Source organism: Rattus norvegicus, chromosome 7 (assembly GCF_021556685.1).
Source record: "Rattus norvegicus strain SHRSP/BbbUtx chromosome 7, alternate assembly SHRSP_T2T, whole genome shotgun sequence".
Lineage (NCBI taxonomy): Eukaryota > Metazoa > Chordata > Mammalia > Rodentia > Muridae > Rattus > Rattus norvegicus.
Window position 1 is genome coordinate 142,242,053 of NC_141540.1, and position 60,948 is coordinate 142,303,000.

General features: G+C 50.7%; 3 protein-coding genes and 1 long non-coding RNA gene across 6 annotated transcripts in view; 1 reads left to right on the plus strand and 3 right to left on the minus strand.

Annotated features, from left to right (window-relative positions):
- LOC148004992 (uncharacterized) overlaps positions 1-7,282 on the plus strand; it is an 8,752-nt gene extending 1,470 nt beyond the window's left edge. The window contains exons 2-5 of one of the 2 annotated variants that reach the window (XR_015624993.1): positions 1-226; positions 1,072-1,202; positions 1,624-1,683; positions 6,967-7,282. The exon at positions 1-226 is cut by the window's left edge and continues 38 nt beyond it. This is a non-coding gene — a long non-coding RNA (uncharacterized LOC148004992). Of the gene's footprint in view, positions 227-1,071; positions 1,203-1,623; positions 1,684-5,531; positions 5,772-6,966 lie in introns of those variants that run through there. The other variant, XR_015624994.1, reaches the window with a different exon arrangement.
- Positions 7,283-14,621: 7,339 nt separating this feature from the next.
- Krt85 (keratin 85) lies at positions 14,622-22,151 on the minus strand. Of its 2 annotated transcripts, NM_001401219.3 has the most exon segments (9): positions 14,622-15,574; positions 15,965-15,996; positions 16,706-16,926; positions 17,317-17,442; positions 17,645-17,809; positions 18,530-18,625; positions 18,759-18,819; positions 19,278-19,486; positions 21,659-22,151. In NM_001401219.3, coding segments are annotated over 9 exon segments (1,524 nt in total). In that variant the 5' UTR covers positions 22,079-22,151; the 3' UTR covers positions 14,622-15,380.
- A 12,010-nt stretch (positions 22,152-34,161) lies between these two features.
- Krt84 (keratin 84) lies at positions 34,162-41,979 on the minus strand. Its single transcript, NM_001008812.2, is given in 9 exon segments — positions 34,162-35,207; positions 36,342-36,373; positions 36,797-37,017; positions 37,469-37,594; positions 37,704-37,868; positions 38,677-38,772; positions 39,335-39,395; positions 40,103-40,311; positions 41,333-41,979. Coding segments are annotated over 9 exon segments (1,827 nt in total). The 5' UTR covers positions 41,915-41,979; the 3' UTR covers positions 34,162-34,872.
- An 8,667-nt stretch (positions 41,980-50,646) lies between these two features.
- Positions 50,647-60,449, minus strand: Krt82 (keratin 82). The gene is given in 9 exon segments (NM_001008803.1): positions 50,647-50,882; positions 51,336-51,367; positions 51,557-51,777; positions 52,184-52,309; positions 54,349-54,513; positions 54,842-54,937; positions 55,451-55,511; positions 57,709-57,917; positions 60,114-60,449. Coding segments are annotated over 9 exon segments (1,482 nt in total).
- Positions 60,450-60,948: the final 499 nt, after the last annotated feature.

A 60,948-nucleotide genomic window follows, 5' to 3' on the forward strand; every position in this document is an offset into this window, starting at 1 on the left:
CCAGTTAAATGGTTACTGACAAAGCAGACCCTCCAGGCCCACCGGTGTGGTAGGTGCACCTGTCTCAGCAGCTCAGAGAAGGCGCAGCAGCCTGAGGCTTGGAAAGATGAAGAGCGTTTCAGAAAAGCACAAGAATGCTGTAGGTGTGCGGCTATGTGGGCGGAGCTCAGATGACATCACATCAAGAGGATGAACTGGGGTCCATGCCTATGAAGAACGCTCATGGGTAAGCCGATCCTTTTCTTGTCAGTGCGATAATACATCACAGAAAAAGCCCAGCGGGGAGAGGTCTGTTTTGGTCACTGTCCAGAGGACTTGGTCCACCATGGGGGAAGGTGTGGTACTGGAGCTGCTCGTATCCATGGCAACGAGCTCGGGGCTCTGCTTGCTCCATCTCAGCAGTCCAGGTAGAACAGAGATCAGGATGGAAACAGACCAGGTTATATCAGTAAGCTCCGCCCCTATGATCCTACACTGGCCAGCTAGATCTCATGCTCGCAGTGGTGTCAGCAGCTAGGGGCTGAACCTTCTAAATACCAGCCTGTGGGGGTAATTTCACACCAAACCACAGCACCCATTTTCAAGGTTGTGCTGGAACCTACTGGAATCTGTAGTCAGGAAAAGAAATCAGGGCCTGGGGCGATAGCTCAGTGGGTTAAGACTGTTAGCAAACTTGAGGACTTGAGTTTGGAATTCCCAGATCCGTATAAAAGGGTGAGCATTGGGAAGCGATAGCCACTCTGGGAGTTCACTGGCCAGCCAACCTGGATGAATCAGTGACTTCCATTGCAAGTTCCTCCCGTGATGCTACACCACCACAGTGAGGCAACCTTAGGGGCCCAGTGGGAGTTTACCATGCTGTTTGGATTTTCTGTCTCCAAAATAGTGAGAGCTGAAGACCTTGTTTTCTTTTATCCCTAACTAGCCTCAGATACTTTGTTGCAGTAACATAGTAATGTAACTGTGGATGGACACATCCACGAATCCCACTCTTGAGAAGCCCTCAACCTCAGGTCTGAGAGTAGCAGGCTTACAAGGGGAATGTCATTCACCGTAGCATTATTTTTAAAGAAGGAAGTTGGAAGTGGCTCAGCTACCATGGATTGGCCGGAGATGAGTACATGGTGATACATTCATGACATGGCAGAAGCTGTGAAGGTAGAAGGTGACCAGAACGTAATGTGACATGTGACGAAGTTGATGTAGGTGTGAAAGGCAGGGTGTAAGCTGGGGTCCAGGGTGTGAGATGGGGGCCAGGGCAGAGCTGGGGGTCATGGCGGGAGCTGGAGACGAAGGCATGAGTTGGGGACCACAACACGAGTTGGGGACCACAACATGAGCTGGGGACCAGATGGGAGCTGGGGACCAGGGCTCTAGGTGGGAACCAAGGCACGAGCTGGAAGTCAGGGCAGGAGCTGGAGACCAGAGCAGGAACTAGGGACCAGGGCGGGATCTGAGAACCAGGGTGGGACTTTGGGACCAGGGAGGGAGCTGGGAGCCAAGGTGGAATCTGGGGATCAGGACAGGGAGCTGGGAGCCAGACCATTTCCACGGATGCCATAAACATAGTGCAGAGCCACCACCACTTAAGTCACAGTGGTGAGGGAATCCTATGTGTTGCAGAGGGTTCCTTGGAGCTGAGGAGACAGAGGAAGGAAGATGGAAGGCAGAGCTTCTTTGGAGGTCAGTATATGCAGTGATGCCACTGTGGGAGAGATATGACATAGGAAATTGTTGGGAGAAGCCACTTCCCATGTTCCTCAACCTGGGAGGGCTTCTTGTAGGAAAGGGCTTTCCCTGATGTGTCCTTGGGAACTGGCTCAGGGGATCTGGCTCTGGGCGAGGGAGCCCTCTAGTGGGAACATTGAGGGAATTCTGTTCAGCCTTTTCAAAGGTCATTGGTGACTCAGAGAGCTTCCCTGCCCTCCCCTGTCCAAGGATACAAGCATGAGGTGTGGATGAGGGTGGTTAAGGAAGGGGTTGCAGTGTGGGCGTAAGTGTGGGTGTGGGGGTGTGTTGTGTCTGTTGAGTGGAAGGACCGTGTAGCTCCTATGGGATCTGAGACAGGAAGGTTCTGGTCTTGGGGGCAGCCTGGAAGCAGGCCTCAGGAAGTGCCCAAAACTCAACCCCTATTTCCACTCCACCGGTTGTTTTCCACATCTTGGGGACACACCTTGGCCTTCTCCCTGACCCTTAAGGGCCTCCACTCAGCACCTCCTATGACCCCCCCATCCTTTAGCCTGCTTTCCTCCTCTGACCTTCTCATGGTGGGTCTTAGGATCTCAGGTGTACCTGAAACCCCTGTGGGTGCTGTCGGAGCAGACAGTGTTTTCAGAGAGCTGTGGGCAATGGAGATTGTTCACACTTCCTCTCCTGAAGTCTGAGCAGGGGAGGTCTAGTTGGTTACTGCTCTGGACACGGCCTCTGTGAATGCCTCTAGGCTGAAGGTGAAATGTCCCCTACTACTGGCTTATGTTTTTGAATACTTGGTTCAAAGCTAGTGGTACTGGGACCTTTGGGAGGTGGAAATAGCTGAGATAAAACAGGGGAGGGCCTTGATGGTTACAGCCCCACCCTGGATCCAGTCCATTCCTTCCACTTCCCATCACCTATGACCTACTGCTGGCTTCATCAGACACAGGCTAAATCACTCAGCAACCAAGCCTTTCCCCACCATGATGCATGGTACTGAGCCTGAGTGAAACCTTTCTTCCCTTAATTCTATGAGGTGTTCTGTTCAAGCCAACAGGAGGTTGGCTAACACCAGGCCTAAGAGTTCAGAAGTTAGTTCAGAATCACAAACTGACTTTGGGCTCACCACAGAATCATCTGGAAGACCGACCCTGGGTGTTAAATTTGCTTTGTGGCATTTGTACTCTCGTAGCTGCTCTTACTTAGAAGCATAACCCTATTCTGGAAATCAGAGGCAACATTTCAGCTGGAAGTGTCACTCCAACCCCTTCCTTCTCCCCACACTAGCTACTTACATGCTGCCATCCTGCCTGCTCATAGCTTCCAGGGCTTTGTGGGGTGGGGCCCTGAAGTGGAACCTTCTGGTTTCCTTGGAAAGTCAGTTACATCAAATGATGTCTTGCTGGGGCACACAGGTAAGAAGAGGTTTTGCTAAGGCAGACATGTGAAAGAATGTTTCACTGAAGCAGACACAGGTGAAAGAATGTTTCACTGAAGCAGACACAGGTGAAAGAATGTTTCACTGAAGCAGACACAGGTGAAAGAATGTTTCACTGAAGCAGACACAGGTGAAAGAATGTTTCACTGAAGCAGACACAGATGAAAGAATGTTTCACTGAAGCAGACACAGGTGAAAGAATGTTTCACTGAAGCAGACACAGGTGAAAGAATGTTTCACTGAAGCAGACACAGATGAAAGAATGTTTCACTGAAGCAGACACAGGTGGAAGAATGTTTCACTGAAGCAGACACAGGTGAAAGAATGTTTCACTGAAGCAGACACAGGTGGAAGAATGTTTCACTGAAGCAGACACAGGTGAAAGGATGTTTTGCTATAGCAGATACAGGTGAAAGAATGTTTTGCTGTAGCAGACACATGAAAGGACCCATGATGTTTAGAAGGAACATAAATATGACCCTGTAGACAGTGGGGTCTTGAACGTTGGTTTGTCTTGCTCCACCTCACTATTCTTCACCACAGCACACAGGTATTGGTTCACCTTAAATTGCATTGCTGAGCTTGGCTTGCGGTGAGGAAGAGGAGGAGGAGGAGGAGGAGGAGGTGGAGGAGGTGGAGGAGAGGCTGGCCATGAGCACTTGGAGAGAGAGGGGAGAGCAGCAACAAGAAGACAGAGCAGAAGCAAGAAAGCAAGAGAGAGGACGGGGAGGGGACGGGGTGTGTGTGTGGAGCAGCCCCTTTTATAGTGAGTCAGGCACACCTGGCTGTAGTCAGGCGACTGTGGGGCGGAGCCTAGACTAAATGCCAACACCTGTCAATCATGACCACTGATGCCTAAATCGTCCTTTGAAGGTGGAGGAAATAGGGCTAAAGAGACGACTGAGAACCTGAGAGCATCGCCCTTTAGAGACTGAGGAAGTAGGACTGGAGGGACGGCTCAGAGGTTAAGAGTACAAGCCCTTAAAAGACAGAGGAAGTAGACTGGAGAGATAGTCCTGAGTTTAAGATCACTTGCCAGGGCTGGAGACATGGCTCACAGGTTAAGAACACCAGCCCTTTAAAGACTGATGAAGTGGGGCTGGTGATAAGTGGCTCAGAGCTCAACAGCACTTGCCCTTCAAAATGGAGGAAACAGGGCTGCCTGCAGAGATAGCGCAGGTTAAGGGCACTTGTCCTTTACAGTGTAAGAAACAGGGTTGCACACATGGATGGCTCAGCGGTTAGGAACACTTGCTGTTCTTCCAGAGGCCCTGGATTTGGCTGAGAATTGCTGTGACTATCCCCAGTGTATCTGATGCCCTGTTTTGGCCTCAACAGGTACCTGCACACATGTAAGACACACACACACACACACACACACACACACACGTGGGAAAAAGAGGGAGAGATTTAAAAAAATATCTTTTTTTTAAAGTGAGAAAATATAAAGACTCTCAGACAATAGCTTAGGGAACCTGTCGCCACCATCTGCCTTCCAAGAAATACTAGCCAGTTACAGCAGTGCATACCTGCAGTCCTAGCGCTGGGGCTGCAACCTGTGGTTGGTTGGCTCCGACGCATTTAGTTCTGTGGCAGAGCAGAAACAGCATGTGGAAGGGCTGGACAGAGGAAGGCCACTGGCCTCATGGCATCAGGAAGCAGAGAGGAAGGTCCAAGAACAAGGTTGGTTCCCCAAACACCGCAGCCTGGAGATTTGTTTCCATTCCTGTGCTTCAGAGCGGCTCACTCAGGCACCCATGCTCCAGCCAGCTGGCACTGCACTCTGGAAGAAGACAGGCACTTTCCTTTATCCATACCCCTCCATGCTTCTTTCAGTCCCACATAGGGGATGATCTTTAAGGTTGAGTGTGAGTAAATGTGGAGGGAGCACGCCCTGTGGAGGGAGCACCCCATGTGGAGGGAGCACGCCCTGTGGAGGGAGTACGCCCTGTGGAGGGAGCATGCCCTCTGGAGGGAGCACGCCCTGTGGAGGGAGCACCCCCTCTGGAGGGAGCACCCCCTCTGGAGGGAGCACACCCTCTGGAGGGAGCACCCCCTGTGGAGGGAGCACGCCCTGTGGAGGGAGCACCCCATGTGGAGGGAGCACGCCCTGTGGAGGGAGCACACCCTCTGGAGGGAGCACCCCCTCTGGAGGGAGCACCCCCTCTGGAGGGAGCACCCCCTCTGGAGGGAGCACACTCTGTGGAGGGAGCACGCCCTGTGGAGGGAGAACCCCCTCTGGAGGGAGCACGCCCTGTGGAGGGAGCACACCCTGTGGAGGGAGCACGCCCTGTGGAGGGAGCATGCCCTCTGGAGGGAGCACCCCCTCTGGAGGGAGGACCCCCTGGCTAAGGTTCCTGTCCTTCTGATGCATCTCACACTCTGGAATAACCTTCTCCAGGAACCTCCGCCTGGTGCAATAGAACCCCTGCCAAAGTTGACCATGTACTGAGATTCAGCTGGCCTTGCCCCATTTGTGACCAGAGCCAGCTACAAGGGATCTTCTGAAGGGAGCTAAGATGCAGCGTTGTGCCCTTACTGGGTTTATTATCCCCTCATCTGCCTCCTGTTCCCACGGGAGCTGGGTTGTTCAGAGGCAGCACGTCCATCTTATTAAACTTCCTTGCGCTTGTTCCTCCTGAGGCACCTGTAAGTTTAGCACATTGTGGGTCCAGACTGTCCAGTCGTTCAATACAGCAAGGGCCTCCTGAGGACATGGTCTAAGCTAGTAGGCAAGGGACAAGATGGTGGACAAACATACTTCAAGAACAACCCACATTGTAATGGTCACACTCCAGGGTTGGGTGTGAAGTATGGTGGTTGTCTTGGTCAGGGCTTCTCTTCCTGCACAAACATCAGGACCAAGAAGCATGCTGGGGAGGAAAGGGTTTATTCAGCTCACACTTCCACATGGCTGTTCATCACCAAAGGAAGTCAGGACTGGAACTCAAGCAGGTCAGGAAGCAGGAGCTGATGCAGAGGCCATGGAGGGATGGTACTTACTGACTTGCTTCCTCTGGCTTGCTCAGCTTGCTCTCTAATAGAACCCAAGACCACAAGGGGCTGGGTCCTCCCCCCTTGATCACTAATTGAGAAAATGCCTTACAGCTGGGTCTCATGGAGGCATTTCCTCAAGGGAGGCTCCTTTCTCCGTGATAACTACAGCTTGTGTCAAGTTGGCACACAAAACCAGCCAGTACAGTGGTCATAGGGAAAGATTCCAAGGGTTCTCCCTTGTATGTTTGCCCCGAATGGTGCCTGTGTAGAGCCATAGGGAGACATAGGAAATGTCAGTTTCAGGAATATTGCAGTCAAGCCTGGGCATGCCCACGAGGACTAATGATCACCAATAGAAGGGAAACCGGAGGCTTGCTAGAGTCTTGGCCTGAGAGGTGGGAATGTCAGGGTTGGGTGTGCTACAGGGTCTCCCTGCTTGCCTCAGAAGAGGTGAGTTTCAGCTCCAACCACTGCTTCAGACTGCCTAGGGGCATTTTCATACTCGTAAATGTCACTAGGGACTTCCTCCTGTCTTTTATGTGGTCAGAAGGTCCCTCCACAGCCTGATAAAAGAAAGGCAAGGAGATCAGGTCTCAGTGTGAGATCTTGTGTCCTCAAGTCCTTTGTCCCCAGGACAGTCAGACACAGAATAGAGACATGGCGGTCCATTCTTATCTCCTCAGTTCTGGCTGTGCAGCCAGGAACATCAGCTCCTGCTCTGATTTGGTGTCCAAAATGGGAGCCCACAGCAGAGGCAGTGCAGATTTTCTTTTTTTATCTTTAATTGTTTTTTTTTTATAGCCCAGTCATTATCTCTCTCCTGTTCTGCCCACTGACAGTTCCTCATCTCATTCCTCCTCCACCCCCATCTCCACAAAGATGTGCCCCCCACCACCACCACAAGGGCCCAACAAACAGCTGACTGAGACAGACGGAGAGACTTACACCCGACCAATGGGCTGAAGTCTCAGACTCCTGTGGTTGAATTGGGGAAAGGCTGGAAGAAGTTGAGGAGGGCGGCCCCATAGGAAGACCAGACCAGCAATCTCAACAAATCTGGACACCCCCGCCCCCAACCTCCAGATCTCTCAGACACTGAGCTGCCAATAAAAGAGGCAGCATACACTAGCTGGTACAAGCCCTCCAACCCCCGACACATACACAGTGCAGTTTATTATTATTATTATATTTATTATTATTATTATTATTATTATTATTAGTAGTAGTAGTAGTAGTAGTAGTAGTAGTAGTATTAGTAGTATTAGTATTATTGGTAAAGTTCTGGGAGCCCAGGCTGCAGGCACTGTTGTGTTTTGTAAAAAAAAGAAAAGAAAACCAAGGATATGTTTAGTGGAGGTGCGGGGAAGAGGGTGTCTCTGCCGGCCCGTGCCGAGGCATCCCTTCCCCCTGAGGTACGGGCCACACACAAGTATAATATGAATAGAGCACGGGGAAGCGAGTAGAGACTGAGAAAGGCAGGGGTGGGGGGAGGCCGGCCAAATGAGCACAGGGAAGGGGGTGTGTGAGGGAATGGGGAGAGAGGGGGAGCAGGAGCAAGAAAGCAAGAGAGAGGAGGGAGGTGAGCAGCCCTTTTTTACAGTGAGTCAGGCACGCCTGGCTGTTGCCAGGTAACCGTGGGGCGGAGCCTAGAGGAAATGCTAACCCGCACTGAAGGGGCTTCTGCAGCAGGAGCCAGTGTACTGTAGAGTCCCCTAGGATGCAGGAAGTTACAGGTGGCTTTTGCACAGTGGGAAAAACTTTGGTTACTAAGTAGGGACATTTGCGGGCCCAGCCCCCTGCATCAATGAGAGCCTGCTCACGCCCCTCAACCCTCAATGCGTGAAGCGTGAAGCATGAGAAGAAGTACCTGATCAAGTGCCTTAACAGCAGGTTCAAAGCCTTCATCGACTTTGAATGCTGCGTATCCACCCGATGAGTTCATATGTATCTGCGACCCTGACTACCAGATCCCAGCTACCACGCATGGGAGGGATAAGGGCTGCACAGTTGTCACAGAGAATATGCTGTCACCCTGGCATGTTACATGGAGCCAGGACCAAGAGGGGGTGGATACTCCTTCCCTCCTACCCAACCCTGGATCGATGTCCAGGTTGAGGGGCGTGAGCAGGCTCTCATTGATGCAGTTGGGGCTGGGACCCCAAAAGTCCCCACTTGGTAACCAGAGCATCCTAAGAGAGTCAGTGAATCTTCAGGAATTCTTCCCAAGGCATTCTCTGCCCCTACACTTTCTCAGGACCTGAGAGATAGAGTCCCTTAGAATCCTTTCCTTGTCCACAGGCTTAATACTTTTTTTCCCTCCCTCCTCTCTCCCTCTTTCCCTCTCTCTCTCCCTCCCTCCCTTCCTTCCTTAAGACAGGTCTTTGTTGTGTACTCCATGCTGGCTTGGAGCTCATTTGATTATGGAGCCCAGGCTGGCCTCTCAGGTGCTAGGATTATAGGCAAGCACCATCACACCTGGCTGTGTATCTATCACGCCGTGACCATAGATCCCTGCAGGTATCCATTGCATGGAATACGGAGGGAAGGAACTGGAGTCCAGCCTGCAGTTTGTGTGGGGTCTGTGTGCCCTGGTGGGAGGCTTCGCTTGCCTTGCGGTTGCCATCTTTTTCTAATTGGCTTCTAGGGATGCAGACCTAAAGAGCACACGGCTTCTGGGTCTCGCCCATGGGCGTTGAGAATTTTCATTTCTTGTCCTGGGGGAGGCTCCTCCTAGGCTGACAATGACTCGTTCCCTTCTAATGTCCTTCATTAGAAGACCAGAACAAACGTGAGAAGAAGCAGGAGGCACCAGACAGACACCAGGGCTGAAGAGCAGGTAGGGGGCAAATGTCACCAGTGAGAGAAGGCAGGGAAAGGCCCTGGGGCCAAATCTTGAACCCCCGATGCCCTTCAAAGCACCAGAGGAACATGGCTTATTGATAAGTCACTCTGCAATAAACGGTCAAGCTCTGCAGCTTTGTGGTGTGTGTGTGTGTGTGTGTGTGTGTGAGCTCTGGAGCTCAGTGCAAGTGTAAATCCTTTGCTTCAGCCAGACATATTTGCCAAGCAAACTCATGGGATGACTGTGAATTTACCCCTTCCCCTTGAAGATATGGACAAAGTCAAAGATGATTTTACCACCACTACCACCACCACCACCACATGGTTCTAGCAATGAAACCCAAGCCTCCTGTATGCATGGCGAATGCTGTACCACTGACCATTGTTAGCCCTAAGGAGATTTGCCATCAGTTTGCCCTGGTTATTCTAACCTCGACTCTCCTGGAATCAGATCATTTTTATCACCTCAAGACATACAGCAAGGGGCTTTTCCTTCTTCTGGGGTAGAGCAGTCAGTCACACACCTTTCAGTGGGCAGGTGTCCAGGTCTAGCTCCCAGCTGGGCATACGAGGGCTGGTAATTATAGACTGAGAGTTAGTTGCAGCCCAGGATTAGTCTATAATGGACAAGCCGTGCGAACCACACTCTGGAGGCTGAGCTCTCCGGTGTTAGCTGGGGCCATGCTGGTCCAGGAAGGAGGGATCATCATAGCATTTGCTTGATGCAAACCACAGTGCAAAGAGAGGAGGTCCCAGTGACCCAGCGAAGGTCACTGTGACCCAGCAAGGTCCTCACAAAACTCAGTGGGTTGAGTCGAATCTCCAGAGGCTGATCCGTGAGCTAGGGGAGGCCAAGCGGCAAGCAGGTCAGGTGGCTGAGACTGCCTGGGCTCCCTCTGCTTCACATCTGGCATTTGCTTTCTTCCTGTCTTCATGGATGGCTGCCACCTTTGGAATGGGCTTAGGTGGGAACTGTGCTGACACCCCTGTGTTGTTCCAGCATGTTCCGTGGTCACTCTGCAGTTCGTGGGTCTGACGGATGACTGTTGGTGTGATTTTTCCCATTTCTCTGGTTGACTGGCGATGTGTGACTTGTATTTTCACAGGACTCATCTGCATCTCCTCCTCTGGTTTTCTTTAGCGGCCTCGTTTTCCACTGAGATCCCTTTGTTTTTTGCCCCCCCCCCCCACCTTGGGGATCTGCAGCTTTGCTTTGTCCTTCTATTCACCCATAATAATCCTCTGTGGTCTCACTTTGCATGCACTTGTGTCTTCCCCAAGTCTACTTTTGTCCGCTTTCTTTGCTTGATGTCTGTTATCAAACAGAAACTTGGCCAGCATGAATGTGGTCAAGTCTGTTTGTTCTTCCTTTAAGGGCCTTTTTGTAGTAGCTCCACTGTAGTAGAGATGCCCTCTTGTAGGAGCTCCAAGGTATTAGATATGCCCTCTGTGTAGGAACTCCGTGGCATTGGAGATGACCTCTGTGTAGGAGCTCTGCAGTATTGGAGATGTCCTCTGTGTTATAGGAACTCTGTGGCATTGGAAATGACCTCTGTGTAGGAGCTCGAGATGTTCATGATGTTCTCTGCTTTTTCCCATGGCTACATTTACACCTCTTCCTCTCGCACTTGGATCATCAAGGTCACTGGTCAATTTGAACTTTATTTTTGTACACACGGTGAAGACGATTCTAATTTATTCTCCTTGCCCAAACCCCATGACCTAAAAGGAAAAGGCGGTATGGCTCTGGACTTGCAATGCTATGCTACTAGAGCATGCTGGACTCTGTGGGTCACAAGTTGAGACCCAGAACAGAAGGTTCTTCTTCGATTTGTAATTGGCCCTTCCCAGCCGATAACTAGACAAGTTACAGCTGCTCTTCATCTCTCTCCCTTCTCTGCAGAGTGGAAACAACCGTGCACGTTCTGACAAGCCTGCAGAGTCAGTCTGATCATGGTGAATAACATCACATCTCTAAAGGTACCTCGTAAATGAACGTTGGCATACAGACACACAGCAACGTCACTAATTATTGTCCGGGCTACTCCAGCGCTAACATTTCTTCCCTCTGCTGGCTTGCATGTGAAATCACATGAGTTTTATAATAAAGTGGTACAAAAATGAAGGAAAAGAGGCCTAGATGTGGCGACACTCAGCTGTAATCCCAGCATTCTGCCTCCCAAGTGCTGGGATTAAAGGTGTGTACCACCACACAGCTACATGGTAGGGAATAATGTAACCAAGGCCATTGATGGCCTACAGGGATTCCTCATTGGCTGTTCCTTTCCAAACTCCTTCCTTCCTCTCTCCCCAGCACCATAAACTGGAAGCCACCCTAACTGAGGCATAACAGTGGGGTGATGATTCTGAGTTACACAACTTCTGCTGTGAAGAGATTTCTGATCTCTCCTTTTGTCCACAGGTGTGAGCTGTTCCAAGGGTAGTGGAATGGTCTATGGGGACCTGGGTACTCCCATCTCTTGTGACCCAGAGGATGTGGTCATTAGTAGTGGTGTCAAGTGCTCTTCTCCTGTACAGTCTACTGGTATGATGTTTATCATGAAGGGAAATCAGGGCAGGAACTCAAAGCCTGGAAGCAGGAATTAAAGCATAGGACACAGAAGAGTGCTGGCTTCTGGCTTGCTCTCCATGGGCTCTCAAGCTTGCTTTTAATACAACCCAGGACCACCTGCCAAGGGGCAGCACCACCTCATGACCTGGGCCCTCCAATGGCAATCATCAATCAAGAAAATTCGCCACAGACACGCCTACAGGCCAATCTGATGGAGGCATTCTCTCGCTTGAGGTTTCCTCTTCCTAGATGATCCTAGCTTTGTCAAGCTGACAAAAAACAAAAGCAAAACAAAACAACCCCCCAAAATCCAACACAAACAACCCCTAAACAACAAACAAACAAACAAACAAACTGACCAGAACATAGTCCCAGAAAGTGCCACCTGTGGAGGTCTGCTCAGCATCTCCGCTGGCTGCCTGGGGTGAAATAAAGACAACTTTTAATGGACAGCTTTCCCTTCTTGTTCAGGAGATATCTACTTCCTGTATGTTCTTTGATATTAACATAAAAAAGACCTAGAAAAGATACCACCAACGAAAACATATTTTGGCATAAGAGTACACATTTGTTCTCCAGTCATAGCAAAGCCTTTGGACAGTTTTCCCTGGTAAAGAAGTTCTTCTGATGCCTTGAGATGTGTCTCCCACAGTCTCAGAGGTGAGGCCATCATAGTAGGGCAGACAGTCATGGGGTTGGAGCTGGAGCTGGAGCTGGAGCTGAGAGCTTATACCTGATCCACAAGGAGGAGGGAGATGGAGAGGAGGGGGAAATGGGGAGAGGGAAGGAGAGGGAGAGAGGGAGGAAGAGGGAGAGAGGGAGGGAAGGGGAGAGGGAGAGAAGGAGACAATCATTCACTCTAAGGAAACCATGGGGCACACTGGCTGTCTTGTCTTGTGGGGGACTGAGCAGGGATTTCCAGGTGTGCCCAGGTGTGTAGGCATAAACTTTTCCAACTACTTTTAATAAGCGTTCAACCTCTCTTCTAGCCCAGCACGCAGCAGAGGGTAGTGGAAGAGAAAAAGTTATTAGGATATGGGGGAAGTGGATAGTTCTTTGGGGTCGAGCTTGATCTTGTCAGCAGTTCAGTCCCGTAGCAAACACCAAGTAAGATTCAGCAGCTGAAGACACCCTTTCACCCGTGTGGCCCAGCAAAACATCTTTTGACATAGCTGACCTTCCAGCAAACCAGAAGTTTCCTTTTCACTGGTGACAGATGTCAGAGGCAGGATGAATGGACTTTTCTTACCTCAAGTCCTTCCAGTCAGGCCCCCACATGGACAAAAGCAGGTCTTGGTGCTGGTGATTTAGTTGCAATACTGTTTAATGAGCAAACACTTTCCAGGGTCACCTTGCAGTGCCCACATGCAGAGAGCAGCGGGGGGTGGGGGTGGGGGACGTGAGTGGCCCCAATAGGATGCGGTCCCCATGTGGTCCCCAGTAGGTTGTCTCCCTGTGGGCTCACCTTACAGTCCCTGGGCATTGTGGGGAAATTCTGTTATTCACTATGTCTGCCTCAGGAGCAGTAAGATGAAGTTGTGTTTCCTAAGACCACAGAGACTGAAACAGGAGACAGAAAAGGACAATGGGGCTAGAGAAGGAACCATCCTGGGTGTTTATTAGAATGAGGAAGCAGAGGGGTTGGGGGCTGGATGGAGAAGGCTGGCTGCTTCGGGTGGGGAAGGAATAGACAGCTCAGACCAAGCTTATGGTTATTTCAGAAGAGCTGCAACCCATGCTCCCAAACCTTCCGGGAACTTTATGTTTGGGGAGAACATAGAACATTTAAACAAGAATTAACTGCAGAGGGCTGACTTCTCTGATGAAGATGTTAGCTTGGTTTGTGATGTTTTGAAGAGGAAGCAAGCAGACCATCCTCGTTGTTTGGGTTGCTCACTTTTCTGTCTTTACCTTAATCTCAATTCTAGAGACCTTGACTCCTTTAAAGTTCTTTCCCCAGAGGGCAGTTGAGCCAGTAAACTGCTTGCTGTGCGAGCACCGGGACCCCATAAAGCACTTAGGTTTGGTTATCAATGATTATAACCCTAATGCAAGCTGAGGAGACACCCATCCCAAGAGCTCATGTGCACCATTCTAGCCAATCAGCCAGCGCCAAGTTCAGAGAGACCCTGTCTCAAAAGAAGAGAAAGCAGGAACACTTTCCTTGTCCGGTGCGCATATACACATATATGTAGGCTTAAAGCTTTCAGGATGGACAAGAAAGGAAAGTCTGTGGGTTTAACAGTGATATCTTGGTGTGTTGAGTTGACAAGGGGTCAGTTGTTCTGGCTAGTTTTATGTCAACTTGACACAAGCGAGAGTCATCAGAGAGGAGGGAGCCTGAAGTGAGACAATGCCTCCATAAGCAAGCCTTAGGGTATTTTTTAAAACTAATGATTGGTGGGGCGGTGCCATCCCTGGGCTGATGGTCCTGGGTTCTATAAGAAAGCAGACTGAGCAAGCCATGGAGAGCAAGCCAGTAAGCAGCACCCCTCCATGACCTCTGCATCAGTTCCTGCTTCTAGGTTCCTTCCCTGTTTGAGTTCCTGTCCCGACTTCCTTTGACAATGAGCAGAGCTAAGGAAATGCAAGCCAGGGGCTGGGGATTTAGCTCAGTGGTAGAGCACTTACCTAAGAAGCGCAAGGCCCTGGGTTCGGTCCCCAGCTCCGAAAAAAAGAACCAAAAAAAAAAAAAAAAAAAGAAAAAAAAGAAATGCAAGCCAAACAACCCCTTCTACCCACAGGTTGGTTTGGTAAGGTTTCATCACAGCCATAGTAAGGTTAATCAGGACAACAGGATGGTTTATTTTGCGGGGAGGATATATTGTAGGGAAAGCTGGATCTATGTCCAAGTCAGCAGGGACAGAGGAGGAGAAGAGGACGAGTGTATCAGGCTTTGGGAATGGACGGGAAAAGGAGGAGTCACAGGGATGAGTGGAGAAGGTCACCTTGTGACCTACGGTACTGGCTTTTCAAAAATGCTGGTTACCGATGTGTGACTGACTTAAGACTGGTTGGTTGGTGCAGGCAAAGAGTGTGTGTGTGGGTGGGTGGGGGGTTGCTGACACAAAACACACACACTTGCATCACAACAGTATTTATTGAAACACAGATGGGGTCAACCCAGGAGGCAAGGCACCCACAGACAGAAAGTGGTCATAGTCCCCATCCCGCTAGCTCTCCCTTGGACAGTTTCCTGTGCACAGGCAGGGGAGGCCTGAGCGAGTATGGGGCCTTTGAAATGTGCAAAGGCTTCTTGAACAGCAAGACCTGTTCAAAGCTCCCTAGATAGGGGCTGTAGGTAGTAGGCCTCCTCAGAGCATAGACTGTTTCCTGGGAGGTAACCCAAGAAGTGTAGTTACAGCAGGTTGCCCCAAGGAAGGCAGTCAGCCAGGGAGGTTAGCAAACCCAACCAACGATAGCCGGGTGCTTGCTGCCCCTGTACCTGGGGCCAGAAGGGGAAGCTGCTTGGGAAGGTTTCTCTCTGGTTCTTGGTTGTTGGGGGCATGGCTGGGTGGTTAGGTCATGCTTGACCCAAGAAGGCCGTGTTATTGTCACCCTGGGTGACTGGTCGTATCCCAGAGAGCTTGGTGAACGATACAAATCATTTACAAGTATTTGAAGACATGTTAGGGTTAAGGGACGGGTTGGGAATGAATGACCTTCTAAAGTAAAGCCAGAGGAGAACTGGGAGACAACTCCCTAAAAGGAGAAGGCAGAGGAGAGTGGCCCTGAACTCTTTCCTCTAACAGGAGCATCTAGAAGATTCTCAAGCAAGCACACATTTTCCATTCACACACCACTCCACTCTGGGGCAGACAGGTGGCTCATTTTCTGGCACTAAGCAAAGCGCACAGAGCGGCTGCTCCCACAGGTGAAGCTGGAGGCACGGGGCTGGCAAGGAGAGCAGGAGTCAGGGGCCATCACTGAGATGCTGCCCCCGGTGACAGAGGGTCCAGAGGCAATCTGGCGCCCTGGGGTAGTGCCATAAGTGAGGCCCCCACATGTGACTCCTCCACGGGAGCTGCTGACACCTGTGGGAAGAGGAACAGGAAGAGATGAGAGGCTTGCTGGGGTGTCACCCACCCACCAGAAGTCTCTGAGGGCTTCACACACAGGACCTGCCTCCTCCTCAAGGGATCAGTTGCTGACAGGTTCTACTTTTCAACCTCAAAGCACATCTGGAGAGGTGTGAGGATTTCTAGACTCATTTCCCTGGACTGCAGTTCCTGGTGACCACCAATAAGGGGCACTCAACTTTTTGGATACCCTTTCCCACCCCCAGTAGTCCTTAGAGAGGAGCCTTGATAAGAAGAGGGACTGAGGAAGTTGGGGAACATTGGGGTTCAGTGGGGTAGGCCTGTGATCAGCTTTGCCCATCCCTAAAGCCGTTTTTCTAGGGGGCATTTCCAGCAGATACTTACAGACATTCACAGAGCCCACACCCTCGCATAGCCTAGGGGAAAAGAACGTGCCATTAGTTTCAAGCAGTGAGCTGGATTCCTTGAGACAGTTGCCTGGGGACAGACAGGGTCAGCTTTTGTCCTAGGTAAACTCTATCTCCTGAAAGGAGGAAGGGCTCCCCCAAATCCTCATCAATTGTTGACTTTCTTTTTGTGATGTATCCCTAATCCATGGAGACCAACCCTCTTTCTTTAGAGCAGCAGTGAGTGGAATTGTGACTTTCACACACTGCCTGCAATCAGAGTGACTGACCCTGCTGAATGCCAGTAGTGCTTTCAGCAAGGATTAGATTGAGCTAGATGAATACAGGGAACATCATCCTTATTACACATGAGCTTAATGTCAAAGGAAGCTATGAACGGGCTCTAGGAGGCCAAGTGTAGGGTTCGAGCTCTGCAGCTTAGTAACTTTGTGTCCTTGGGACATTGAGCCAATCTGCTTCTGCTTTTGGATAGGAAAAATGGTACCTTCCTGACAGAATGGAGGATTAAAAATGGGCACTTGACATAGAGCATGTGATATGTGATAGGTAACCATTAGTACTGAAGCCTGGCCTGGAGTAGGGTAGTCAGACTGTGTGTCACATTTGGGAACAGACAGTTCCCTGGGAGGACCAGGGTCATCTCCTTCCATCCAAGGTCTGACAGGCCTTAGACAGCTTGTCCCTCACATCAATTCCCACAAGGTTCTCCTCAGCTCACCTGTGCTCCTCGCCCTCCAGCAGGCGCCTGTAGGTGGCGATCTCGATGTCCAGCCCCAGCTTGGAGTTCATCACCTCCTGGTACTCCTTGAGCAGGCAGGCCATGTCCTGCTTGGCCTTCTGCAGGGCAGCCTCTAGCTCAGCCAGCTTGCCGCGGGCATCGGTGAGGGCGGCCTCTCCCTGCTGCTCTGCCTCAGCCACAGCAGTCTCCAGCTTTGCTCGCTGTGGGGGTATCGAGGGGGTATCTTGTTAGAACATGATATGAGTCGGGTGGGGCCCCAGCTGGGCTCCTCCTAGTGTGTAGAGCAAGAGAAGAGAGAGCCCTAGAGAGTCCACGGAAGGTAGTTAGCTCTTCTGGCAATCCAAAGAAGAGAAGGAGGCGGGAGGATTTTCAGCATTTCGCTTTGCTGGTGAACAATGGCTACTGGATGTCAGTGAATGTGTCACCCCAGTGTAAGGGCTGTATGAGATGAGGGAAACCCTGCCTTCTCTCTAGGTCCCTACTACCTCTCGAGCTTTATTGGAGCCATGTCATTTCATTCTAGCGGGCCAAGGGCCTGGTGATGCTGCCTGTCTCTTCTCATCGCTTGCTTGAATCTCCCTTCAACCCACCTGGCACTTGGCGTTCTCGATCTCAGCCGTCAGCCTCTGGATGATGCGGTTCAGCTCGTTCATCTCCTCCCTGGTGCGGCGGAGGGTCTCCCCGTGCCGGATCACTGTGGCCTTCATCTCCTCACACTGGTGATTGGAGATGGGAGACAGACGTTCGTGAAGCACACAGTAGGACCATAACACCAACGAGTGTGCAGCTTGTACAACATTTCCACACAGCAGTGCTGGCCGGCCACCCCAACCTGAGATCAGCCTGCCCTTCCCTTCCCAGTCCTTTTCTATTAGACACCTTGCATGGCTCCTACAACCAGGTCTAGGAGGCAATCACCTTGGTGCGGTACCAGGACTCAGCCTCTGCACGGCTGCGACTCGCGACGTCATCATACTGAGCCTTGATCTCAGCCACGACGCAGTCCATGTTCAGGTCCCGGCTGTTGTCCATCTTGACGATGACGGAGGTGTCTGAGATGTGGGCTTGGAGAACACGGACTTCCTGTGGAGTCAGCAGTAAGAGCATTATACTTGGTGACTTTTCTGGGCTTGGCGCCCATTCCTGGGGACAGTGTTGATTCTCTGGAGGAAGGTCTGTGATTCCTGCCCCTTCCTCCTTGATTCACACATGAACACAATATAGAACACCCAAGGCAGGAGCCCTAAACCTCACCTGGGGCCAGCCTCAGACTTGAAAATGGAAGACGTGGGGTTGGGGATTTAGCTCAGTGGTAGAGCGCTTGCCTAGCAAACGCAAGGCCCTGGGTTCGATCCCCAGCTCCGGAAAAAAAAAAAAAAAAAAAAAAAAAAAAGAAGAAGAAAAGAAAATGGAAGACGTGTGGGAAAGGCCTAACTTGAAGACCCAGGCAAAGAATCTGGATTTGAATGCCCAACAGTATCTAGTCCACTGTGGACCTTCGCACATGGAATCCCTTTTATATCCATCTACAGATTAGCATGCACACACACTCTGACTTGCAGAAAAGCCTGTGGGCACAGGAACAGAAGCCAAACACATAGACATGGCTATCCTTATACCTGTCAACACAGATGCCTGTAGCTCTGTAACCCGACATTCTACACCCTGTGCAGTGGGGCCTTTTCACACGGCTGTGGGTGGTAGGTTTATCCATGTAGCATGTTGCTGTGCATTCTCAGACACGGGCCCCTGAACCTCCACCCCGTCTCTGTGTGTCTCTGGCATGCGAGTGAGTGAATCTACCTCTTCATAGAGACGCTTCAGGAAGCTTGACTCCTCCACCAAGGCCTCCACGTTGGCCTCCAGGTCCGATTTACGTAAGTAGGCGCAGTCCACATCCTGATGGGGGGACAGAGAGGAGGGAAGGCGTGTGTGAAAGAGTCTGAGGGTAAGTGGTCTGGCTAGCCCTGCAACTGTGCCTGGAGGTCACAAAGGTGGCTCCTCCCTCTCTGCCCTGCAGGAGGACCCTTACCTTCTTTAGAACCACAAACTCGTTCTCTGCCGTAGCCCTCAAAGCCACCTCCTCTTCATACCTGCATGTGGAGAAAGGACTAGAACTCAGAGCTGGAGCCTCAAATCCTGCTTCAGCACCTAGCCAAGTTCTTCCAGGGGTCATAAGAGGGATCAAACCTTTCCCGTCTGACATTGTCTTTGGGCGATCTGTCTGTGCATTGCTCCCAGCTAGGTCTTATCTCGACTGGTATTCTCAAGTTCTTTGCCTCTGGGGCAGATTCACCCCAGGTCTAAATCATTCTGGAATCCTAGTACTGTGCTGGCATGGAGAGCCTTCAGTCTGGTGCCCAGAGCAGGAAGGCAGGCAAAGAATAGAAAGACAGCAGTGGGACTCCCATGCGGACTCCTATCCTAATGCACTTGGTCCCCTGGACACACTCTCCAAGGCCTGGGAGGTCCTACGGGGGACCCTACAGATGCTGCAGCAGAGGCTTCTCGTCCCCTTCCCTCCCGGTGTCCTGTAGGCATGCACACTCACCTCTTCTTGTAGCCCTCCATGGCTTCCTGCACGTGGTTGAGCTCAGCAGCCAACCTCCCGCCGTCGGCCTCCACACACTCAGCCTCCCGCCTGAGGGTCTCTATGTAGCCTCCAAATAGCGGCTCCAGATTGCTCTCACAGCAGCGCTGGTTCTGGTAGAACTGCCACTTGGTCTCCAGCAGTTTGTTTTGCTGCTCTAGGAAGCGCACCTGTCATTTAGGGAAAGGAGAGAGACAGAGTGGGAGTTTAGAAAGTGTGTGTGTGTGTGTGTGTGTGTGTGTGTGTGTGTATAGTGTGTGCATATGATGTGTGTATGTGTAGTGTGCATGTGTGTGTGTGGTGTGCATGTATGTGTGTATATGTGTCTGAGTGCATGGTGTGTGTGTGGTGTGGCGTGTATACTGTGTGGTGTATACATATGTGTGGTGGTGTGTATGTGTATATTTATTATGTATGTGTTTTGTGTGTATTGTATGTGGTGCGCATGTGGTGTGTGTCTGTGTGTCTGTGTGTGTGTCTGTGTGTGTGGGGAGGTGTGGTCTGAGGTGTGAGGTGTGTATGTGTATGCAGTATGTGTGTATTTTGGTGTATGTGTTATGTGTGTGAGTGCGGTGTGTGTGTGTGTGTGTGTGTGTGTGTGTGTGTGTGTGTTATGTGTGTGTGGTATTCTTTGCCAGAGCTCTCTGCCCTTTCATGCAGGCTGAGAAACACAACTTTGGCTCAAAGCCAGAAGTCAGGCTGCAGCTGCAGTTCTGTGGTTGGAGATGGACAAGCTGTCGAGCCTCTTGCCATCGTGCTCCTCACTTCTGAGATAATAGTGCTACAGCTATGAAAACTGAGCAGGTTCACACATGTAAAATGCTTAGTACAGTTCCTGACATGTAGCAGGGATAGCAAGTCAATAAAGCTACTCTAATTACCAATGGTCCCTCAATCATCCATTCCCAACAAACATATCATCAGTACCACTGTGTGGTACCCAGGCCTGTGCAAGAACACCCCCACATGTGTGCACCCTATACCAAATGTGTGTACACATACAGCACACACACAAACATACACATACCACACACATAGACTTCATGCATGTGCTCATACATATACACCACACACATACCACATACCATAACACAATACACACACTACACCATACCACATACATACACTACATGCACACACCACACCAAACCATAGCACACAACATCATACACACATACACCACACCACACACACACACACACACACACACACACACACACACACACACACACACGCACACACACTCTGTACCCAATACCTCCGTGGCTCTCCGTTGACATCTATGTCTAAGACTTTTATTTTTTCTATGTTCATGTCTTCATCTGTTTCAGTGTTTTCTTTATCAATGTCTGTTTTTTTTCTGTTTTTATGGCTTTGTCTCTCTCTCTCTCTCTCTCTTTTAAGGTTTTGTGTCACTGCAGAGTGATGTCCCTGTCCACTGCCTTCACTGGTATACAGTGCATCTGGTGTCCCCAAGCTTCCTCGGTTCCATTTCTCTGTGTAATGTGGATATTAGGATCTACCCATGAGGTGATTTTGAGGATTTATTAAGATCACTAAAGAAATATGTCACTCTTCTGGTCTCTAGAACCTAAAGTCAGACCTGCTCTGCTAAAAGACGGCTTTAGACTCCATTCCCATAGGCCCCTGGGAGACATCTGCCAGCATTGATGGGTACCCTTCCAGGCAGGCCACCTCCCTATTCCTCTTCCAGTGCTCACTTCCTTGTTCAGCTGCCGTATGTCCACTACTGTCTTTGGGAAAGACAGTAACCATTGACATTTCTCCAATGATTGCTACTGTCCTATACTTTCCATAACTGCACCCCAGAATCCTTGAATAAAATCATAAGGCTGGTCTTGCTAGTCAGGGCTGTATCCTGCTTGGGGTGTCACGTTGCTAAGTTGTCACAGCCAGTGCATGAAGAGGCAGTGTGACCTGCACAGCTCCTTTCTACTTCCGCTGCTGCCTAGACAGCCACTGTGCCTTCTGTTTGTGTGGCCTTCCATTCTCCTAACCCTCAGACCCCAACCAAGCTTCTGGGGACACCCATGCTTTTCCTATTACACACACACACACACACACACACACACACACACACACACACACACACACACACACTTTAAACTGTAGACTCCGTTTCTAGACTACATAGTGACTTTTCCAAGTACCCAAAGAAGTCAGTGGATCAATCCATTTATCTATGTGGATCTATGTGGTCTGCATTTCTCCCCCTCTCCTGTCCATAACCTGGCAGCCAGTTTGTCTCCCCAACAGACTGGGACCTTCCCATGGAAGGTCAGCGCTGAGGTCTGCTCTGGACCATTGCAAGCCACACCCACCTTGTCGATGAAGGCCGCGAACTTGCTGTTCAGACACTTGATCTGCTCCTTCTCCTCATGCTTCACGCACTGAGCATTGGGGTCGATCTCCAGGTTGAGGGGGGTGAGCAGGCTCTCATTGACAGAGACGGTGGTGATGCAGGGTGGGCTTGGACCACAGACGCCTCCAGCTCGGTATCCAAAGCTGCGTCCACAGGAGCCAGAGCGGAAGCCCCCAACAGCCATGCGTGGCCCGCAGGGGCTCGGGTTACAGAGGCTTCGACTGCTGAAGCCTGTCAATCCCCGGTAGCAAGACACTCCTCGGAAGGGAGCTGCGCTGATGCAGCAGCGGTTGCCAGTTTTTGGGGCCACAGCTGAGCAGGAGCTGAAGTTTCTGGTAACTCCACATCCTGGGCTGATCCTGTAGGAGCGACAGGACATGGCGGGAGCTGGACGGTGTCTACGCGGCTGTGGGTTTGGTGCAGGTTGCAGAGTGTGAGACTTGGAATCCTTTGGGTCTCTCTGATCCTCTGAGGTCCTTTTATTGGTGAGGAGAGCTGGGGTTGGCCGTGTAAAAGCAGTGAAAAGCCATTTTATGTTGTTTATGGGCTTGGGGAGGTTGCCAGGAACTCCTTAGGGACTCATCTTAAAGGTGAGCTCAGAGGTGATTTGGGCCCCGTGAAGGATTGAAGATGTTATTACGGACACTGGGAAGCACTTTTCATCTTCAAAGCTCTTTACACACATTAAGTAATTAATATTCACACAGTCTCTCTGAGATGGCCTCAACCCACACCTGGAGACAGATTTGAACTCCATAACAATCTGGGGGCGGCTAGGTTTGGGATAGCAGTGGGGGGTGTAGAATCAAGAAAAGGCTGGAGTGCCAGTTTAGGTGAATCCCAGCTGTCTCTACTCTGTCACTGGCCCCACACAGACATATCCTCCTATGCTCATGTCCATCACTGTCTCCGGACCAGTCTCACAGTCCCCGACATCTTGCCCTAAGGTGGTTAAGGACTAGAGGGGTCTCTCTGACCATGTGTTCTTAAGGACAGAGGACCAGAGAAGATGGTCTCTTGGAACCTTCTGGATTCCAGACCAGAGAGCTGTGGTCCAGAACCTGTCTTTCTCACCCAGCAAAAGTGCAAACCTCTGAAGTTTCAGTGGCCACATAATGACCACTTGTGGGTAATAGAGAAACTCTCTTCAGCCACTTTCTTCCATGTGGCCAACACAGAAGGGTGTACTCAACCTTGAGGTAACCTGCGTTTGCACATCGGTTTGCTCTGGGTCCAGTCTATTTGCTCCTTAAGAAGAAACATCTTGTAAGTACCAATCCCTTCCAAGACCATCAGCCACAGCAGTGAACCTTTTCCTAGGTTGTCCCAGAACTGTCCCTCTGGAGGTCTGCTTTGAGCCTGCTCTGTATGTATAAAGTTGGGAGTGGATTTCTGTCTCCTGGGGGCCTCCGAGACCAATGGCCTTCTAATATCCCTGTTTCCTCTGTCCCTGGGACACCTATTAGGATAATGATACCATTCCTCGATTGTTAATGGAGCACAAACACCAAGGATGTGGTCTCTGTCCCCAGGGAGGCTCTGCAGCCACCTGAGGACTTAGGTCCTCGAGGAAGGAAGAGAGCTGGTGAACTTGCCTAGGGACAGATTCTTTTTACAGAACCAAATATTCCCACTTAAATATGCTCTGCTCTCTGCCCTGGGTCTGCCCTCACGCCCAGGGCCTGGCAACCTCAGGTCTGCCTGGCATTAGGTGAATGGACACCAATCCTATGTCCCATTCTGATTCGTCATGAGAAGTGGAGAGACTTTGAACAGCAACAGGGGAGACCTAAGTGCTTAGTGGTTGACCCTAATGGACATTCCAATATGGTGCCTCATGAGAAAGCAACAGGGGTGGCAACCAGGGTAGTGGGGTCACAGCTATAAGACCTAGTCCTGCTAGACCTTTTCTACTCAGGTCTTTGGAAGCTCTCTCCTCTCTAAAGCCCTCCCCAGCTCATCCCGTTCCCTTCCAGAGTCTGATTCTGTTCTAACCCTCCTTTTTGGTGGAGGCAAGTAGCACATGCACGAGACTGTGTTTGGGGGATCATAAAGGTCTGTGCAAGGGAAGACCCTCCTGTCGGAAATGTCCCCACCCCACCCCAGCCATGTGGGCTGGCCCTGGCTCTGCCCTTTGCAATTCGCAACTTCTTTACCCTTTCAAGGCTGCGTTTAATGTTTTCACGACCTGATTTCACTCTTATAAAAACTTGGGGTGGGGCCTGGGGGTGGAGGGAGAGGCTGTTCTGGGGTGCACAGGTGATGACTCCAAGCATGTGTGGAGCCCTCCTGCCTGGGGTCTGGGTGTACCCCAGGGCTTTGACAATAAACTCATTGGCTATTTTGTATAGGCCTGGAGCTTGTGTTGAAGGTATACATGCAGTAGCTGAGGATTGGTGGGAGGGAAGACTCCTCTCTCCTCTGCATGGCTGCTTGAATCAGAATCATCTCCTGCTGTCCTTGGGGCTGCAGGCAGGCTTTATCCCGAGGGACACATGCATGCATGCGTGTGTGTGCACGTACACACACACACACACACACACACACACACACACACACACACACACTCTCAGTCCTTGGCTTTTTCCTTCCCAACACACATGCATGTTCTCCACCATCACCCAGAATCAGTGGGTACTAAGGAAAGGGAAGCCATGGTTGTCCACTGTTTCAGGGCAGGGCTCGTAAGCCAGGGATGGAGCAAGGGTGTAGGGAACAAGCTGTGCAGGTGTGCAAGGTGTGAAGTCTTGTGGTACATGGAAAGAGTAGCTGTCTCTGCCTCAGGAAATGTGCCTCCCTGGGGAGAAGCTGTCCCACAAAGCTCTAGTTGGATTGGCTGAGTAGAAAGGGACAGGGAGGCCAAGTCCTTGGTGCTGACCCCATGTGGCACAGAGCAAGTGCAAAACTGGCAGGCCAGGTCAGTCTGGGATAGCTGTCCTGGAGGGCCCTGATAGCTGTCCTGGGTCAGGAGCTTTGAGGACAGATGGGAACAGGTCTTCCCACTGCCCCTCCCAGCCGTCATTGCCTGCCTCTGTGCTGTAGTCTCTATACCATGTTCTTCTCTTTGCTTCTGAGTCTTCTATGCAGTTACACCTTTGCTCGGAATGTTCCGGAACAGCTGTCTCTTCCAGGAAGCTGCTGTGAACTACTCCTAGGGAAGGAATCTGCGATTTCTCTTCCTCCCTGTCTCATAAAATGCCTCTGTGGGGTGTCCCAGGTCACTCGGATCATGTCCTTCTACAGCCTGTTATACTCCATGCTGTCCGCCATCGTGCCTCCTGGCCCTGTTCCCTCCCAGTCACTCATCTTTTAAGACCCCACCTGTTTTTAGAACTTCCATTCAAGAGGCCATGACTATCTCTAATGTGAAGTGTTTCCAAGCAGCCGTTTCTAAGGAGGCTTCAAAAGCTAACCGAATGAAAAAGGCTAGTCCTGCCTGCTCTGGAGTCCCTAGCTTCTGAGGCCCTCTGAGTCACCTATAGTCATCTACAGCTCTCACATCTGTGTTATTTGGAGGCCCAGGAACTCATTTCTTCTTGCCCTGCTTGGTCCTCTCCTCCTTCTCTCTCTCTGTACTGAGGCTGGGTGCTCTGGTCAGTCTGTTTTTTCTGGGCTTGGAATCGTCTGCTTCCAGAAAGCCTTCCTGAATTTACCAGAAAGCAGGGGATCACTGAACTTTTACTGGTCCTGCTCTGCCTGGCCCTGGAGATACCTGCTGTTCCTACCAGCTGTATATGATTATCTACCTGGCTGCCTTCTTCTGGGCCATCCCCAGAAGGTTTTCCACAGAGGAGCTCTATCCCAAGTGTGGCCATAGGGGCTCTGGGGACATCTGGTTCACCTCAGGAATAGCTGCTGTTGTTTTGTTTTATTCTGTTTTGTTTTTAAACTTTGCTGGTTACACTTAGGCTATGCCTCCAATTCTGTGCCAAATGCTCATGATTGGAACAGCTCTTTAAGGGGATTCTTGCCCCTCCTGACTTTTAAAAAACATGTTTACAGATTTGGGGCCAGTCTCAGAGACTCAGCATGACAGAGATAGGGACCAGAGAGGTAGGGAGCTGTTGGAGGAACAATCATTCCTCCCATGCCATCACAGGGTAGTCTCCCATCTGCGGCTAAGCTGATCCCTGTCCTGTCCCCACTTCTTTCTCATGGTTTTCCTTCCCAGAACTCCATGAGACTCCATTTCCTCCCATGGAGTCCTCACATGCAGGCATCTTGACTGGGACAAGTGTTCAGCTCAGGTGCAGTTGTCTGTGTTTGGCTGAACCACGGACCCAGAAAACAGCTGTGCGTTTCGTTCTGTATTTAGGTAGAGAACAGACAAGCTGTGTCACCGGTCTCCCTGCCGCTGGCCTTAGTCCCCAGACCCTAGTCTCAGCTCAGGAGACCTGCACAACTCAGGTTAGGCCAGACTGTGGCACTTACCTGTAATGTCCCTGGGACTCCTTATGTCACCCGGACTCTGAAGAGCAGGTGACAAAGGCCTCTCTCTGCCTGTCCTTCTGCCACCTCACATGTCTCTATCCTATGATCTCAACACTCATGCTGGCCCTTGATAGTGACAGGCACACTCCTATCTCAGAGCTTCCTCATGGCTGTCCTTCCTGTCCAGTGTTCTCTTCTTATTCATAGGCTTGCTCCATTGCTTCTTGTGGGTCTTCTGTGCAATCGCCGTCTTTCAGATTCTTCTTTCAAAAATGGTAACCTCCTACCCTTGGGCTGCCTCCATTTGGATTACCTTGCTTTAATCACTGCATGTGTGTGTGTTGTATGTGAGTGTGCATGCATTCTTGCATGTATGCATACATGTGTGTGTTCATGCATGCATGCATACGTGTGGTGTGTGTGTGTGTGTGTGTGTGTGTGTGCATTATAGCACATACCCATGTGTGAGCTTGTGGAGGCCAGGGGCCAACTTCGGTTATCTTCCTCAACTGCTGTACATCTTATTCAGAATCCCTTCACTGAACCACAGCTCTTTTTAGGTTAGGCTGGTAAGCTCTGCAGCCCCATTGCCTTGGGGTTAGAGATGTTCATGACCACAGCCTGTTTTTGTGGGTGCAGAAGATCCAAACTTAGGTCCTTGTGTCCACATGGCAAGCACTTCACTCACGGAGTCATCTGGCAGGCTCCGATCTGCACTGTATAATCCACATATCCTTACATATCCACCATTGTGTGTTTCTTCCCTCATCCTGAAATAAACCAAAAGGGTACAGGCATTTTGTCTGTCATCGGTGGGTCCCTAGCATTTGCAACCACTCTGAGAACTCAGTGGGCGCTTATGTGCTGGCCGATTGTATAAGTGTATAAATGAATAGCTTTCTCAAATATTTGAAGGTGAGAAGAAAATGCTATATTTTTTTCATCCGTAGACTTCCAGCCCACAGGATCACTCCAAGTTGGAAAACCGCAGGCCTTAGAACCTAAGAATGGCTCTTTCTTGCCCCAGAGTGGTGTGAGCACCCTTTGGGAACAAAGACTGCAGGGCATAGGAGTCTGAAAAGACAACCATGCTATGTTGTTAAGAGGGAGAGATAGGATTCGTCTGCAAAGTTTTTCCACGGTAATGTTTGGGTCCTAAATACAATTTTGGTGGGGGAAAATGGTTTTAAAAGATGTTCAAGTTTCCAGTCACCACCTGTCTTGGATTCTCTAGTTTGAGCCTCTGGAGCTAGTGGCCAGCAGAGGGCAGCAAATGCCTTCAGTTGGCCTTCCTGAAACCTGGTGATGAGCAGGAGGGAAGTGAAGGAGTTGCCCAAGATGCCAGCCGGTTGGCAACTGAATCTGCCCACAGATGCCTGTGCCCACCTGGCATTCACCTTGGATGAGAGTGCAGTAATGGGGTTTCTGTCCCTAGCTGTCCCTCAGTAGCAATAACAATATGGTGCATCCATCAAAGCAAAATCAAGGGTTACTTGTGCAACACCTACTGTGTACCAGACTACAGATTAGCTAAGCGCTTCAGGTACACTGTGGCATGAGCTTGATCTCCACAAACTCTTTGAGGTTGGAAACAGGTCTCCAGTTTACCCACAAGACAAGTAGCTCCTTCGTGTTCAGGGACAGGCAAGCATGTGTCCCTGTGTAGGACTTTAACCTCTTGGACCTTGGGTTTGCTTCTGTTGATGGAAGCAGAAGAGGGGAAGCTCATGCCCCCAGCACAATGATGGGCCATGTGTCTCACAGCCAATTACTAGCATGGGTCTGTTTAAGTCTATAACTTTATTATTTTTTTTTCATTTTGATCTTCCTGGTGTTATCTTCTATTACCTCTTTCTTGTTTTCTTTAGAGTCCTTGAATACTTAAAATATTCCTTTAGGGGTTGGTGAGATGACTTGGTGGCTTGCTATAAAGGCCAGGTGACTTGAGTTTGATCCCCAGAACCCAAATCCATGCAAAGGTTAGGGAGAAAACAGACTCCACAAGATTGTCTTCTGACCTCCATAGTCACACCCTAACATACACACATACACACACACACACACACACACAAACACACACACACACACACCCCATTATAATAAAGTAAAACTTAAAAATTTACTTAAACTTATTTAGAGCCGCAGTGCATATAATAAAATATTTCTTGTTCTACTTAGAACTAGAATATATATGTGTGTGCATACACACAGAGAATGAAAGAGAGGGAGGGAGGAAGGGAAGGAGAGAGGGAAGAAGGGAGGGAGGGGGTCTTGTAGGTAGCCTAGATTGACCTGGGGGTGTTTATATAGCGTGGGCTAGCTTCACACTTACTTCCTCAACCTCCTGAACACTAGGACCTCAGGCATACACCTGTACTCCTGGGTAGAGCCAGGTCTTTATTACTTCCATCCCCATCTTCTTTATCTTACAGTTGTCATAACAACACTCCTGGGTTCATTACCGCCTAATCCAAGGAGGATGCTGTTTTGTTTTCAATAGTTCTGCCGGCTTTGAAGTCTATAAAGGAAACAAGACAGTGTCTTATATCTAGTTGGATACTTTGTATCCTTCGTCCCTGCATTCCTACAGAAAGCAAGGCAGTCTCATATCTAGTTGGACATTTTGTATCCTCCACTCCTGCATTGCTACATGAAGGAAGACAGTCTCTTACATCTATTTGGATACTTTGTGTCCTTCACCCCAGTGCTGCACTGTTCCCCACCATGTCACCTCCCTTTACTTTGAGGAGTTCAAGCCTGTGTCCACAAAGACTTGTAGGGAATTTCTCTCAGTTCTGACGAAGCATGCCTGTCTCTCTCTCTCTCTCTCTCTCTCTTTTTTTTTTTTTTTGGAGCTGGGGACCGAACCCATGCCTGTCTCTTTTTTTCTCCCTGCCTTCACTTCAGAAGAATGTGCTTGCTGGCTATGTACGGAATCTCGTATTTGCAGGGCCAGGATAAAGCTCAGTGGAAGAGGCTTTGCCAGGTCACACCATGCTCTGGGTTCCAGCTCTGGTACCATACACATAGAAACATAACCAAAGAAATAGGCACCGGAAGTCCTTTTCCTACTCGGCCCTTGGGACTTGCAGCACACTGCTCCAGTCTTCTGTGCTTCCGATGAGAACTCTATGGTGATTTGAATTATTGCCCCTGTATGCAATGTGCTACTTTTTTCCAGTTTAATATTTTCTAGTCCTTTTTTTCTTTGTTCTTTCTCGTGAATAATGACTATTATTCTGTCTCCGGCACACTGATTCTTTCCTGTGTCCATTCTTCTCTGTTCTCACTTTCCAAACATTCTACTTTCCAGTTCTAAAATATCTACTTGGTTTTGTCTCTTATCATTTGTTCTCTATTTCCCTATTTCTCTTTCTTTCTCCTCCCCTCCCCTTTCTTTCTTTATTGAGGATTGAGTCTAGGGCCTTGAATACACTGGGTACATACTCTACAGTGATCTATGTCCCATCCCCTTTTAAGCTTTCTGTTTTAAGGCAGGGTCTTGGAGTGTCTAACTTCAAATCTCCAAAGTCAGTTCGGCTGGCCTTGAACTCTGTCTGTAACCCAGGGAGACCATGGATTAAGTTTGTAATTTTCTGCCTCAGCCAGCGTGCTGAGATTATAGGTCTGAAATGTGTGTGAGAGTCCTCTCTTACTCTCTTACTCATCAGATGTGTGTCTCTTTACCTTACAGAGCTTGGTTACAGTCGTGTTTCATAGTCTCTGGGTGATGACCCTTGCAGGCATATCATTGGTGATGAGTATCTGTTGACTGATGTTTCCCTCCCTGTGAAAAGTACTCATGTTTCCTTGGCTCCTTGAACATCAAAATAAGTTTAGTTCACACACACACACACACACACACACACACACACACACACACACACAGAGAGAGAGAGAGAGAGAGAGAGAGAGAGAGAGAGAGAGAGAGAGAGAGAGAGTGTGTTGGTGCTGTATTGACTCAGGGGCCTGATACCATTCTTTGGGAATGTTCAAATTTGGCGTGGTTTGATTTTAGTGGAGAATCAACCCTGTCAGCAGTTTCAGGTTGCATGCTCCAGGCCTCCTGGAGGGGTTGGTAGCCAAAGACCATTCACTTTCTCAAGCGTGTGCTGACTGCTTTGTGGCTGGCTGTTCTGTGGTATCGCTCAGGGCTTTGCTAGAAATGTGGGCGGGGTATAAGTCTAATTTCAAATCTCTAAGTCCTTGGAATGTTGCTCTAGGTTTGCACGCCAGTGGAGTTCAAGGAAAGCCCAGGATGTGGGTGGACTCCCACACACAGGCATTTCCTTCTCCAGTTTCTCAGCTTGACTCCACCTACCCTTCTCAGGAACCTTTTATTTTTTTCCTGGTTCCTCATGCCAGAGTCACCAAACTTCTTAGGGTTTTCACCACAACCCTGTTACAAAGTCCTGCCCAGCCCTGCAGGGCTGGGCCCTAATTCAAGCCACAAGAGAACAGGCCATGGACTTTGTTTCTGTGTTTTTCAACCTGGAGTCTCTCTCCTTTTGTATTTGGATGGAAAGGCTTTTCACGAGAATCTTAGCTGTCCAAGCTGATACTTTTCCACTCCCCAGCTGAGGCCCACCCTAAGCTCAAGGCCTCCGGAACAAAGAGAGAATAAAGACTTGGTCGCTTCTTGAATCCCCTGCCTCTGCCTTGATCTGCCCGGTTCTGTTCACTTTTCAGGAGACTCCAATAGTTGAATTTATCTAGACTGTTAAACTTTATTGCATTATTTTTTTAAATCTTCTTCATATCTAGGGATTGTTTGTAGGGCTTTACTTGTGCAAAGATCAAACTGACACTGAATTATAGCCTCAGCCCCTGGGCTTGCTTTCCACAGCATCCTTCTGGCTGCTCTTTGCCAGAGGCTGCCCAAGCGCCAGTTCTCAATGGAAGGCAGCGATGGGGGCAGCATTGGCAATTCTTTTTGGAGGCAAAACTAAAATTTTCAAGGGCTAAAATGTTGCTTATTTTGTAATATTTATCTTTCTTGACTCTTCACTGTTCTGAAACCAGAAACAGCTGGCTTCAGGAGCCTGGCATCTGCTGTTTAACAAGAGTTCAGTAAAGGAGTTATTGCTAGGGTTCCTTTCTCTGGCCAGGAAAGAGAGAGAGAGAGAGAGAGAGAGAGAGAGAGAGAGAGAGAGAGAGAGAGAGAGAGAGAGACACTAAGAGCTCATTAATACTTTGTGAAATAGAGTGAAAAGAAAAGGAAGAAAGAGAGAATTCAAGTACACACACACACACACACACACACACACACACACACACACACACACACTGGCTAGGCCCAACCACTTGTCTTATGCATGCACTATGGTGTTCATGCATACTTACATACATGCATACACATACACCTACACATGTATGTATATACATACATGTAGACAAACAGACATATACACATATACATTTCATAGGTGGGGCTGAGCCACACTTTTTCCTTCTCCCTGGCAATTCATAACTTCTTAGACATAAGTTCTTTTAAATCACCACATAGATAAAATGTTACACAAAAGGAGTCACAGAAGGATGCTGATAGTAAGTTCAAAGCGGTGTTTCATTCTGTAAGCTCATCATAAGGTCAAAGCAACAGTGTCACATGGCCTTGCTTTATCATAGTGCACACCTGTGGCTTCGTCCTTGGACCTGACCTAGAATGAATGCTTGTCCTTGATCACAAATCTGTCCCAAGCCCTTTTCTCTTCCTAGTGAAATTTACTCAGTTGTACTCTTTACCATGCAGCCTTTACTTACACGATTCTATGAGGGGAGCACATTCTGTTCTTGAGTCTAACTTTATCATATCTTTCTGGCAAAACAACTAAAACCATTTTTTTAAAAAAAACTTTCTTCCTAAAATTGTTCAAATTGAACCAGGAATTCTATAAAATTCTATAAAAACCATTCATCCGTGTGAACAGCATTGATTCATGAACGTTCACTCATCCTTGTGTTGATCTGCAGGAAATGGGCCCAGTAGGATGGGCTGATGCCCAGGAATCATCAGGTTCTGTCAGAGAGATAGGAAAAGTCACATTGTCTGTGAGAAGCAAGGCTGAGGTGAAGTCTCTTGGGACCTTGCCTCTCAGAGCTCACCCATTGTAAGCCACGTGAAAACAGTGGGCCACCTCCAGAAAAGTCACCTGCTGGCCTTAGCTTCTCCTAGGTGACAGCTGTTTGACCACAGGTGCAAGGAAGGCAGAGGAAGTGTGGATCAGTGAGGAGTTGGCTACAGTCATCCAGGAAAGAGGTAACACTTTAGGTGTCAGTGCCAGCCATGAGAGCAGTGGGAAACAGCTGGATTGTGGGTTTTACTTAATGGCTAAGATGACAGGATTTTCTGATGGAGGGGATATGGGTATGGGAGAGAAAGAGAGGTTAATGGTGGCTGCAAAGATCTTTGTATAGCCACTAAATGCCACATTGCCTGGTACTGCAGACACCTGCTGCTGTAGACACCATCTATGCTGTGGGAACCAGGTTTCGGAGAACCTGAACAAGAAAGAGCCTTTGACAGAGCGAAGGGAAGTAGACCTCTACATTCCTGTGGTCCATTGATGTTTACTGAGATACTTGTTGGCAAGACTTGACGTCGTGCCAGCTAACACAAACAGAAAGGTTCCAGATGCATTTTGGAAGAGCGGGTGGTTAAGAGGTCAGTTTGGAGCTTGGGCAATAAATTGGTCACTAAGGTGGTGTGGGAGGTGTTGGTCTGGCTGAGAGAGACACCAAGGCCTTCTGGGGTAGCTTTCTATGTGGCTGCCTCTGAGGGACGCATGCGACTTTGCACATAGAGATGAGTTGGATATTCAGGGGCCCCTGGAATACAGGGCAGGGTCTGGTTAAGTCTTGGATTTGAGCAGGGTGAGATGCTTCAGGTTGCTGACTGGGGTCTAGGAAGGCAGGATGTGTGAAGAAGCAAGGCATGCTCCTGCCTCAGAAGAACTGTGCTGGGTGTGGCTGAGATCTAGGCCCTGTCAGCTGTACCAGGCTGCTGGCTGGGTCTCATGTTGATGGACTCCTGTCTCCACTTGCTGGTGTGTCTTGCCCTCTAAGGACATTCTACCCAGCTCCAGGCAGGTCCCCCCTACCTTCCGTGTGCTCTACAGCCTTTAGGCTTTTGCACTTTTTTGCACAAACTGTGGCCTCTCTTGGGACTCTTTGTCTCACTTAGATGGCTCAGTCACCATCCTTTGCATCTGTCTCTACTGGGTACCACATCCTTCAGGAAGCTGGCACCATCTAAGTCTGCGCTGGCCTACTCTATATACTGTGGCATCTGTGCTGGCCTTAGCACAGCACTCAGCCTCTCTAAGTCCCCGTTAGATATCTATCCTCCTCTGAAGGGACGAGACCAGAAGCTCCTTGAGGATAAGAACCGGATTTTATTACCAATTATTTGCCTGGCGTCACGCCTGGCATGTAATAGGCACTGGACAGGTGTTTAATAGTAGGTTGGATGTAGGGTGCAGGAGGGGGTGACTGGAAGTGGGAATACGTAGACAGATTCTGCAGGACCAGAACGCCATGTTAAGAAGCTTGGGTTCCTCTCTGAAAGGCACTGGGAAGCCACAGAAGGCTTTAAGCAGGGGAGGCACAGTTAGGTTTCTGTGTTGAGAAAGACTTCTCTAGTAGCACTGTGCTGAGTAAGTTGGATGGAGACAAGAGTGGGGACAGACTAGAGAGGGGACAGACAGACAGACGACAGACAAGGATATTATTATGATGATCTCAGAGGGCTTGGTTGGGAGAACACGGGCAGGTTCAGCGTGTTTGGGAAGAGGACACTCTGACCTGGAGAAGAGTGTGGGGATGGGAACTTGTTTTTTAGGACCTTGTCCTTGTTCTTTGTCACATCTGCCTTACAGAACTGTAAGTCCCTCCCTGGAAAGGCTTGTACCCCTTTCTTTCCGTGGGCCCAGGATATCAGCCCCTCCCTCGTCACACTCTCATTAGGGTGAACTAGTGGGTTTCAGTCAGCCACCTCCCCAGCGTGATGTGGAGGGACAGGCAGAGTCCTTGTGAAGTTAGCTTAGCAAGTTTATTGAAAACCCAGGAATACAAAGAATAGTACAAACAGTTGCCCACCCACCCCCAGACTCCCAGAGTTTGCAGACGCAACCCTGCGGCAACCACAGGGCCCAGAGTTGGGCCTTCTATCACCACAAGGACAAGGCACACGGAGCAGAAGAGACCACCTCTCCGTCTGAACTCCACCTACTTGGCAGACCCATATACCGCAGACAAACCAACAACCTTAAGAGAAATGGCCTGGATGAGCCACTGGGAGGAGAACCATCATGGGAACTTAGGGGCCACCAAGGACTGTGTGTCCTTTGGGGACAGGGGAGAGGGACTATGAAGCATCTTCTGCCAGGGAAGGGAAGAGGGAGGAAGGGGATGGGCTGAGGATGCCTGCAGGCCCCAGGGGTCTGTGCTCATGCTCATGCTCTGAATGACCCCTCTCTCCCCAGGAGGCTCTGCTTTCTGTAGTGGTGCTGAAAATACATTTACTGTGGCTGGAGCCTGCCGAGGAACTGAAGGAAAGGAATTGGGGAGAAGCCCCTGGGGCTGGGACTGGTGTGTCTACACAAGGACATGGGCTAGGTTTGTATACTGGCAGGGAGAGTTTCTGGAGATCCCTCAGGACCAGAGTCTATACACCTCAGGGGATAGGAACAGGGGATGTTCAGCTGGTTCTTCTCCAGGCGGCGGCCCCCTGGGGCTAGGTGCTCAGTACCTGCTCCTACGGGAGGTGGTGGTGGACGAGAAGCGGATGCTGGAGCTTCTGTTACCGCGACCACCACTGCAGCTGCTGAAGCCTCCCTCTGTGGGCAGTGCACAGGGGATGCTGGGGGCACAGGCGTCACCCACTAGCACTGAGCCTCCTCTGGTCCCAGAACTCAGCAGGTCTCCACCAGCCCTCAGGCTTGAGGAAGCCAGAATCCCTCCAGTGGCACGAATGCCACTGCTGCTGGAGAAGGTGACTCCACCGCTGTGGGAAAGGCCGGATCCGCAGACCAAGGACTCAGGCCCGCACAGCACACCTCCTCGAGAGCTGCTCACAGCTGTGGAGAGGAGGGGAAAGGATTATGACTCTAGGACTCACCAGTCACCAGCTGACTGGCACAAAGACCAAGACTGCACGAAAAGCAGATATCCAGATGGAACTGAATGAATGCTGTTGTATCTATCCCTGGGTGTGCACACACCCATGCCCACAGACTGGCCACCATTATTGTGTGCACATGCATGCAAACTATTATTTATCTGTGTCCCACATCAGGTGGATTAGGAGAGGCTGAGCATCCAGACACGGGAGCAGTGACCTTCATAGAGCCGTACGGGGGTTCCTCTGTCGCCATACTGTCCCTCTTGCTTGCTTCCATGTAACCTTCAGGTAAGAAATCCAGCCTGTTCCTGGCCAGCCATCTCTGCCCCACTGATGGCTCTGCTCTGTAGCCCAACTGCCTCACTCAACACAGCCCTTATGTCAGGACTAGAATCCAGTTTAGCCCTGATTGAAGCAGCCCCGGCCTGGGTGCTTTATATTCTCTTCTCTGTTGTTGTACCAGAGTCCTTGTGGCCCCTGTGACCTCCGGGCTTGACCTTCTGCAGAAGGCCATTGCTGACCCTCTCCCTTCCAGCAAATCATGGCTCTTCTCTGAGAAGACAGATGGTATCCTTCCAGGATTAGCATGGCATCGGCTAGCTCTCCCCTTCTCAAGAAGACTGGAGTTCTCCAGAGTGGAGGCTCACCCTGCTCTACAGTGCTGGTGTATGCATTATGGCGCCTGCTTTAGGGACTGTCTATACTCTTAGAAGCAGCAAGAAGTTGAAGAAGGAGGGGGTTCATTTAGCATTGCCCTATCCCCATGACCCAGATACGAGTCACTTTTGTGACACAGCCTTTCCCTTACTTCTGAGTCTCTGTGATGGTGGCTTATAATGCCACTAAAAGCCAAAAGTCTCTTTCCAGAAACCTTCTCCTACTTCGAGAGCCACACAAACCGTTGCCTACTCTTTGTTCTGGGAGCCTCTGCTGAGGACACACTACAGTCTTGGGACACTGATGGCCCTGCGTCCATGACTGTACGTCTTGGCCAGATCAGCTATCTTGGGAGCTTCTTGATCCCCACAAGTGCCAAAAGGAAATTTGATGGGGAGAGAAGAAACGGTCTGAGAAAGGGGGAGATACTTACATATGTTTACTGGCCCAACACCTTCACAGATCCTGGGGAGAGAACCAGACAAATGAGCTTCTATGAGCTAGGAACCTGCTTGCTGTCAGAGGGCATGTTGTCTGGGTAGAGCAGGAACTGGTGGGTCTTCCCCCCACTTGTTAGTGCATTTTGAAACATGTCATGCATTTTGAGACACTGTCTCTAAACTGTCGAACTGAACTATCTGATGACCTATTACTACTTTAACAAATTGATCAGCTAAGCAAACTGCCCGTGACCTGGTGCAGCCTGTCTGTAATTGCATTTGACAGCATGGCGCCTTCTCAAACCCTGCCCCAGGGCAACCAGCTAAGATTTTTGCAAGATATATTGCTCCCTCAAGAGACTGCTCATCCCAGGATTCTTCACCTGGTTCCCTCCCCTGATTTGGTTAACCTTTCTAGAAGTCTGACCTCCATCCTTCCCAGTCTCACCTGATTTCCTCGCCCTCCAGCAGCTTCCTGTAGGTGACGATCTCAATGTCCAGCGCCAGCTTGGCATTCATGAGCTCCTGGTACTCCCGCAGCTGCCTGGCCATGTCCTGCTTGGCCTGCTGCAGGGCTCCCTCCAGATCAGTCAGTTTACACTTGGCATCGTTGAGGGCGGCTTCACCCTGCTGCTCTGCCTCAGCCACGGCGGCCTCCAGCTTGGCACACTGCAGAGAACAGAGTTTGTACGTGAGCTTTGCTAGGGGCTCAGGAGATCCCTAAGTCAGGTTGGAAACCCTGCTCATGGTGGGAGACCTGGTGCCAGGCCTGGGTTGCAGCTCTCTGTGGCTGCTTTTCCAGGGATAGTGACTGTGGTCAGCGGGAGGCAGAGTATTGCTGTTCCCCCATTCTCCATACCCATTGGGTTTCCGCTGCCTCTAGACCTAAGGAATCCAGACTCTCCCATTCTTTCTGCCTCCCCTACTTAGAGAATCAGCCCCAGGCCTTTCTTCTTGTCCACATGTCCATATTTCTGTCCCCAGGGAAGGTTTTATGGCCAGCCCTTGGATTTGTGTCCAGGTCTTACTAGGTCCTTTACTTTCACCAAACTTGGTGCTCCTCAAAGCCAGGCCCCTGCCTCCCTCGCTCCCTCCGCAGCTTTCTCCTCTTTTTTCCCACCTGAGCCTTGGTGTGCTCGATCTCGGTTTTCAGCCTCTGGATCAGCCGGGTCAGCTCATTGATCTCATCCCGTGTATTACGTAGATTGTCGCAGTGCTGGCCAGCGGTCACCCGCATCTCCTCATACTGGGGGCAGAGGCAGTGTTTTAACCATACATGGTCTGGGTTGAAGACCTCAGACCAAAGTCTTCACTCTAGGACACCCGCACCCCTACCCTGGGCTCCCGTTGCCCACCTTGGTCTGGTACCAGGACTCCACATCTGCACGACTCCGCCTTGCTACCTCCTCATACTGTGCCTTGACTTCCGCTATGATCCCATCCAGGTTCAGGTCCCGGCTGTTGTCCATTTTCACAATGACAGATGTCTCTGAGATGTGTGACTGCAGCAACTGGATTTCCTGTATTGGAGACACAGCAGGGCAGAGGGGCTCAGTGGTCCATCAGCAGCTGAGACTTAGCCACAGGGTCCCCAGTGAACCAGGGACAGGGAGCATCGCTTCTTGCTCTATAACTCTGCGAGATCCCATTCCTACCCAGCCTGGGGCTCAGAAAAAGGAATGCTTGAGAAGCAATCGAGTCTGACTTTAGAACCCTTGCCGTAAGCTCAGGCCATGCCTCCGGTACCTGCTTTGGCTTTGGTGACTATCGAAACCTGGGGTACCTCAGGTGAGCAGACCGACAGTTGCTTAAATTCACGTTTGTCTGGCCACAGTGGCCATGGTCCACTGAGCAGTAATGATATTTTAAAACACAGAGTAGAGCCTGGAGATTCCTAGATCCAGAGTCTTCAGAGAACCAAGGTCTCCACCCTGGTGTCCCTTTCCCCCACATCTCTGTCCGGCTCAACTTCAGACTGAATAGGTTGGAAGAAATGGCATTGGTTTGTGTAGTAAAATCATCCTTTCTTCTTCCACATTGCTTTGCCAGGCAATCCTACACTCAGTCTTTAGCTTGGACAATGAAGGTTTGAACCACAGATGACGGGAGTTCATTGTCAGGCCTAATACGGCTGCGGAGATGTCTATCTCCCCAGCCTTCCTCACCTCCAAACACAGTGTCAGAGAGCCCAAAGGTCTGAGTAGGGGTGGATCTAGGCACAAAACCAGTATCTGGAAACCCGAAGGCCTGCCTCAGCCCCTAGGGCATGCAGGCTGAGCAGCCAGGGCTGAGCAGTCAAAGCCGTGAATTCTTACAGAAGGGCCTCACCTCCAGGTACAGAGCCTTGAGGAATTCAATTTCCTGGGCCAGAGCATCCACGTTGGCTTCCAGGTCAGATTTGTTCAGGAAAGCTGTGTCTACATCCTGCATAACAAAAAGAGAGGGGTGGGCTCACCACCTGTGCTGCTCAGCCTTCCTATTAGGAGGGGTCCGGCGATGGCAGGAGGAGCCGTCAGTTCCTCCTGGGTCTCTTTCCCTATTGCAGTGTGGACGCCCACACAGGGGTTGCTGGGCCTCATCCAGGGCTTTTGTAAAAGCAAGGAAGGGGCCATAGAGATGACTCGGATGGTAAAGTCTGAGTTCAATCCTGGAGCCCCACATGATGGAAGGAGATAACTAATTCATTCCCTTGAGTTCACGCATGGACCAGGGTGTACGTGTGCCCCTCCTGAACCAGCCCAACAAATGAAATGACTTTTACAGATAAAAGTAAAGAAAGCCTTGCTCATTCAAGAAATAGAAGAGTCCATCGTTTTCAAATGCACAGTACTCAAACTCAAATAATCTGTGGTCCTGTCAGAACTTTGAAGGGAACCTGATGTGATCTTTGGGGCTCTGCTGTTTGGGGGAAGTTTCTGGGGCAGGTGCTGGGTTTCTGGAGAACACGTGCTTCCGTGTAGAATTTCCCCTCATTGCATTCCCTTACCTTCTTCAGCGCTACAAACTCGTTCTCCGCATTAGCCCGGAACACCACCTCTTCTTCATACCTGGGAGCATGGGGATGAAGTGGGTAAGCCCCCGCTCACGTTATCCCCAAGCCCTCACTCATCCTGCAACGGGATCCTGGTTTGTTGAGGGACATGGTTCTCTATTGCCTCTCACAGGTTAGCATATCTCAGTCCTACCTTTAAAACATTCTCTAAGCTTCTGGCCCGACAAGTTCCTTAATTTCTCACCTTGAATTTAGGGTCTGAAATCTGGACCATTACTACATGTCTCTGTGAGAGACAACTCAGGGTCCTTGCAACTGAGCATAGAGGAAGTAGGACATGAATGAATGTGGGCACTCCTTCCAAAACAAAAGACATCTCTTCCAGAGTCACATCTCCACCAGTAGTATTAAGTCCCCTATTTCCTCAGTACCCACAGAGGGTCTCCTCATCCCTCCTCCTGTACTACTGTTCCCCACACATCCCAGAGCTGGGTTTTGTAGCCAACAACTATCTAATCCTCATTCATGCAGCTTCTGTCATCTGCACTGGGCAGCATATGGGTCCCAGGTGCATATGGGTCCCAGGTGCATATAGGTCCCAGGTGCATATGGGTCCCAGGTGCATATGGGTCCCAGGTGCATATGGGTCCCAGGTGCATATGGGTCCCAGGTGCATATGGGGCACAGGTGCATATGGGGCACAGGTGCATATGGGGCACAGGTGCATATGGGGCACAGATGTGGGCAGCTCAGAGCACTCACTTCTTCTTGAAGCCCTCAAGGATGTCCTGCATGTGGTTCCTCTCTGCCTGCAGCCGAGCCTGGTCGCTGACTAGTACATCCAGCTGCCTCCGCAGGCTGGTGATATAGTTATCGAAGAGAGGCTCCAGGTTGCTACGGGCACATTTCTGGTCTTGGAGGAAGCTCCACTTGGTCTCTAGGAGTTTATTCTGTTGCTCCAGAAACCTTACCTACATCCGGGAAGCAAAGGAGAGACATTAAAGTGCTTGGTAGTGCACCAGTGCACTTTGGATGGCCGGCAAAGACTGTCCTATTATCGGTGTTCTTCCCTCTGCTAGCTTACATTACGCTTCTAACTCACCAGAAGCCAGGAAGGCAGGTCTGTGACTCTCTCCCCACACCCAGGCAGTTAATAAAAACATTTAGTAATAAAGACATTTCAGTATTATTGAAGTGAGGTGTCAGCTGGTCCTGAGGGAGTGTGAAACATGAGGTTTTTGCTGGGCTTGGCTGCATCTGGGAATAGAAACCAGCTATCCCCAGCAGAGTGCACAGAGCAATGACACTACATTGGGAGTCACCGTGGTACTAGGATGTGGCTGCCTGGGACTGCACACCATGGTCAGCATTCCTGATATTTTATCAGCCAAGCTCCTTGGCTAAAATGAGGTCACAGAGGTTCCCTCCCATCTCCAGAAAGAAACCGAGCCTCGTCTCAATGCAGACATGCTCTACCTAGCATCTGCTTTTGGAAGGCTGACACTGTTATTTCTCTATAATAGCTACTGGTGCACGTCCCTCAGTTCTGACTAGGTCTCCGTAGCCTATGTTGGACGTATGAATTCTTTGCTTGTTATTTAAATATCACTCACTCCATTCTCAATCAGCTTCAGAAACTATGAAAATCTCCTTCAGACCACCAGTCGGACACTTGGCTGAAACCCCCCACCTGTGTGGGAGACATGGCCAAGTAACTGAGAAATAGGGCTTGGTTTGCCCAAATGCCCTTAGGTTTGGCTGGATGGTCTTTCTTTTTTCTCAGAAATTGTGGCCAGCATCTCAGTCTGTCTCATGGCGCAGCAGTTCCTCTGGCTTTGTCTATTTTCAGTGCAGAACATTCCAGAAGCCATTCATCCCTCTATGCCCTTGGCAGATGCCTTGGCTCAGCCTGGACCAGCTCTTTTGAAGGGGAGAGCACCCCAGACCCCTTAATTCTAAGTACCTTCCCCAGAGATTCATCCTCCAAGCTACCTTATCAATGAAGGAGGCGAATTTGTTGTTGAGGGTCTTGATCTGTTCCTTCTCATCTTTCTTCACCCTCTGGGCATTGGGGTCAATCTCCAGGTTGAGGGGTGTCAGCAGGCTCTGGTTAACAGTCACAGCTGTGATAGCAGGGGCTGAGGGGCCTCCGATTCCTCCAATTCTGTAGCCAAAGCCAGGCCCACCAAAGCCAGGGCCACCAAAACCAGGGCCTCCAAAACCATAACCAAGGCAACTGCCAGCACCAAAACCCAAGCCAACGCCACTGCCGGCCCTATAGCCCAGACAAATGCCACTTCCGTCACCAGAGCCAAAGGCTATCCCACTGCCAGCTCCAAAGCCAACTCCATAGCGGATAGGACGAGAGCATCCGACTGCTATCCGGGGTGAGGATGATCCAAAGTTGATGACGCTCCGACTACCAAAACCACCCAAGCCCCGGAAGCCAGGTCCACTCCTGCAGGAGACAGAGCTTGCCCGGAAGCGGTTCAGATGCTGAGGGGTCATTGCTGAGCAAGAACTGAAGTTTCCCACTCGACGGCCAGAGCTGACTCTGTAGGAGCGGCAAGACATGGTGGCTTTGTAGATGGCAGCTGAGGAGCAATGTGGTGTGGGGTGAGCCGGAGCTGGGAGTCTCTGTGAGGCTAGTGGATCCCTCTCACCTCTTTTATGTGCGTGTGGACTTGAGAGTTGGCCTCATAAAAATGAAAAAAAAAAGCCATTTGGAGGCATTTATGAGCTTGGGTAGTTAGCAGAAACTCCTCACATCTATAACATCCTTCACAATGAACCAATTCAGACACACCTATTCTCATCAGGATGCGGGTTGGAGCAGGCCACCTATAAACATTAAAAACACATAAACACATAAATATTAAAGTCTTATTTCCCCCTATAAGTCCACCGCAATTGCCATTATGGGGACATTAATTTGCTTTGCTCATAAATCCAAAGGCTTCATCCCCTCCCCCCCAGCCCCACTGTAAGTGTGGCTAACCACCAGAGACTTAGAATGCTAACAGTTCTAGTAGAGGCTCTGGAGGAATGTGGATACCCAGAGTTACTCTCTTAAGACAGGAGGGGGAGTCACCATGCATCTCGGAGGGTAGAGTCAGTGCTCAGAACCCTTATCCTTGTTCTATCCACCCTTCGGGGTTTAGCTGTTTCCACGAGGGCTGAATATCATCGGGGCTGAGGTGGACATGTTTCTGACTTGAGACTCTCCGTGGACACTTACTCAGTCCCAGGTACTCTGTGTAAAGTCGCCCACATGACTTGGAGCCCCCACCCTCCACCCCAGGTATGTCCCGGAGCTGAGTGACAGCCCTATCCTCATGGGTTCCTTGAACCGTTCATTGGGTTATGTTTATTTGATTCTTTGATTGGGTTACAGAAGCAAAGCAGTAAGTACCCGGATACAAAATGAAACACTCCAAGCCAGCATAGATCATTGATCTTGGCAATATTGCAGATAACTCAGGACTTCATGCTTCTGCTCATCCTTCACATTCTAGTATGTTCCAGTTTTGAGATTGGGGAATCGTGCTTGCTTGGATGTCTGGGACATGTTTCTTATAGACAGACATTGATACATGTCTGTGTGTAACACACACACGCACATACATACACACACACATACATATGTTTACATATAAAGTTCTATCAGTGTATCAATGTTTTTTTCTGGGAAGCCCACTCAGGAGGGCATTGTTTTTTCTCCCAATTGTTTGTCTAAAGAGGAAGAGGAGGGATAAACAATGGGAGAATGTTTCTAGTAAAAATCACCAGTGACCTCTGCTGCCGACCTCCGTGGTCTCCTCAGCCCTCACTTCCCTTGATTCACCAGCAGTGCTGGATGCAATCCATCTTCACCTTCCAGGCATGGCCGCCTTTCCACCTGCAGACGCTGCATTCTTCTAACTCCTTTTCAGTCTTCTTAGCAGGTCTCCCAGCTCTACATACCCAGTGTCCCCGGGTCAGCCCTCTGACTGTTTCTCATCTTTGCCTGTGATCATACCCTGGTGACATCACACAGACTCAGACTTTAAATATTCTGCCCGTCAGTGAGCACCGCTGCACATTTGCACCTTGGGCTGCCCCTGCACTGTGTCCTGTTTAACATTTATTTTGTTTTTAATTATGTGCCTCTCCCCCATCTCTCTCTCTCTCTCTCTCTCTCTCTCTCTCTCTCTCTCTCTCTCTCTCTCTCTCTCTCTCTCTCTGTGTGTGTGTGTGTGTGTATACATAAGAGTTCAGGTGCCCACGAAGGCCAGAAGACAGTGTTGGGTCCCTTGGCATTGAAGTTATACTGAGCTTTGACCTCAGTGTAGGTGCTAGGAAAGAACTTGGCTCCTCTGGTAGAGAAGTGCATAATCTTAACCACAGAGCCTCCTCTCCAGATACCTAAGCATATGTTTTAGTCAATATCTCCCATTTAGATATCAAAGATATATATATATATATATATATATATATATATATATATATATATATCCCAAACTTCCCCAATTCCTCCTACTTTGTATTTTCCCCTTGCCAGCCTCACAGTCTCTGCATTTGACAAGTTTAGGGATCACTCTTTTCTCTGTGTTTCCCTTCGTGTTTCCGCTCCATCCACCACACGCCCATCTTCACAAGTCTGGCCCTCCGGGGCTTCTTGCTCTGTGCTGCCAGCCCATTGCTTGCTCCTCACTGGGTCTGCTGACTCAGGCTCCCGAGATGTCCCTGGATTTTGTCTCTGTTCCTTCTGAGCACTCCCAACACCATGGTCAAGGGATCCTTCAAAGGCCTGTTAAGGCATGTCATATCTTTGCCGAGCGCCTTCAGAAGAAGTGCCTCTCTGCAGTGACTCTGTGGTCCCTTCTCTGACTGTACTTGTCCCCACTGTCCCATGGTCCACTCTGCCCCAGCCACTCCTGTCTGTCTGTCCGTCACTCAGTCAGGATGAACTCTCCTGCTGCAGACAGACGTTCATCACTTGCTGTTTTCACTGCTGGGGCTGCTTCGCCTCTCACAGCTTTCTGGTCTTTGTTCATACGCCACTTTCTCACCTGCTTTGGGGCCATTCTCCCCTGCTTCCTAGGACTCCTTATCACTTGAGCATTCTTGCATGGGGTTCTCTGCAATCATCCGTCTACCCTGGCTGGAGAGCTCTAGGAAGCAACACTATCCTGTGTCTCCTAAACTGGATGGTGGGAGGGTGTGTAGACTTGCTGTTCTGTTTTGTTGAACGGATGAACGCATTTCGGGGGTTAAAAGCAGAAAGACAGAGCAGAGAAAGGAAAGAGAGGGCTACTTGGGCATTTGGCTTTGTGTGTATTTTAGGAAGAGGATCCTCCAGGCACCAGAGTGGATGGCAGTGGCTCTGGAGATGCCAGGGACACAGGAACTTGGGAGGTCCTAGAATGGATCCAGATCTTTCTCCAGGTTTGGTGGTTGGGATTTGGTTCTGCCTGCTTGGAGAAGAGGGATCTGCATGTCTCTGAGGCTTGGCAAAGAATCATGGGAAAATGGGAAGGGGACAAGAGAACCCCACTGGAGGTAGAAAGGGGAGGAGACAGAGGGGTGCAGCAAGGAGACCAGAAGGAGTGAGGCTTGACTCAAGGACAGAGTTGGGTATAAGCCCACTTTCACCACCCCGTAGTGGTGCGTGAGTAGGTGCAGCGATAGAAGTACCTGTCTGCAGAGAAATTAAAAAAAAATAATTCACTTCCCATTAAAACCCCCAGCTTTACAACACTACCACACCCTCACCAGTGTTAATGGACAAACGTCACCCTGGTACGTGGTTTGCCAGTGACCTTCAGGGGCCTGGTTAGCTGTCTGAGGGTTGGTTTCCTCACGTTGGTTCTCGAAGATGGTCCTCCGGCCCAGTCCTCTGTCTACTTCTGAGCAGCCCCCCTTGGTTCTGTACTGAACCCCACGTTCCCATTGCAAGATGGTCATTGCCCCACTAGGCATTCCCAGGCGGCCTTCATCAGGGCTCTCCTTGCGCCCTAAGCAGGAAAGGTGGGAGGGAGTGACTGGAGCCAGTCAAGCGTAACCCTGTTACCATCAGCACTTTACAGTTCTGAGCCATTATTTTGCCAGATGATGCATAGCACAGTCCTGAGCTGTGTTCTAAGGGGTGGTGGGTGGAGGCAGGGGGAGGAGTCGCCCTGGCAACTCCCGGGCTGGAGGTTTTGCTGCTGTGACAGTTTCTCTTGTCAGGAAGCCTGGGTGTAATCCCAGAGATCTGCCTCTCCTCAGTGGTGTGACTGAGTCGCCGTTGCTGGGTCATCATGATACTATCTGGGGCACGGGAGGAGGGAGACAGTCCGAGTGGGAGGGGAGGAGAGGGGAACCCCCTCCTAGCTAGCCAGGAAATGTCCAGGAAGCCCGAAGCCCTGGTCGGCCTGGCTGGGCCTGTGGGTGTGTGTGGGAAGGACAGGAGGGGAAGCCCAGGAGCTGAGGAGGCTTTGCTGAGCTCCTCCTTCTGCCTGGGCATGAGTTTGTGCTGAGTTTCTCATGCTGAGGCCTGCTCCTGCCTGGAAAGCAAGTTCTGGAGTTCCCCCCTCCAAAGTGGCTGGGTGGGTGGGTCAGAGGCTGAAGCCACCATTGTCCAGCACCTTCCTGTCTGTGCCTTCTCAGACTGAGGGTCCAAAGGTTTCCTTAGAGGAGGTAAACTGATCCACGTTTATCGAGCAACACCTGCTATCTACCAGAGGATGGGATTTAATTCCTTGCCCTCCCCACATAACCAGCCCAGAGTGAAAACGTTGCTCCCAGTAGTGTGCAGCTCAGATTGCTTCCCCATGCTTTCACGGTGTGAGCATTGACTGCAATCAGGCTGGCAGGGCAGCATCTTCCTGCCCTTCGGTTCCGATGTCCCAGCTTCCCTTCCTCTGCTCACTGTCCTCTTCTTCCTTTCCCTTCCCTCCCACTCCCCTCTCTCCCCTCCCCATTCCTTCTCTTTTCCTCCCCCACCCCTCACTCCACCCCCACCCCACCCCACCTCTGCCCTACTCTATACTGGGATTGAAATGCAGGGCCTTGTGCATGTTAGCAACTGCTCTACCACTGAGCTGTATTTCCACCCCACATCTCATACTTAGTTGCCCAGGCTGGCCTAGAACTATCTGTACTCCATGCAGGCCTTGAATGTGCCATCCTTACGCCCTGGAATCACAGTGCCAGTTTTGAAACTATTGTCCCAATCCGAGCTGCTGGGTCTCTTTTCTGAGTGCTTGGTAACCCTAGCTGGAAAAAGGCTGGAGTGAGTGAGTCTGGGACACAGAGGGGACTGGGTGAGGAAGGGCCACTGGGAAGCACAGGGGTGAGGATTATAGGGACAAGTTCTGGGACAGAAAGCACTTGACAGCCAGGACAGGGAGAAGGGTATGGGCCCGTGAGACACCTAGGAAGGCAGACACAGGAATATGGTGTTCACCTCCAGCTCCTCCCACCTTCCTCACAGCCCTGCAAATTGTTCCCTGGCAGTCTTTACTGGAGCCCTCAGTGAGGAGCAAGGATTAGATTCATGCCACACACCAGGATAGGCAATTCCTCCTGTCTCCTGGCACCTGGCGGGGCTGCACAGAGGGAGGTGTTTTTGAGAGTGGAATGAGAATTAGCAGGTCACCACCAGGGGGCACTTTCTGCCTGCTGTGAATCACCTCCCAGACCCGAAGGGAGAGCGCTTTACTGCAAGACAACACAACCTGGAGAAGAAGCTGGAGCCCCTGAGATGTAACCAGGCCTGAGCAAACACTCTCAGGAGCCCCACTGACCTGGAACCAAAGTCTCACAGGGGCTGGTTGCTGACTCCAGGCCTAGAGCATTCCTGTTTCCAGAACCTTGGGTTATAAACCAGGAGGGAGCATGGCTGGCACAGGGGCAGGCAGAGGTGGAGGCTCTCCCTCACTGTGCCCCTGCCAAGCTGCTGTGCCTCTCAGTAAGGGCCTCTCTCTCCTCATAGTCCTGCAGACCTTTGAGGTTCATGCTTGTCTGCTACCTGCTGCTCTTCCTTGGGGAGCTAGCTTTTGATTCCTGCTGACTAAACCGAGACCCCAGCTCTGTGATGCCCTGCCCCCACCACTCAGCCACATTTCTGTCAGAGACAGCTGCTATAATCAGTGCATCAGCTCCGCACGCCCATTAGGCTGCTCTTCAAAGCCCCAGAGTACAATGCAGGGCTACACACAACATGCTTATTTAAGGGGACTTGGTAAAGTGTCCGTTGGTTCCCTGATGTTTGCAGTTGTCATATCCCCCAGCTCCCAGCTTTTCTCTGGCTGGCCCTAAGGAGCTACCCTTCACCTTTTATGCTTCAAGGATTGCCGGAGTTGTAGCCACATTAGTGTCCTAGTCCCTCTCGGGAATAAAGTAATATTTCACTGTCTGGCTGTGCCATATCATTTTGCTTATGTGCCGATGGGTATCTGAGTCATTTTTAAGTCTTAGTTATTCGGAACAATGTAGCAGCTTCTATTGTGTAGAAACACATGTTCATTTCTCCTGGGTCTGTACCTAGGAGTGGACTGGTTATGTGTAACATTGTTGGAAACCAACACTCTGTTCTCAGCTGTGATTGTGTCAGTTAACATCCTGTCACAGGTGTTAGTAATCAGGTGATTTCCTTCCGCCTAACTTTGGGGACCTGGCAACAGATTACATCATCACCTGCCACCTCTAAGTACTCCAGGGGTGGCAGGTGTAGCTCATAAAAGGCCCTAGCCACCCCTGTTCTCCCCCCAGCTTCCACTGGGGACAGCAGGGAAATGGTTCTGTTTCCTTTCTCTGTCTCTCTGTCTCTCTGTCTCTGTCACTCTCTCTCCCCCTCTCCCTCCTACTCCCTCTCCCCTTCTGTGTGTGTGTGTGTGTGTGTGTGTGTGTGTGTGTATCTGTCTGTCTGTATGTCTATCTCTTTCATGTCCTCATTTCGAGGAGACCCTTTGCTCTCCTCCCACCTTTTATACTAGATCAGTTGCATGGCATAATTTCTTAATGGTGTGCACACCTTGGCACTAGCCTGCCAAAGGTACTCCAGTCTCACCGCTCTAACCTATCTAAGGTCTTTTAGCATTATTACTTACAGGGAGGGCTGTTTCCTTCTGTACTATCAGCTCCCAGCAACCTGACTCAAGCAGGTATTTAATATCTGTTGTTGTCTGGGTGTAGTGGTGCATGCCTTTAATCCCAGATCTCTGGAGGCAGAGGCAGGAGGATCTCTCTGAGTTTGAGGCTATCCAGGTTTACACAGCAAGTTCCAGGACAGCCAGGATTTCGTAGAGAGACCCTATCTCAAAAGTAAAAAACAAAAAACAAACAAACAAAAAAAACTAGATTGTCTAAACAAAAAGTGGATGAACAGGTTCCTTTAAACAAGCTGCCCAGAATCTGCAGCTCTGGGCTTCCTGTCACATTCTGGTCTTAGGTCTCTGAGCCTCTTTAACCAGCTTTCAGCACAGCCACTAGCCTGTTTTGAGCATTATCTGTGGTTGCACAGTTTGGCCCAGAGTTCTCCGAAGTTGGACAGGGCCTCTTTCTCATTTCCGTATCATGGGCCTCTATCTTGGGGCCCTGCACAGGATGGAGGCTCTGAATGTGGTTGTTGGAAGGAGGAGGAGTGGTCTGACTCCAGCAGGGGTCATCACAAGGAACAGAAAACTCTCTGGACGAGGGGTGAACTCTGAAGTCAATGCAGTCAGCAGGGGCCTAGGGCCTCATGAAGGGTGGGACTGCTGGCCTCCAGGCTTGTCTCAAGTCTTTAGGCTCCTTAAATGAGGAGAGGTTAGGGGAGTGTCCTGATCCTCCTCCCAGGCCAGATGCCACTCATTTCCAAAGCTTTCCCCAGGTGGGAGCTCCGAGGCCATGGGGACGAATGGTAGCGATGGGAGACGATAATATTGACCAAGCATGATGAGGGCCCTATGGGTCACCTCTAGGTGTGTGTGTGTGTGTGTGTGTGTGTGTGTGTGTGTGTGTGTGTTTGTACGTGCACGAGTGCGTGTCCATGGAATGGGGAGGCTGTGCATAACACGTGCTGTACATAGCACGAAAAGGGTCTTGCATCTGTGTGATGTACATGTTTTGGTATGAGCCATACTATGTCATGCTTATCCCACAGGCCACTCCCATATCATGTATGTGAAGTTTTCCCACAAATGTAACTCCTTCATTTCTGTCCCTAGACTGCAGTCCTTGAAGGCTCCTCATGAAATCCCTTACCTTTATGACAACCCCACACCGAGCAGGGTGAGACAGTTTGGTTCCTAGAGTGTGAACAGGGTCAGTTTATTGGAAACAGACAACTGAGAGACTCCTCAGAGAGAACCTGGACTCCAGGCTGACAGGATTTGTATGTTAACCTAGCATCTCTTCCCTCTCTCAGATCCTAAACGAGCCTCCAAGTGACAGGGGCAGCCCCACTCCACTGTATGGGTGAACCATGCTCCTATTTGACCCAAGGCCCAAAGCTACAGGGACTAAATGAGAGGGGGCAGGAAGCAGTGCTATGTACAGAGGTAGGCAGGGTTGGGTCCAAGACAGAGTAACCAAACTTCTCTCTCTGAGAAGAAACCTTGTTGTGCACCATTTTAGGCACGTCTCACCATTAGCTGCCAATGAGCACTGTATTTTACTTTGAGCTCAACACACTATCCAACATTCTAGAGTCTTGAAGCTCAGGAGACACAGTGCCCAGTGACCCTGAAGCTTTGATTGTAGATCTCAGTTTTGAGATTCAGAATGTGATTGGGGAGTCACCTTTTGACTTTTTTTTTTTTTTACACATATGTAATACCGCATGCCTCAGGTGGGTGCTATGAGTTCCATTTTCTTGGGTATTTGAGAGCCAGGGGGAAAGGAGTGGGGAGGCTTGAGTTTGGGCTGGCTTTGTGAGGGAAGTGGTATGGAGCCTTTTGCGTGATAAAGCTGTAGTGTGTCCAGCTGGCCATCTCTCCTGGGAGAGAAGTGGTAAGACTATAGCCATTCTCTTGACCATATTAGAGTTGACTTGCTACCCCAAGTGACAGAGACAGTAAAGTCCCCTTGTCTGTGTCCCCACAAACTCTGTGTCCAGCTTGGGGTCTGCATCTAGATATGTGAAGGGTGGCTTTGAAGATGTGAGCAGGGCTGGGAATATCTCAGCTCGCAGGAATATCGTAGGGTAGAGCGGGGATTGAGAGTAGCTCAGCTCCCAGGAGTATCCTAGGGCAATGTGTAATTGGTGTGGGAAGGGAGAGTTTTGGAATATTCTGATTTTTAGACCTGTAGAAATGTGATATCCAGGGTTTTTAGACTCCCAGTAGCGAGTAGCGCTAACATCAGCGGCTGCATGAATTGCTTCCTGCCCCCATCTTCATGCTGGAGCTCCGCCCACTTCCACAGCCCAGGAGCCCTTGGGGCTCACAGGGGATGTAGAGTTCACCGGTGCCCACCACGCTGCAGCCCCCACTGTTCCTCAGGACACCGGTGGCCCCGGTGCAGTATTCGGTCCTCAGCATGGGCGTGCCCACCACACAGGGCTCATAGAGAACGGCTCCTTTGGAGCTGCTGACAGCTGTGGGGACAAGAAAGCATGCTTAGAGCCCCACGGGGACCATCCCCTCCTCTGGGCCATCCCAGTCTCTGAAACTCCCAGCACTTCTACCTGCCTCCAAGGATCCATCTATCCTTTCTAATCACACCCAGTGCTTGGAAGCACCCGTCTTTCCCTGGAGCCTTGGTGAAGCTGGGACTAACGCCCGACTCCCCTCACTGACTCTCCTCACCTTGCACCTCTTTCCTGACCCTGCTGCTAACCCTCCAGCAGCACCTCCTATGTTCAGGTGGTGACTTGGGTGGGCAGCCCTGCTGGATTTTCTCCACCCGTCCAGAAGTACGGCAGTCAAGCACATTCCGTGGGGATGTGAGAGGTTCCGGAGGGCTGGGTGGAATGTGGTGAGTTTCCACCCCGGGGAATTTTACCAAAACCCCGGACCCAGAGTCCAGGATTCATGACTCAGCTACTTACAGATATTCACAGGCCCGATGCCTTCACACAACCTAGAGAAAGAAGGGAAAAGAGCTCAGGTTCCTGCCTTGAAGGGAGCCCTGCTTTCTGCCCTCACTGTGTTAAGGAGGGGTAAGGGGGTGGCAGATTGTGCTTTGCTTCCCAAGACTGTGGGATGCCAGCAGCAGCAGCTGCCCTAGGGAGGCAGGATAACAGCCACCCTGGTACCCATCTGTGCTCACCTGTGCTCCTCGCCCTCCAGCAGGCGCCTGTAGGTGGCGATCTCGATGTCCAGCCCCAGCTTGGAGTTCATCACCTCTTGGTACTCCTTGAGCAGGCAAGCCATGTCCTGCTTGGCCTTCTGCAAGGCCTCCTCCAGCCCTGCCAGTTTACACTTGGCGTCAGAGAGGGCAGCCTCCCCCTGCTGCTCTGCCTGGGCAATGGCTCCCTCGAGTTTGCATCGCTGGGGAGAGGGCACAGGAAGGTGTTACTGGGACTAGACACACAGAGGAAGTGTGGCCGGGGTAGGCAGGGGTGGGGTTCTGGCTAATAAATAGATGGTAGTGCCTGGCTGGTTTTCACAAGCCTAGGAGAATTGAGTGGGTCTAATTTAATAAGCAACTTAGTCATGTGAAGGTCAGGATCACAGGGTGAGAGCCTGGGTTCGGTCCTCTGAATCGCTGCTTCTCTGACAGCGGGGAACCTGACTTTGTGGGGCTGCTCATGCAGCTCATGGGCAGCTTGCTTCCTGTGACACAAGGTGTAACAGGCTTATCTCTCTTCCTCACTGACAAGGTTTGTCCTGCCCTGTATGGCCCAGCAGGAAAGTGGACCTCTGCTGGGTTCTCCCAGTTACTCTGGGACCTCACCTGGGCTTTGACTGTTTCGATGTCCTGCTGAAGCCTCTGGATTAGCTTGTTCATTTCCAGGATCTCGTTCTTGCGGTTTCGTAGGTTGTCACTGTGGTTCCCAGCTGTCATCCTCAGCTCCTCATACTGGACAGAGAGGTGAGAACCCAGCCCTTCACTGTGGCATCTCTTGGCCCCTTCCTCACTGTCCCCAGCCTCTTGTCCATCGGCTTGCTAGCTTTGGTGCTCCATGACCATACTTATCCTGAATCCTGTTTCTTCCTAGCTTAGGTGCTCCATGACCATACCTATCCTGCATCCCATTTCTTCCTGGCCTACATGTTCCATGACTATACTTATCCCACATCCCATTCCTTTTCCAGTTCTCATTGATGCCACGGGCCTTGTGTGTCTGCTCCTTGTTCCTATATCCCGCAGCCCCAGTCTCTGTTCCATACATTCCTAGATTCCTCCTTTTCAATCTGGTTCCTTCTCTGCACCAGAGCCTGAGCTCTGCTGAGGGGTATTCCCATTTTCTATGTCCCGAGGATTTTAGAAGGACTGTATGTTCACCCTGGAGTTGGACAGTCAAAACCAAAACAACATGATGCCTTGCTTTGGCTAACTTCAAAACAACAATCAGAAATCAGATTCAAAGTGGAAAAAAATACTAAGTTAGCGGTCCTCCTCCTGCTCTCTGCTTATAAGCATCGTGTGTCCTTTGAGAGCAGGACAAATGTCAATGTTTCTATTTGTTCAGACTCCATGTGCTGCCCCTCCTGTCATCTGTGGAAGCCTCTGCTTGTCCTTGGAAACTGCCAAGTGTTCCCATGGGCTTAGGTGTGACTGGACCAGTGTCTTTCCTGATGGGATCTTAGATTCCTTCAGACAGGGACAATCTGTTGTCACCGTCTCCTGCTATCCTATTTAAAGCCACACTCCACAGCACCTCTGTGGGTCACCCTCCCTTACCCTCTTCATGGCGATGCTGTGTGTGTGTGTGTGTGTGTGTGTGTGTGTGTGTATGTGCTGTGTGTGGTGTGTGTGTATGGTGTGTGTGTGTGGGTGTGTGGTGTATGTGTGGTATGTGGTGTGTGTGTGCTATGTGTGTGTGTGCTATGTGTGGTGTGTGTATGTGGTGTGATGTGTGTGAGTGTGTGGTGTGTGTCTGTGTGTTTTGTGTGTGTATGTGTGCTGTATGTGTGTATGTGTGGTGTGTGGTGTGTGGTATGTGCGTGTGTGTGTGTGCTGTGTGTGTATGTGTGCTGTGTGTGTATGTGTATGTGTGGTGTGTGGTGTGTGTGTGTATGTGTGCTGTGTGTGTGTATGTGTATGTGTATGTGTGGTGTGTGGTGTGTGTGTATGTGTGCTGTGTGTGTGTATATGTATGTGTATGTGTGGTGTGTGGTGTGCGTGTGTATGTGCTGTGTGTGTGTGTGTGTGTGTGTGTGTGTGTGACCCCCCTCTTCCGAGCTGGTACTCCTGTCTGTCATGTTTATTGCCTGCCCTCTGCTCTGTCTCCAAGAAGGAAAATGGCGGAAGGCAGGCTTACTGCCCATCCCCGTTCCTGCTGCATCTGCAGCTCCATGTTCTGTGCTCCGCACGTGAGAGATTCTCAACGGACAGTTGCTGAATGTGGGAGCTAGTGTGTGAGCGCATGTACACTGCATTACACAGACAAGCCATTGAGGCTGAGATGACATGACTTGTTAGATCCAGCTGCCCCAGGGCTCCCCTTGTCCTCTCAGCGAGCCCCTAATTACTGAGTCTGGAGCACCCTTAATCACTGTTTCTGTTCCAGCACCAGGAACACCCAAGCCAGCGGCCTCCACCTACACTGTGAAGCTCAGAAACCTCTCTGCCACCAACACCAATTATACTGATTGAATGCTGCCTAGAGGGCTGCTCTACAGAGTCTGTGGATAAACAGAGCTAGGGACCTGGCACCCTGGTGACAAGGCTGGCCTGTTTGTGGGGTCCTGCTCTGCAGAGACCTGACCTGGCAGAAACAGCAGAGCTGAGGTTTCTGTGGGTCCCTGGGTGCTGCGGAGTGGCCCAGACTTGTTAGGTCCTTAGCTATTCTGAGGCAGAGAGCACTGAGACCCTGTCTTCTGTTTCTCCCCATTCCCTGCCTTTGCCCCCTCTGCTGTGATGCTTCTCCCAGCCCCTCTGCACCCCAGCCTTACCCTGCACTGGTACCAGGCCTCTGCTTCTGCTTTGCTGCGGCTGGCGATGTCATCGTACTGGGCCTTGATCTCGGCTACGATGCCGTCCACATCCAGATCCCGGCTGTTGTCCATCTTCACGATGACTGAAGTCTCCGAGATCTGAGATTGAAGCAGGCTGATCTCCTGAAGAGGTCACAAAGGAGGAGTGAGCACCAAGGGCACAGCCATGAGAGGAGCCCACTCAGATGTCCTATGACTGTTCCTGCTCCTCCCGGCCTGAAGTCCCCAGTCTGCTTCTTGTCTTGTCTTTGCCCCTTATTGCTGTGGTGACCCAGACCTTCTCTAGGGGAGACCTGAAAACCATCTATCTGGATAATATGACTCTGGGGAGTCTTGCTCCCGGAGTGCTTGAGATGTCCTTCTAGAGTTTGCCTTGGCTCTCCTGCACACCCGTGTCCCTCCGGAATTTGCCTGACAGATCACCCAGAAGACCTTAAGTGGCCATGGATACCTCCTCAAACAGGGCTTTCAGGAACTCAATCTCATGTTCTAGAGCCTCCAAGTTGGTTTCCAGGTCAGCCTTCACCAGGAAGGCTGTGTCCACATCCTGTAACACAGTGACAGACCATGACCTGGATCAGCGGTGTGCACAGCCGTGCCCGACACTAGCACAAGCCTGGGCAAGTTGATGGCAGGGACGGCTGTGGGCTCAGGCTCTTCTCTGAGCCCAGGTGGAGGCAAAGGGTGATGGGGCCAGCAAGGAGAAAAGGACTGAGCGTGAGCCCCATGGGGAGGATGTAGAGGGATTGCTAGGGGCTCCCCACAGCTCCTGCACAGGGGATCCTGGAACTGTGTAGTTAGCTTGGGGTAAGCCATACGGGCAGGCAGGCAGGTGCTTGGGTAGGTAGATTCACAGCCATTCCCCGGCTCTGAGCCCATGTAAGGTGGCAGGAGGGCATGTGGAAATCAGGCTGGTCCCTGTCTCTAGGCAGGTTGGAGCTGAGTGGAGCATCAGACCTTCTTTTCCAGGGTCAGCACAAGAGGCCAAGGGAGAGGAACTTATTTGTGGGCCTTGGGGCATGGACATCTGGATTCTCTGCTTCATTATGCACCACCTCACCTTCTTCAAGGTGACAAACTCATTCTCAGCACAGGGACGCAGGGACAGTTCCTCTTCATACCTATGGGGAGGGGGAGCATCGTTTTAATCAAGGTGTAGAGTTTGGAAGAGTCCTCTCAGGGGGCTCTGGCCTTCTCTCCAGATCCTTATGACTCTTTCCCTCTGGGGACAGACACTTGTCACCCGAACACCTCGGTTACCATTCATCCTGCCCCTTCTCACCGCCAGCAGCCTGGTTCTATGATGCTTCATACCCTGAGGTCCTCAATACTACCTCATTCTCTTGCTAAGGAGGAAGCCCCCTCATCTAACCATTTCCTTTGGAAATGGGAGAAAGGTCATCTTTCCCAAGCTGTTCTGAGGTGGCTGTAGTCCCAAGGAGATTCCCAGCTGACCCTGTGCCTCTTCCTTGCCTGCAGGGTATGTCTGGCCCCCACCTGAAGCCCAGTGGCAGAGGTAGCAATTACCTACTTACCAGAGCACAGAAACGCCCAGGTGTACCCCTCCCACTTCCTAGGGGCTCCTCAGCCCACACACTGTCCCCAAGGCAGAGGGAATGGGAACGAGGGTTCAACATGGCTACAGAGACTGTTTGGTGAGGAGAGCCAGTCCAGGGAAACATCCCTGTGCTCCTGGTGCCCACCTCTCTTTGGTTTAGCAAAGCTCTCCCTAGCTTTGATAAGGAGGTCTGGAGCTATTGTCTGAGTTCAAATCCCCACTCTGTCACACACTAGACATAACCCAACTGGGTGGGGGGCAATGAGTTTTCAGGCCCCATTATTCACAGGGGTATCCCCGGTAGAACGGGGGCAACCCAGGCCTGTTTCAAAAGCCTCTTATGAGTTAGTTGACACCTGGGATGTCCTCTGACAATGCACTGGCGGCGACAAGCGTTGTGCAAGACTCTTCCCTTGGGGTTGATGTGCCAGAAGGACCTCATATTTAAAACCCCTAAATCTCATTTTGAGCTGTGAGCCAGTCTAAACTTGCCTTGCTATGCACTTCTCAAGGAAGTCATGGCCCCTCTGAGTCTGACCTTTGCTCACCCCCACAACCTGCCTGGCACTCGTCTGCTCCCCTTCCCTCCCTTCATTTTTCTTCAAGTCTACAGTGGCCTTCAGTGAATAGATAAAAGGAGTTTCTGAGATAGAGTCTTACTCTGTAACCCTTGATCTCACTCACTATGTAGCTCAGGGTAGCCCAAACCTCACAATCGTTCTGTCTCAGCCTCCTGAGTGCTGGTATTACAAGATATGCACCATTATACCAGGCTTTTGGTATCTTTTAGAAGAAGGGGTCTACTGGAAGAAAAATTATCTATCAAGGACGTGGTCCAAACATGTCCCCTATCCCTACTCCTTGTCTCTTCTCTCTTCTGTGGTTCTTCTTGCCACTTATTCACATGTAAGTATAAAGGCTTTTGGTGCTGTGGGGTAGGGGTGGGACACTACATCCTAGCACAGTGCCTGTCACCAAGAAGGCCAATTGTTGACACTTAACAGTCATGTCCCCCAACATGGCTCCATTCTACTGACACGCTCTGTGTCCCATCTTCTTGTACCATTTCTCCTCAATGGAAACATGTCTCTCCCACCCCATGCCCTGTTTCTATGAGGCTCTGAGCGGACATGCCCCAGAATCTTCCAGATAACAAGTTCTCTCTCTGGGCTTCCTATAAGCTGGGGGTCTACATTTCATGAACATTGTGTGGCAAGTTCAGGACCTGTCTTCTGGAGAGTGGGTGAGATGGGACGGACAACAGAAACCCACAGTCCCTCTAGGGGACAACAGGGAAGCCAGATGTCTGTCAGGAGACAGGACGTGAGCTGTGATGTCTGGGTGGGGATGAGGGACTCCTGAAAGGAGGCTCGTCCAGTGGAGGGAGGAGGAGCCACAGGATCAGAGAGGAAATAGCACTGGGGACTAGAACATAGTTCTTGGTGTGTAAAGGGTTTGGCAGAATGGAATCCCAGCTAGGAATGTAGCTGGAGCAGCCCTGGGGCTCCATGAGTGGCAGGTGAGAGAACTTTTGCAGCAAGGTCTTTCAAAGTCCCCATTCAAGCAGGGAGGAAGGAAGGGAGACAGGGCAAAGACACTTTCCAGGGCTTCCATGGTTGGTGACAACATGGATGCTCTACACTACTTAATTGTTTTGCCGTCGAGTTCCCCGCTTTATAGGTGAGGAGACGGGGGTCGCAGTTGTTTCTGCGGCTTTCTTGCTCTAGTCCCTCTGCAGAATGAAGGTAGAGGCCACTTACTTTTTCTTATAACCCTCCAGCGCTTCCTGGAGGCTGCAGAGCTCAGCCTCCAGTCTGCCATGGTCCCCGGACACGCAGTCCAGCTGTCGCCGCAGGGCGCAGATGTAGCCCTCGAAGAGTGGCTCCATGTTGCTCTGGCAACTTCTCTGCTGCTGCATGAAGTTCCACTTGGTCTCCAGAAGCTTGTTTTTCTGCTCCAAGAACCTCACCTGCCCCCAAGAACGGGTGTCACCATGTAGAAAGGACCCATAGACCATCACCAGGTCTCTGCAGAGACCGACACCCAAAGGGATGTATCTTTGTGTCTCCTTGGGCTTAGGGACCTTAAAGGACTCTCACCTTCCCCCTCAGTAGTCAGAAGGGGCAGAAGGGCTGCCGTTGCAAATGCATGGGGCTGGCCACATGCAGCTCTCTGGCTGACCCCTCGGAAGCCCCATGACCCGGGTCAAGCCTCCTCCCTTTGTGGGCCTCTCTCTCCTTGCCATAAGCACACCCACACATCAATGCCTGGGTCTAAGGGCACAGGTCAGGTCAGGTCAGGAGTTGTGCCCCAGCTCTGCTGACTCTGTCTGTCTCTGATGCTCCACTTTATGTAGAGGCATCTGAAGGACATAGACTCCCAGGAATGCAGGCTGTGGTCTACCTCTTACATTTTTGTGGGTTGGGCTCAAGATAGGAAGCAGCTGCATGAGTTGATCTGGTCACCTGTGCACCAGTCACAGGCACACAGAGAGAGTATGGTCCGTAGCCTTGCTATGGGCTTCTTATAGCAAACCTGTTAAGATAGCTGCAGAGGGGATGTTACTCCGCTGTGGTCAGCAGCTGCAGCAGCAGCCTAATAGAAGCTCACGGCGAGCCCCCCCCCCCATGGAGTGTTTATAACCAAAACATAACAGACTTGAAAAGTAAAATAATGTTGATGGACCAGCTCCTTTCATTCATTTGCACGAGTGTGTCTGTGTGTGTGTGTGAGTGTGAGTGTGTGTGCATGTGTATGTATGTGTGTGTATGTGTATGTATGTGTGTGTATGATGTATGAGTGTGTGTGAGTGTGTGTGTGTGATATGTGTGTGTGAGTGTGGTGTGTGTGTGCATGTGTATGTATGTGTGTGTATGTATGTGTGTGTTTGATGTATGAGTGTGTGTGATGTGTGTGTGTCTGTGTGTGTGAGTGTGTGTGTGCATGTGTATGTATGTGTGTGCCTGTGTATGTATGTGTGTATGATGTATGAGTGTATGTGAGTGTGTGTGTGTGTGTGTGATATGTGTGTGTGTGAGTGTGGTGTGTGTGTGTGTGTGATGTGTTATCACACACATGTGGGAGAGTCAGATCTCTCCCACATCTGGGGATCTAGCTCAGGTTATCAGACCTGACAGCAACTGACTTTACCCTTTGATCCATGTTACTGGCCTGTGTTTTTGGGGGCTGGGGGTTGATGCAGGGTTTTATGTATTTCAGGCTGACCTTATATTCACTATGTAGCTGGGGATGACCTTGAACTCAGATCCTCTTGCCTTTACCTCCCGTGTGTTACAGGCAGGTACCACCATGCCTGGCATCACAGGCACATTTGTAAATCACCTCCTTTGAGTCTCCCACCGTATCATCTGTCTATCCCCAAACCAGGCAGCAAAATCCCTGAGGCTGGGCTGTGATCAGCTTCCATAGAGGTTCCGGGTAAGGGAGTGGGCTCTACCAGGATTCAGGGTATTTGCCCCAATCCTTGGAGTTTCCAGAAACAATAGCCAAATGCTTGGCCTGGACTCTGAGTCTCTAGGGTATAGAAACAAACCCAGGGGAATTAGGGGTTACAGGCCAGCTCAGTGTACCTAAAGGTATCAAGTCCAAAGCTCCCCAGAGCTTTGGTTTGGGGGCTTCCAAGTGCAAAACTCGGGTAACAGCCACCTTGTGCTCTGAACTCTGCTCCGCTTTTGCCTCACCCCAGGTCTAAACAGATGGAAAATTTGGGATTCGTGGTGTTTATGATCTCCGCCTCCAGGCCTAAGAGTTTGGGGACAGCTCAGGTACACGGGAGGCAGTTTTATTCCTCAGGCGGAAGGCCGTTAGTTAGCTCCGGAGCTTTGGGAGTCTCTCTGACAGTCTGCCCTCTGACAAGCTTGATGATCTGTCAGGTGGCACGCTGAGAAAGGTCATATTCTCACAAAGAGAGGAGTGCGGAAGGGCCTGGACTGGGCACGGTTCTATGCACCGGTAACCCAAGAACCCGGGACAGAGGCTGGAGGAGAGCTGCAAATTTCAAGCTAGTGTGGACTGGGAAGCAGGCATTTTCAGTCACGAGCGGGCATGGAATGCATAAGAGGCCCACGGGCGAACCTCCATACAGAACAGATCCAGGATGCTCTCTGCCGCAGTCCTCGCCCCGCCCCACCCTGGCTGCCCTTACCTTGTTGATGAAGGATGCAAATCGGTTATTCAGGCACTTGATCTGCTCCTTCTCATCTCTCTTCACGCTTTGCACCGTTGGGTCAATCTCCAGCTCCAGGGGGACCAGCAGACTCTCGTTGATGGTGACAGGAGTGATGCAGGCGGGAGATCCGCAGGCGGCTCCCGCTCGGTACCCGAAGCCTGGCATGCTGCATCTGGAGGCCACACGGGGTCTCCCGAAGCCCACGTTGCATAGGCTCCGAGAGCCAAGGCAGCCTAGGGCTCGGAGGCCCCCGCCAACCCCGGGCCGAGAGGGCACCTTGCTCACTTCATAGTGGGTGACCATCCGGGGCATGATGGCCGAACATGAGCTGAAGCTCCGGTTGCCACATCTGGAGCTCAACTGGAAATTTCGGCATGACATGGCTTGGGAGGCAGAGGTGGATCCCTGGAGAGGAAGGAGAACGGGGACCACGGGACTGACCAAACCGTGGCTCAGCTTTTCCCCTTTTTATTTGGTGGGGACTGGGGGACTGGATTGGTTCAAACCCCTAATCACTACTAAATCAGGTTTATGAGCTTGGGGTATTGGTAGCTGCTAGGTACAAGGTGCAAATTAGGGTAGCGAAGAGCAAGAAGGAACCAGTTGTCAATGTCAGGGGTGGGGGGTGTCCTATAAAAGTCCATCTGTCCTCCTTCCTTGTTTATGGAATGATGAAAGGGGTCAACCATGCACTTATAGATGCTGTATCCAGTGGCTCAGCCTCCAGGGACAGGACAGTGGAACTTTGGGTTGCTCATCGAGGGGATTTCCCTGAGAGGGAGGCAGGAGTACAGAGATTTTAAAGACTGTA